General features: G+C 44.2%; 6 protein-coding genes across 10 annotated transcripts in view; 1 reads left to right on the top strand and 5 right to left on the bottom strand.

Moving 5' to 3' along the window:
* Positions 1-763: 763 nt before the first annotated feature.
* LOC120712457 (myb-related protein 306-like) lies at positions 764-2,453 on the bottom strand. Its single transcript, XM_039998243.1, has 3 exons — positions 2,210-2,453; positions 1,950-2,079; positions 764-1,790 (listed from the first exon to the last, which is right to left on the bottom strand). Exons 1-3 carry the CDS (start codon positions 2,340-2,342, stop codon positions 1,172-1,174), a joined length of 882 nt encoding a protein of 293 aa, XP_039854177.1. The 5' UTR covers positions 2,343-2,453; the 3' UTR covers positions 764-1,171.
* Positions 2,454-27,918: 25,465 nt separating this feature from the next.
* Positions 27,919-30,056, top strand: LOC120712455 (60S ribosomal protein L34-like). Its single transcript, XM_039998242.1, has 4 exons — positions 27,919-28,111; positions 28,221-28,300; positions 29,496-29,605; positions 29,693-30,056. Exons 1-4 carry the CDS (start codon positions 28,033-28,035, stop codon positions 29,781-29,783), a joined length of 360 nt encoding a protein of 119 aa, XP_039854176.1. The 5' UTR covers positions 27,919-28,032; the 3' UTR covers positions 29,784-30,056.
* Positions 30,057-31,061: 1,005 nt separating this feature from the next.
* On the bottom strand, positions 31,062-32,683 carry LOC120639200 (protein FEZ-like). Its single transcript, XM_039915199.1, has 4 exons — positions 32,371-32,683; positions 31,902-32,203; positions 31,489-31,812; positions 31,062-31,368 (listed from the first exon to the last, which is right to left on the bottom strand). Exons 1-4 carry the CDS (start codon positions 32,555-32,557, stop codon positions 31,156-31,158), a joined length of 1,026 nt encoding a protein of 341 aa, XP_039771133.1. The 5' UTR covers positions 32,558-32,683; the 3' UTR covers positions 31,062-31,155.
* A 4,487-nt stretch (positions 32,684-37,170) lies between these two features.
* Positions 37,171-42,171, bottom strand: LOC120712454. Of its 2 annotated transcripts, none has more exons than XM_039998241.1 (12): positions 41,843-42,171; positions 41,629-41,723; positions 41,325-41,432; positions 41,130-41,212; positions 40,792-40,877; positions 40,740-40,756; positions 40,031-40,126; positions 39,811-39,902; positions 39,502-39,608; positions 39,233-39,286; positions 37,625-37,743; positions 37,171-37,506 (listed from the first exon to the last, which is right to left on the bottom strand). In XM_039998241.1, the coding sequence occupies exons 1-10, from the start codon at positions 42,122-42,124 to the stop codon at positions 39,245-39,247; spliced, it is 1,008 nt and encodes a 335-aa protein (XP_039854175.1). In that variant the 5' UTR covers positions 42,125-42,171; the 3' UTR covers positions 37,171-37,506; positions 37,625-37,743; positions 39,233-39,244. The 2 variants fall into 2 exon arrangements, with proteins under 2 accessions (XP_039854175.1, XP_039854174.1); XM_039998240.1 differs by adding an exon at positions 40,234-40,283 and having other exon boundaries at positions 40,031-40,123; positions 40,744-40,877; positions 41,843-42,169.
* Positions 42,172-58,253: 16,082 nt separating this feature from the next.
* LOC120712453 (zinc finger A20 and AN1 domain-containing stress-associated protein 12-like) lies at positions 58,254-59,243 on the bottom strand. Its single transcript, XM_039998239.1, has one exon. It carries the CDS (start codon positions 59,106-59,108, stop codon positions 58,449-58,451), a length of 660 nt encoding a protein of 219 aa, XP_039854173.1. The 5' UTR covers positions 59,109-59,243; the 3' UTR covers positions 58,254-58,448.
* A 1,254-nt stretch (positions 59,244-60,497) lies between these two features.
* The window catches only part of LOC120712452 (probable apyrase 6), a 4,502-nt gene continuing 4,051 nt past the window's right edge, over positions 60,498-60,948 (bottom strand). For all 4 annotated transcript variants that reach the window (XR_005690889.1, XR_005690890.1, XM_039998236.1 and 1 more), the window contains one exon: positions 60,498-60,948. This exon is cut by the window's right edge. Coding sequence is in view for 2 of the 4 variants with exons in the window: in XM_039998237.1 (XP_039854171.1) it covers positions 60,802-60,948 (147 nt within the window). In the remaining 2 variants the exon portion in view is untranslated.

Here is a 60,948-nt window from a genome sequence, read left to right as displayed (position 1 = left end):
TGTTTTTTTAATTTTTTTTATTTCTTTTATTTTCTAAAAAACAATTTTTAGAGACGGGCACATTACCCACTCCTGCAAATAGCCATCTGCAGATGCGAAAAGTAGGAGCGGGTACCACATCCGCCCTATAAATATTGGTTTACGCATCTGTAAAATATTTTTTTGTAGCAGGGTCATTTTTCAAAGTTTCACCCAAACGTGGCCCCTGTCAAACAAGGACAAAAAGGAAGAAGTTATATCACACATGCTCAGACGTGTGAAAACTTGGAGCATATGAGAGGTACTATACGATTCTAATTGGGTAAACTGTCATAAATAAGGAGAAAATAATAAAAGCAAAAGGCCCTCACTCCCACCCATGCCGAAAACAATGGGGAGAAGATGCTCGGGGTGACACAAGTGTCTGGCAACCTGGTATGGAGGGCTTAAGCTCTGTCGCTCCCATATATTAAATAACATGCCAAATTATTCAACATTTGACTTTCGAATGATTAAACCTTGCATGGTAAGAGCAGGAAACACTACAACTAGGGGTGGTAAAGGGTCTTAAAATTTGACTTAGATAATCTAAGAGCTGAGTCTTAAAAGAATCGTGCTCTAACCTTACACAATTTTGAGCTAAAAATATATAAGGTTCAAGTTGAATTGTAAAGAGGTCACTAATGTCATGATCCGCTACCTCCCCTGACTGCAAACAACTACTTATGTTATTTTTCACATGCGTATCCTCCCATGATCGAAAAAATAACACAAACAAAGAACATAATGGCATTTAAGTTTTATAGGGACTATTATTATTCTTATAGATGTACAATTCTTTGGTTTGTCATGCACATCATCATGGACCATCATCACCTGACAGGCTGACTAACTACTAATACTACTATAACTATTACAGCTCCATTAATCCAACCAGTTACCCATGGATTAGTACAGACTTACTGCATAGTTACATAAAACACGATCAGTTCCAAACCCTAAGACCAAAAACCTAAAAAAAAAGAAGCCAGGAACTGGATTAGCCAGGTAAACTAGATCAACACTAGCTAGCTGCTTTGCGCTGCGTCGATCTAGATTACCAGGGAGTCGAGTTCCTGGCTTCTTTCTTTGTTTTTTTTTTCTTCTTCTTCCAGCCTAGTTACTTTTATTATGCTGTCCATTTATTTTTGTCCTAAAAGAACTCGCACGGGTCGGCGAGCGGCACGCCCATGAGCCCCGCGTCGCCGTGCCCCATGCCGTCGTCGAGCAGCCAGCTCTCCAGCATCGAGAAGGCCGGCATCGGGCCCGCATCCTCCGCCTTGCTGGTCCCAGTGGACCCCTCAGGCGTGCGCGCCGTGCCGCTGTGGCTCGCCGACGCGCCCTCGCCGCCGGAGACGGCCGACGCGGACGACCTGGAGCCGGAGGGCGCCTTCGTCCCGGCGCTGCCGGTGCCGGGGCGCATCCAGCCCTCCAGCAGGCGCGCGATGTTCTCGGCGCTGGACGCGTACGCCGCCTGGCTGGGCTGCGCCGGCGCCGGCTGCGGCAGCGGCTCCGTCTTGGCGGGCGGCAGCTTGACGGGGTCAAGGGACAGGGCCTCACGGAGCGCCTGGCGCGCGGTGTGGATGTCCGTCTGCAGGCGGCGCTCCCACTGCCCCTTGGGCGCGGCCGCCCTGCCGCTCCTCGCCTCGGCGCCGCCGGCGCCGGCGCCGTCGGCGCCCATCGTGGCGAGCTTCTTCTTGAGGTGGGTGTTCCAGTAGTTCTTGATGTCGTTGTCCGTCCGGTCCGGGAGGTACGACGCAATCGCCGCCCACCTAATCAATCAGGCACAAACAAAACAAAACAAAAAAAAAACACAGCCGATCGTTAGGGCTCTGCCGATGTCGAGAAATCAAATCAGTCAGATCACCGGAGGAGGAGCACGCGTCGATCTGGAACAGGAAGCGGAATAATCAAGCGGGGATAATAATCACCTGTTGCCGAGCAGCGCCTGGAGGTGGATGATGAGCTTCTCCTCCTTGACGCTGAAGTTGCCGCGCTTGATGCCCGGGCGGAGGTAGTTGGTCCAGCGGAGCCGGCAGCTCTTGCTGCAGCGCATCAGCCCTGGATCCATGGACACCAGAAAGAAACTAGCTAGTCAGGAATCGCCCAGCTAGCGCAAACAGCCACCCGCGCATCGATCCAGGAAGAAGAGAAAGAACCAAGCAACGAGAGATCCATTCCCAGAACGTACCGGTGTTGGTGGGCACGGCGCGCCAGTTGCCGGGGCCGTGCTCCTGCACGTAGGAGACGAGCACGAGGTCCTCCTCCGGCGTCCACGGCCCCTTCTTCACCCCGGCCTTCTCGCAGCACGGCGGCCTCCCCATGCCTCCTCACTCCCTCCCTCCTGGCCCCCTGCTGGGTGAAGAAAGTGACCCCCTCCCTCTCCCTTTCCCCCGCGGTGAAGTGCGCGAGACAAGGGTCCAACCCCGGATGGTGAGGCCGGTCGGTGCCCGCCCGGGGGGCGTTTATATAAGCGGCCCCCGCGCAGGCCAGGCCCCCCACGGCCCCACCCGGGCACCCCCACTGCGTTTGACCACCCTGGCCGGACGCTGGTCTCTCTCTAGTCTCCGCCCAGACGCCTGCCACTGCCACTGCCGCTGCCGCTGCCGCGAGCGCCACGTCCACGCGCACGCTGCACGGGGGCCCGGCCGCGCCCACGGGCCGCGACACGAGCGCGCACGTCGACGCCGGCGTCACCGCTCGCGCGAGCTAGCGACACGGGCACGGGAGCGCGCGCCGTGAAGGACCAGGGGCCGCCGCGGCGCGCTCTGGACCGACGAGCCGATCGAGCCCGATCGCGCGCCATGCGCCCATGCCAGTGTCACCGAAGCAGGGTTTAGCGGCGCGGGCATGCGCGCGCGCGCCAGGGCGCGGACAGGAGCCGGGCCGCGCCGCGCCGCGTGCCAGTGTCACGGCATGCGGCAGGTTTTTTCACCGTGCAGTGCGCGCACGCGGCGCGCTGTGGACGGAAAGCGTGGCCGCGCGCGGGCGCGCGCACGTAGTGCCTGCGGTTGTGGGTTGTTTTCCCAGACGGAAAAGTGATGGGGCCTCGCAGCTGACGGCAACCGTGTCGCCGGTCGCGGCCGGACTCGGCGTGGACGGGTGCATGGTACGCCGGCGATAGCCACAGGAGTCGTGCGCAACACCGACGTGTTCCCGGCCGTGTTAGGAGGCCTTCAACCTTGCGTGACGAGATCAACTGTCGTCTTTGTTCGACGTTGCAGAAGAAGGAAAGCTAGGTCGTCCGTTGTTCCGGCTTCCGGGAGCGTCAGGTGTGAACGGCGGCGGCACCCATGGTGCACCCGTACATGGACCAAACCGCATGGCCGTGTTTTTGCTTCAGGAGAACTGCAAACGTGTCGCGGCTTGGAAATGTTGGTGCAAGCTTTGCTTTGCTATTAGGGACCTCTAGATCTTGAAATGTCTGTTATATATTTTAGGGGTGCGCTTGCAAGAGAAAAAATTTGGTGGTAATTTTGCAAATTTGCTCATTTTGTTCGGTTTCGCGCAGATGGTCCACGCATCAGTTCGCGTGCACGCCAAAGGACCGGAGCGTATTGAAGCGGTGGAACTTGCATGCACCCAAAGTGGGTGTTGGTGTTGTCTTGTTCCGTGGAAATTAAGGAGGCCTGCGCCTCGGTCTGACTAGAGTCCGATGAAACGGTGGAGTTTATTGGCACCCAAAGCGGATTTCGATTCTTAGTCTTGCATCCAATGTATATCACAAATAAGTTGAGTGAGATCTTATGAAGAGGTGAAGATCAATGCCCCGTGGCCAACTTTGAGTTCCCTTTGTTTTATGGAAATTATAAATGGCCTGCGCATCCGTTTGTGCATGTGGAATCAGATTGACAGCAGTGTGATGGGTTAGGGACGTTTACATGCACCGAAAGCTAGTTTTGATTTTCTTTTCTTTTGTGAAAATTAAATAGTCTCGCATCCAATGCATACGGAAGTAAGTTGACTTGAATCCCTTAAAGAGGTAAAACTTAAATGCACCATAGAGTGTTTTGATATTCCTTTGTTATGTTGAAATTAAATGATTTGTGCATCCGTTTGTGCACGATCCAAATAGTTTGACTGGAGTGTGATGAAGTAGTGAGATTTCCTTACATTAAAAGTGGGTTTGATTTGTTTTGTTTCATGGAAATTAAATAGTCCAAGCATAAGTGCATGCATGCTGAAATCATATTGACTAGAGTGTGATGAAGTAGTGAAATTTACACGCACTGAATGCGGTTTTTGACTGGAATTGAATGAAGAGGTAAGGCTCAAATGCATTGTAGTGGGTGTTTTGATTTTCTTTTCTTTCATGAAAATTAAATGGTCCAAGTATAAGTCCATGCATGCTGAAATCATATTGACTAGAGTGTGATGAAGTAGTAAAGTTACATGCAGTGAATGCGGCTTTTTTTGCATAAATTAAACAGTCTTGCGTCTGGGGCATGTGGAAGTAAGTTTGACTGAAATTGTTTGAAAAGGTGAAGCTTAATTGCACTGTAGCGTGTTTTGATTTTCTTTGTTTGGTAGAAATTAAATGGTCTGCACATCCGTTCGTGTCTGCTGCAGATTGATTGGATTGTGATGAACTAGTGAAGTTTACATGCATTGAAAGCAGATTTTGATTCTATTTAGCTTTATGAAAATTAAATAATCTCACATCCAATGGATTTGAAACCTGTTTTTGATTGGAATCCAATGAATATAGATGCAGCTTAAATGCACTATAGTGTGTTATAATTTTCTTTTGTTTCATGGAAATTAAGTAGTTTACGCATCCATTTGGGCATGATGAAGTCATATTGATTGGAGTGTGACGAAGTAGTGAAGTTTACATGCACCAAAAGCGAATTTTGATTCTTTTTTTTGTTGTTTTATGGGAATTAAATAATCTCACATCAACTAGATTTGGAAGCAAGTTTTGTTTGGAATCTCATGAATAGATGCAGCTTAAATGCACCATAGTGTGTTCTGATTTTCTTTTATTTTGTGGAAATTAAATAGTCTACGCATCCGTTTGTACATGATGAAATCATATTGATTGAAGTGTGATGAAGTGGTCAAGTTTACATGCACCGAAAGAGGATTTTGATTCTTTTTTGTTTCATGGAAATTAAATAATCTCAAATCAAATGGATTTAAAAGTAGGTTTTGATTATAATCCCATAAATAGATGCAGCTAAATTGCACCATAGCATGCTTTTTATTTTCTTTTGTTCGTGGAAATTGAATATTCTACGCATCCGTTTGTGCATGATGAAATCATATTGATTGGAGTGTGATGAAGTAGTGAAGTTTACTTGTGCCGAAAGTGGATTTTGACTTTGTTTTGTTGTGTGGAAATCAAATAGTCTTGCAACTGGATGTAACGAAAGTAAGTTGACTGAAATCTCATGAAGAGATGAAGCTTAAATACACCATAGAGTGTTTTGATATTCTTTTGTTCCATGAAAATTAAATGATCTACACATTTGTTTGTGCATGCTGAAATCTGTTTGACTGGAGTGTAATGAAGTAGGCGAAGCTTGCTTGCACCAAAAGTGGGTTATAATTTTTTTTAGGAAATTTAATAGTCTCACATTGGTTCGTACACGAGATGTAATTTTGAGTATAATCCTATGAAAAGAGGTGAAGCTACATGCACGGTGTAGTGGGTTTTGATTTTGTTTTATTTCATGAAAATTGAAAGGTCCGTGGATCCATTCTTGCATGTAGGGGTAATCTTAAGTTCTTAACTAGAATATCATGAAGTGGTAGCAGGTTTTGATTTTGTTTAGTTCGGTGAAAATTTAAAATTTTTCTCATCCATCACTGTTAGAGGAATAAGTTTGATTGGAATGCCATGAAGTGGCGAAGCTTACACACATCGTGGTGGGTTTTGACTTTGTTTTGTTTGGTGGAAATTACATGGCATGCACATCGGTTCGTGTGCTGAAGCATGTTGACCAGAATGCAAAAATAAAGTTGTGAAACTTTTACATGCGTATAAGCACATTTTTTTGTTATGTTTTGTGGAATTTAAGAGGTCTACACATCAGAACATGCATGTTGAAGGTAAGTTTGACCAAAGTCTAACTAGAGTGTGATGAAATAGTGGAGTTTATTGGCACCGAAAGAAGATTTTGATTCTTGAAAATTAAATAGTCTTGCTTCTAGTGTATATCACAAATAAGTTGAGTGTGATCTTATGAAGAGGCGAAGATCAAATGCTCTGTGGCCAACTTTGATTCCCCTTGTTTTATGGAAATTATAAATGGCCTTCACATCCATTTGTGCATGTGGAATCAGATTGACAGGAGTGTGACAGGGTAGGGATGTTTACATGCACCGAAAGCTGATTTTGATTTTCTTTTCTTTTGTGAAAATTAAATAGTCTCGCATCCAATGCGCACGAAAGTTGAATCCTTTGAAAACGTGAAGCTTAAATGCTCCGTAGAGTGTTTTGATATTCTTTTGTTATGTTGAAATTAAATGATTTGTGCATCCGTTTGTGCATGATGCAAATAGTTTGATTGGAGTGTGATGAAGTAAAGATTTTTTTACATTCAAAGTGGGTTTGATTTTGTTTTGTTTCATGCAAATTAAATTGTCCAAGCATAAGTCCATGCATGGTGAAATCATATTGACTGGAGTGTTTTGATTTTGTTTTTTTTGTGGAAATTAAATAGTCTCGTATACAATGGATTTGGAAGAAAGTTTTGATTGGAATCCAATGAATAGATGTGGCTTAAATGCACCATAACGTGTTTTGATTTTCTTTGTTTGGTGGAAATTAAATGACCTGCACATCCGTTCATTTGTGTTGAAATCAGATTGATTGTAGTGTGATGAAGTAGTGAAGTTTACATGCACCGAAATCAGATTTTGACTTTGTTTTGTTGTGTGGAAATCAAATAGTCTTGCATCCGGTTGTAACAAAAGTAAGTTGACTCAAATCCCGTGAAGAGACGAAGCTTAAATGCACAATAGTGTGTCTTGATATTCTTTTGTTTCATAAAAATTAAATGGTCTACGCATCTGTTTGTGCATGCTGAAATCTGTTTGACTGGAGTGTGATGAAGTAGTGAAGCTTGCTTGCCCCACAAGCGGGTTTTAATTTTAATTTTTATGAAATTTAATAGTCTCACGTTGGTTCTTACACGCAGAAGTAGTTTTTAAGTAGAACCTATGAAAAGAGGTGAAGCTACATGCACGGTGTAGTGGGTTTTAATTTTGTTTTGTTTTCTTGAAAAATGAAATGTCCACGGATCCATTCTTGTATGCAGGGGGTAATCTTAACTAGAATGCCATGAATTGGTGAGGCTTACATGCACCATTATATATAGCGGGTTTCGATTTTGTTTGGTTTGGTGAAAATTAAATATTTGCACATCCCTTACTGTTAGAGGAGTAAGTTTGACTGGAATGCCATGAAGTGACGAAGCTTACACGCATCGCGGCGGATTTTGACTTTGTTTTGTTTGGTGGAAATTAAACGGCACTCACATCGGTTCATGTTGACCAGAATGCAACGGTAAAGTAGTGAAGCTAACGTGCATGTAAGCGCATTTTTATTATTATGTTTCATGGAAATTAAGAGGTCTACACATCGGTCCATGCATGTTGATGTAAGTTTGGCCGAAGTCAATGAAGTAAGGAAAGCTTGTGCACCTTGCGGCACGAGATCACCCATGCCACCACCAACATCTTAATCAGCTTTGCTAGAGTTCTTTCTAGTCGTTTCTATAATATGAGTGTGTTTAGTTGGCGAAAAGTTTGGATTTTGGTACTGTAACACATTTCGTTGTTATTTAACAAACAATGTCCAATTATGGACTAATTAGGCTTAAAAAATTCATCTCGTGATAATTAGTTAGACTATATAATTAGTTATTTTTTCAACTGCATTTAATGCTCCATGCATGTGTCCAAAAAATTGATATGACGGTTACTGTACAAAATTTTTTGGAAGTGAACACGGCCTATGTTTCCCTCAACAACACTCGGTCCGGGTCGACATGCCTCTTCTCCCCAAAGTCCAACGCACCAAACGCGCGCGCGCCCAAACACACACACACAAAAGAAGCCTAGTAGAGTTCCTTTCTCGCTCGCTGATCGCGTCACCGTGAAGACGCAGACGGCAGTACGGGAGATCCCATACCGATGAGTGACTCGAGGGACACAGTCGGGACAGTTTAGCAGACCTCTCGCTGCAAAGACCCCTTGCTTTGCTTGACCAGTTTTAAGCATCGGCTTTAATGGCGCCCCGATGGATCGACGAGGCAGCAGGCAGGTAGTACAGCAAGACGACCCATGGATCGATTGGAAGAGACCAGCAGGGAAGGCAATGTACGATGGCCGACAGCGTATGCCCCCTATACTAGCTGGGGTCCGATCCTTGGGCGTAGTTCGAATTCGATCACTTCAGCGCTGGGGCTGGCCGAGAGCGCAGCTGGTCCCGGCGCCGGTCTATTCGTACCGTGCCCTGGGGCTCAAGCTTCGTCGATCGATCTGGTTTGCATTGGGCGTATTGGGAAGCTTCGCTTCCCCGGTCGATCAGTCAACCCCCCATTGGCACGCGCGCCCTGCCGCCGCCGCCGCCATTGCAGTCGAGTAAGAAGAGGGCTCAGGGCTGGGACCATGAGGATGAGGAGCAGGAGGATCAGCAGGGCACACGTGAGCAGGATGCGGCCGGCTCCGCAATGGCGATCAGCTGGGAATTGGGAGCATGCATGGTTAGGGCCTGTTTGGGCACACAAAGATACTGATGAAATCCAAATTATTCAGACTTTCTTTTGACTTGAGAGGCTGTTTGGCATGCTGAGGTGCATTTTCCGGGCGGGTTTTAAATCAAACGGCGCTCTCCTGAATGGTGAACTGTTCGATCACTATCTGCATCCCAGCTAGGTAGATGCTGGTAGTCCTCAAGGTTCAGGTTGGCAGCCATGTGGCTTCAAGTGGATCACTATCTGTTTGTTGCATTGCCATACGACCCATACCTCTCGGTACGGTGGCCCCTCCATGTTCATGTCGTACCTTCAGTTTGCGAGCAGAATTGCTTTTCATGTGCCTGACTCTTTCTTCCATGTTTATGTTTATTGGCTTAGGGTGACCACTCCATGTTTCTGCAGAGATAGGGAGATGCATGAAAAGTATTCTGAAATATGAGGTAAAAATTGATTTGCCTTACATGTGGCTTCATTTACATCTCCCTATCACCAAGAGTACTCTTTGAGAGTACTGAAAGTTGGTCGGTCATATTTTTTTAATATTATAAACTCAGCTCTACTTATGTAGACTCAAATATTTGAGAACTTCTTTGTTGGAAGTTGCATGAATCTACAAAGAACTACTATTAACACAGAGTGCAACTTATGCCCCCCCCCAACGTTTATAAAGGACTTTTTTAATTTTAGATATTCTGCTTTATTAGAAGTTTTTCTTGGAGTTGTTTCTCAAGAAAAAAATGTTTTCTTGGAGTTTGCGCTTCAGTGGAGTTTGTTTTCTTGAGTGACCTCATTTGAAAAATGACACATGTAGCTATAATATTTTGCCGCATTAACTCAAATTTGCTGAAAACTCTATTATTCTTAACTACCAACCATATATATGATTGGTATCTAAAAGGAACTTTTATATGGCTAAGACTTCATGCATTCATTACTTTTAATGCCTTCGGTATATTTTTACAGGACTATTCTAATAACCCAACTATTGTTTTTTCTTAAAAAAATTAATCAAATACATAGAAGAGGGGAATTATTATCAGAATATGGGAACTGATGTCGTTAATACATGGTCGGCTCTGACAAAGCAATACACAAAAATAAAATGATCAGAATACTAGCGCAAGGTTGCTTCATTAATTAGCAGCAAGATCAATGCCAATCCAACTAAAAAACACCGTGACGAATAAACTGGAAACTTCTCATTTCTATATTGCTGCTAGTAGATGTTAATAACGAGAAGTGATGACCCCCTTTTTTGCGAAACAAAAATGCACCACCATTCGTCAATAATTATCATGAGAATTTCTGCTTTGCAAATTTTAGGGGTGTCGAGAGAATTAGCAGTAACAACAAACACGTGCTGTGAGGTGGTGTAAGGTACAGCGTCGGCATCATTCGTTACTATACAGGATTAATATGGAAAGAGCGAGGACCACAGTACGGCCACTTCCTGTTCACAAATCCTAGTCTAGCTATCAGTGGCTAGTGCAAATTTCATGGGGTGTGGAGCAGGACATGTTTCTTCAATTTTCTGGCCAGGCTTCTCGCTACGCAACCAGCAGGTCTGGCTTCGAATCTTGGCACCTTCTTCTTGGTGGAGAGTGTCTCCGAAACGGACGGACACTAATAGTACTGGACAAGCACACAATTCAAGCAGTAAATGTTCTCTCTCTATTCAATGTCTCCCATCAATGAACATTACAGGGGGTATTTGTAGGTGACGTTATGCCTCCCGTGTACAATTACCCTTTTATACCCTTACAACGGTCATATCTTCGGAATATTCCTAGACGCACACGTAATTTGACTGTTACAATATGAGTGCGCTACAGCTCAGCAGTGGGCCCACAACCCCAGGTATGTTACAATATGAGTGCGCTACAGCTCAGCAGTGGGCCCACAACCCCAGGTAGTCCTCTTCCTCTTGACCGATGAAGACCATGGGGTCCGCTGCTTAATCCTCGCCACGATACTTGTGTTGCCCTGTCTTCTCATGTCCTCGTCTTCCGGACCGAGGATAAGCGAAGACAGACATCTTCGTTCGCTCCCGGTGTTGGCTTCGGTGTTCATTGACGCCTTGTCTTCGCGGACCTTCGGCGCCCGGACCGAAGGTGGTGTCCCCAACAGTAGCCCCTCGGAGCCTCGGTCTGATCTTCGATAGGGGCGCGGCTTCGACTCCGTGGGCGCCGTCGGCGTCCCGAAGCGCCACCCTTCGGGCTGGGCGCCGCGAAGGTAGCCCGCGAAGCACAGTCCGTGTTCACCTGCAAAAAGTTGTGCTCTCGTCGAGGAAGCAAAATTTTCATGTTTAAATCGTTAGTTCGCGCCCAAATTATCAAATTCAACTTTTGGCGGGAGTTCTTGCGTCGGGTTGTAGACTTGAAGGGACAGGGTTACCCCTCGATCTCTTAATCTTAGACGTGCAATGCGGGGCGCGGGTGTCTTTTCCACCTCGCGGCGCCGCCGGCGTTTGGTTTCTCGCGGTTGCCCCCCCTCTAAATAGCGGCGCTGTGCATTGTGCATTACCTCTCGTCGCGCTCTGCTTTCTAGCCTCCTCGCTTCTTCTTTCGCGAAGGTTCTTTCTGGGCTCACTCTTCTCCGAACTTCCTTTGCGCAACACTTCAAGAGTGGCGACCTCGGAGCAATCTGCATCTTCGGAGATGGCTCCGAAGAAGGATCAGTCTAAGGGGCCGACGACCACTGTACTCGGCCTGTCGAAGATGACGCCATCCCTGCTCGACGACCTGGCTCGTCGTGGCTTCATCTCTGCAGACGACGTTCGTCCGCCTCCGACGGGCGAGACTATTGCCCATCCCCGCGCCGACGAAGTGGTCGTCTTCCGCGATCTTTTCACCGCCGGCCTTTGGATGCCCCTCGACCCCGTGGTGGTGGACATCTTTCGGCTGTTCAAGGTATATTTGCATCAGATGACTCCCACTTCGATCGTGCGGCTCAACTTGTACATGTGGCTGGCGAAGACCTGCCGCCTTTCTCCAAGCGCCGAAGGCTTTGCTCGTGCCTTCAGGGTGCATTACCAACCGAAGAAAATTTCCGTTCAATCAACGGGAGGTACGGAGATATCGGACATTCCTCAGTATGGTTGATATGTCTTCGCCTTCCATAAGAACCTGCCAAGTCCAGTCACTGCAAGCAAGAACAAGTGGGCCAATGATTGGTCATCCCATTGGTTCAATCACAAAGTGGCGTTGGACCCAGAGATGAAGACCCATCCACTTGTCATCGACCACATCCCCGCTCTTGGCGATGTGCCAAAGGTCTCTTCCCACGCCCGAGCCGAAGACGAGGCGCTGTTCGCACTGCTCCAGAAGCTGTCAAAGACCTTCGGCACCCGGGATCTCATCGAGGAGTTCGTCGTGTGGGGCTGCTTCCCTGTCAGGGCCGGCTGGACGATCTCCAGCTGGTTGACCGAAGATCGATGGATAGAGGGTATCCCTATACCTGATTTTGTCGTGAGTTTTCGTTCCTCGTTTCCTTTCGCGTAGAAGCTTTGTTGCTTACGTCTTGTGCTTCTTCGACCTTGCAGGAGTTGACCCTGTTGTGATTGAAAGCCGTGCCGACAAAATGGTCGGACCGGCTGTAAGAATCGATGGACCAAGAGGGGGTGAATTGGGCCTTTTTCAAATTTCTAAAATAAGGTAAAGCAACCTTAACCTATGCAATACTAGTAAGGCTCAATTCACCAACCGACTAGCTAAGCAAACTACACAAGCTTATGAAGAGACAACTAGATATGAAACAAAGCAAGGTAGAGCTAAGCTATGATCTCTAAGGTCAAGCACATGAATAAATGCATGAAAGTAAGTGCTTGAAAGTAAAGAGTGGGCAAGAGACAACCGGATTTTTTTCCCGTGGTGTCGATGTGTTGGCACACACCCCTAATCCACGTGTGACACTCACTAAGAGTCTTGTCACCTCCCAAGTCACCGAGACGAGGGTGCTCACTAAGAGTCTCCGTTCACCATCCCGGCGTGGTGGAGCTCAAACCACGTACAACCTTCTTCGGGCTCCCACAATCGTTGGCAAGCTCCGGAAGAAACACCTTCAATCACCAAGATCGCCTAGGTGCTGCCAATCACCAAGAGTAACAAGCTAGGGTCTTCACTTGAGCAAGAACCGATCACCAAGAACGGATGCATACAAGCTTCTCTCTACTCAAGTCCTTAGTCTTGCTTCTTGAATGATTGACTGAACAAATATGTGAATGATTAAGCTCAAGGTGGCTCTCAACAAGAGTATAGTGTATGAATGTAGCCTGGTGTCAAGAGAGAGCAAAATGACCCATTGGAGGGGTATATATAGGCAGCTCACACGAATAGAGCCGTTGGAGAAAAGCTGCCAGAAAACTGCATAGCGCCGGTTAATCCGACGATCCTCCAATAGCCAGCGTCGGTTTAACCGATGAATGTAAACTGTCCTTTCTGAAAACTAGCCATTATAACTTGGGCAGATTAACCGACGTATCATCGGTTTAACCGGTGAGTGTAGTTGTCCACTGATCAACTGAAAAACCAAGTCTCTGGACAACTGAACCGACGTTAACTCAAAACCATCGTCGGTTTAACCGGTGAGTACAACTTCTGAAATCCCTGGAAAAACCATCTCACTGGTCAATTGCACCGACGTCTCATTTCAAACAGCGTCGGTTTAACCGGTGTATTGATCTTGAGATGCCCTGGAAAAACCAACTCTGGACTAATGCACCGACGTTAATTCAAACAACATCGGTTTAACCGGTGTATAGAACCTGTCCAGACTCTGCTGACTGCATTTAACCGACGTATAGAAAAGTGGAAGCGTCGGTTAAACCGGTGTATAAACTTTTTCTGATTTTGCCTTTTCTGATTTGAGTCTTGAGTGAAATCCAAATATTCTTGAGATATAAGTTGAAAACCACTTATTTGAACTTCTAGGAACCTGAGTGACCATAGTGTGCATCCATTTTCAAATGACCATATCCATGCTCAAGTTACTTGACCTTAACCCCTCTTAATAGTGCAATCACTACAAAATTATAAAACATATACTAACCTAAGTGTCCTTCTCAACCTTACGACACTTAGGACTAGAAAGATCCTTAGTCTTGTTATATATTTGAGTTGAATACCGAGATCCCCTTTTTGAATAACGAAATTGAGGGGCCTCTTTTGACATATGACCAAATGAGCGATAATGATCTATTAAGCTGCACAAACTCATTAGTCACAATAATGGTTGTCATTAATCACCGAAACATACCTTGAGGGCCTAGATGCTTACACCGACCTCGAGGGACGAGTACAAATCTTTGGTGAGTCACCTCAGCGGAGTTCGACGGAACCGGGTGTTCCACTCTTTGGGCCTCTCCGCTCCTCAGCGGGCGGCCGAATTGAAAATTGTTGAGGGCCAGGGCGTCGCCCCCGCACATGCCTTGGAGAAGGCAAAGGCCTTGGAAAAGGCGAAAAGGAAACGAGCGTCTTCTTCAGCGGCACGGAAGAAGAAAAGCCGCATTTTGGATGACATCTTGCAGCAATCACCCCTGCAGAGTAAAGGGGATTCTGAGGACAGCGGGAGCGAAGACAGCAACCGCCCTCCTACCGAAACGATGCCCTTCGGCGTTCCCAAGATGACGGTGCCCCTGAAGGCGGTCCGTCCCAGTCTGGACCTTGAGTTCAGCATCGCCGTGGAAAGCGAAGATGAAAGCGGCGACAAAGAGGTCAACGTCGATGCCGACTCCCCTCGTCGCCCGCCTCCGCCGCGCGGAGCCCCTACCTCCGGGAAAGAGGCTGAAGCGCTTTCCGGCAAAGATGCCGAAGGACCAGCCTCTCCCGAGAAGGTCACCTCCAGTTCCGAGACGAAAGGTAGTGGCGGCGAAGGGTCAAGTAGTTCATCAGACAGTAGCAGCTACTTCGTTCGTGACGCCGATCCTGAAGCTGTTGCTGTGGAACTTGGTGCGAAGCCCACTGCCGTTCGTCTCGGCGGGAACATCATTAAGTCTCTTCGTTTTGAGAGACTGGATCGCGAGCGTGAGCTTTTGGCAACGGCGGGGGACTCCTTCTGTTTCCCCTTGATGGAAAAAGACTTGATGGAGAGCGGTGCTGACTTCCATTTTCCGTTCTTATAAATAAATAAATACCTGCTTCTTGTAACTATATATATTTATCTTATTAGGTCACTGTGGGACATGCTTAATAATTACCCAAACTTTGAAACATGTGACGGTTGACATAGGAAAGAAGTGGGGAAATGTTTGGCATGGCGTGGCGGAATTATACACTTTCACATCATCTCATCATGTTTAATTTTGAAAAGGATGCTTAGATAAGGTTTGCCCACCATTCCAATATTATTGTGTTGAAACAAAGATATTATATTCTCGTTTGAGCTAATCACAGGAATGGCCACACCCCACCTCCTCCTTAAGGGCAGTCCCAATGCAACTCCACTCGTAGAGTCTTAAGCCTCAAAGACTCCATCACAAGAAACTATATTTCTCAATGCAAAGTGTATTACTTTGATTTATATGGCCTATTTGTCTTTCTCACATTCATTCTTGATTTGTGTGAAGACTTGGAGTCTAAATAAAACTTGGAGTCTTGGTTTCTCTCCCTCTCTCTTCCATAAATATACTGCCACATCAGCAAAACACAATAAATAGGAGGCTTAAACTCTATGATAGAGTCTGCATTAGGAGTGCCCTATGTGAACCTAGTTACTACTATTAAAGAAACAATTGGTATAAAAGAAAAACATGGTGATATAACATGGAAAGATCGTAGCCTAGCAAAGCCAATCTGCACCATTTAATGAGAAATCAATGGTGATCTGAACCACTTTTATGCGTTCCAGTCGCAGGCCCATTCCTTTGGAACAGTACACTGTTCGCTTTACGAAGCATACTGTGTGCATTTGATTCACTACCGACCGTAGCACGCAACGAAAGCAAACGGAAGAAGACTAGGAGAGCAGCGTGGGCACGTCGTCGCATCACGAGCAAGCGAGTTCTCGAGCTCCAGTTCTGCGCCGCTCTCCTCGAGCTCCAGTTCTGGGCCCGTAATGGCGACTGATAGCGGAAACTGGAACGGAGACTCCAATGGACCGAGTGTTTGCGGCGCCAATTGGATAGATGCAAAGCCACCACCTTGATTCAAGGTCCTTGAAGAGCTTGCAACATTGAGCAGCAGCCAACGTCTCCCTGTTTCTTGATTCAACAAGTTGCCGGCCGGGTGGGTAGAAACATCCCTAGATTTTTTTTTTCCTTTTTGATTCGACGTTGGCTATTTCTTGATTCAACGTCTACGGAGAAGGGATAGATGACACAAGCGAGGAAAAGAGTGAGGGGTGTTAAAAGGGCAAAACACCATTATCTGATAGATGGAAACAGGTCAAAGGATAGTCAGAGAGATAAGTCACCGATTGAACAAAAGGAGTACGGTCTGAATGTGGAAGCTGCTTTTAATCTGATCAATTTTCAGGGAAAGCAAACCTAGGAATGGTACTTAAGATCATACTAGAAAGGTGTTACTATCAGCCTTGAAGCAGGGTATCGTTACGTGCAGTGGAGGATGCCGAAGCTAAGGCTTGCCTCAAAAGGGTTTAGTTGATAATTAACTGAATGGATAAAAAAACCTATGATCGAATTGTCATAATAATGTGCTGATCACGCTGAATTCCGAGTCAGACAATAAACCTAGCTTCTCTAATAATATTATGAAATAAATAAAGTATATACTCTATCACTAACCCCTGAGGTAAGAGTGTGTAAAGTTAGGAGAGAGTGCAATAAGGTAACTCATGAGTTAGTCCAGATAGCAAAACGTTGTATGTAAATTGTAATCTATGGTTTGGAGAGATCAATCTCCATCTTGGGTTATATTAATGAAATGCACTCTTTCTTCTAAAAAAAAGGAAGTGAGGGATACTCAAGTTAAGGTGAGATACCATTTTCTTTTGATAACAGAACCTGGCACAATCTTTGTGCACTAATTTCTTTTTGAATTCACGACAACCTCTAAAAGTTTCTCCGCGTTCCAAAAATACTTTACAAATTTAAAGTATCATTTTGACTAACATTTACCTTGATTCGTTACAAAATTCCCTGCTGCACAATACACATACAACTGATCGCGTGCCCCAGCAGCAATCTGAGGTCGGCATTCGGCAGTATCACCGTGCCATGCGCTGGTCGTACAATTCAGTCACATATACGCATGTGAAGCGTTATCGAATTGGTACTCTATCCATTTTTACTTGACATTTTGGATATTTCACGGTCAACAGCATATATTAGGCAAGTCTCAACACAGTACAATTACTAAGACGGAGAATTTTAACTGTGCCGGCTAGGTTTCGTAGGGATAAAATTTCTCTCACCTTATGAAACTCTTCATTGTCTATCCTCATGATGACACTATCAAGTGAGCTAAATTACTGATGTGATATGTTATTTAATGCTCACGAAAATCATAATGAAACTCCCATTAAAATTGGTCTTAAACCATCATTGCCTTTTTTCATAGAGCAATTTTGCTTAAATATATGAAAAAGTTACTTGGATATAGTACTCATGGCAGGTTTCGTAATAATATTCATGTATGTTTACAGTCATTGTTTATAGGTCTGACTGAAGTTTCCTAAGTGTAATGGAAGGAGGGCAAATAAGCTCTAAAAGTCAAAAACATAAATAGATACTGTTGACTTTGTATCCAATTTCTAGTAGCTTCTGGTTACGTACTTACGTGTCTTCAAGAATGACAAGTGTCACCGTTGCTAAAAAAAAGAATGACAAGTGTCACTTAACTTGCCACGTGTCGTCTGCAGCCAAAGCTCTCAAAAGCGACAATTTTCCTAATACTAATGCTAGTGCAACAAACCAAGTGGAGATTAAGTGAACCATTAGTTGGGAGATGAGACTCTGATCGTGCCTATGCCCATTACAAAATGTGTTCTAAGAGCTGGCGCAAGCAAAAATATAATTACCTTTCTTATTATATAGTAGAACTCAGATATTCACAATGCACGCACACTCATCTTTACAAACGTACGAGCGCAAACTCTACTTCTACAAGTTTCTTCAAAGACTGAGCCAGCAAATAAATCCACGAGATCGATGAAGTCACCACATGCGCCTTGCTGTTTTGAGCATGTGTTGTTTACTTACCATAATATTATATTGATGAACTTAACTTTTTTTAGGATGGACTACTAGCCTAGATAGTGATATTATCGACGACCGCTATCATGCCCATGACTTGGGTCGAGCCCAAGCATAGATGTTAGTGTCTTACGCTTTGACCCTGAATAGATTAGGTTTGCCTCTCACAAGTCACAAAAAGGGATTGCCACCGTCCGTGAATATAGTTCCATCAATCTCACTAGAACTGGATAGAAAGTCAGTATCCTACGTATGTGTAATTCGTAGGTACGATCAGTGTAGGGAGTCAAATAAAAAAAAGACGCATTTTTATTTATAGACGTCTGAATAAGCCACTTGCAGGTGTAATTTGTCGCAAATCAAAATTGAAGGAAAGGAGACCGGAATGATCAACTTGGAGGTATCATTTATCGCAAAAAGGAAAATGACATTTGAGTGAGCAATTAAGTTGTGGCAGCCCAGATCGCAAAACTTTCAGGTAGCCTTCAATGTTCATACTCCCTCCCCATTTTTATTTACATGTACTTCATCTTAAGTCAAATTTGTCTAATTTTGACAATATTTATATAGAAAAATATAATAACATTTACAACATCATATTTATTTCACTGAATCCAGTATGATATATATTTCGGTATGCATAGTATAGATATTGTTATATTTTTCTATAAACATAGTTAAACTTTAACAAATATGATTTAGGACAAATCTAATGTGATATGTAAAAAAGCAGAGGGAGTACATGGCGATGGAACTAGAATCACTCTGCTTCTGCACAAGTTTTTGGGAACAGTGACCCATGACATGACAGTGTGTCGCATTTGTGCTCGGCTACATACATAGCGTAAGTTAGTCTCTCGGGCCTCCTGTTTGGCATCTTGTTCAGCTAGCTTTTTTGTACATAATTTTTTTTCATCTTAATTGAGTGGCAGAGCTCTTGCCTTTATTTTTTAAAAAAAATTGGGATGCATATAGGTTCAGAAAATGTCTCCCAATCCCCAACAATGAAGTAGCTAGTGGCGTCGACCGGGAGCAGTAATTCTGCCTGGTCTATTCCACAAGCGAAGACGCCAGGCCCAAGCGCTCCTGCAGGGCTGCAGCTAATAGCTAGCTGCCCGTAGCAGCCGCACAGCGCGCGCCAAGCTCGATCGACCCGGCCGGCAGCGAACGCGTCGTGTTCTCTTCCCTGCCACGAGCGTACGTGGGGGCCGCCGCGCCGGGGCGACCGCGACGTGCCCGTCGGCGCCGTGGACGGACGAAATGGACGATGCTGGAAGCAAACTCCGACCCCGCGCGGCCGTCACGGGCGCCGCCGCTGGTTCTGTCAGTGTAACACCCAGCAAAACCGCGGACGGTCCGCTAGGGATCGGCGGACGGTCCGCCAGAGGAACGCCCAGATATTTATCCTGGTTGTGAGATCTGCCTGTCATATCTTCTCTTCTCCTCCTCACGACGACCAGAGGCGAGCTCCGCTCGAGCGCTCGCGCCGCCGTCGTCCCCTTTCGTCGATCTCCCTCCTCCGACCACCATACTTCGATTCCTCGCGCGAGAACCTTCCCCGGCACCTCCTCCACCTTCCCCAACCCCCAGCCCCGCTTCTCCCTGGCCGGAATCGCCCAACCACCGCCGGTCACCATTGGAGGCGCTTGAAGCTTTGCTCCACCGTCGATCCGCTTCTCCGGTCGTCCTCCGCCCGAACCGACCGCGGGAATGGATTCGTGGTGAGTCACTTGTGCCCCTGGCCTCTTTCCCCCTCCTGTTGTGCGCCGCCGGCACCGGTGAACCGCCGTCGCCGTCGCCGTGCTTACTGCCGCCTGTCGGGTGGTCTGCAAAAGTGAATTGCGGACGGTCCGCCTAGGAGGGCCGGACAGTCCACAGGTCAAGTTATAAGTTGTCGAGAGAGGATGTTGTCTCTGGTGTTTTCGTAGGAATTGAACTGCGGACGGTCCGCTATTGGAGAGCGGACAGTCCACCGTAGAGATCCAAATTTGTCCAGAGACGATGTTGTCTCTGGTGGGTTCCACAAAGTTGAACTGCGGACGGTCCACTTTTGGAGAGCGGACAGTCCGCCGTATAGTCTAGAATTTTGTCCAGAGACGTTATCGTCTCCGGTGGAATTGGCAGAGTGAACTGCGGACGGTCCGCCAAGGAGGGCCGGACGGTCCGCAGTAGAGATTAAAATTTTGTCCAGAGGCGTCGTTGCCTCTGGTAGTATTGCAGAGTTAAACTGCGGACAGTCCGCTATGTTATAGCGGACCGTCCTTCGTATAGATTGAAATTTGTCCAGAGAGATAGTTGGATCTGGTGGGTTGGCAGAGTTGTACTGCGGATGGTCCGCCACTTGGGTGCGGACAGTCCGCAGGGCATTCCAGTTGAAATATAATAGTTGCATCCTTGAGCTGCACTCAATTATTTCATATGCATTTGTGTAGCATCCGCCGTTGAGGACGTCGTGTTCGAGGTGATTGCGGCACCGCAGGAGCAGCCGGAGCAAGCCCAGGAGGAGGGGCGTGAGAACCCGGCCCAAGGCCCGTCTAACCCTAGCTTTGAGCAGCAGCATGAAGGCAAGCCCCGGTGCACATCCGATTAATTTAAATTATGGCACCTACATATATATTTATTACTTGTGCATTACGTCTAGGTGTTATTTGAAACCCTAGTTGCATGAACCCTAGGTTTTCTTGAGTTATACTAGTATGTATAGGACGATAGAAATGCTATGCTAGATAGGGTTCGATAAAAGTCGAGTAATTTCCAGTTACTCGCGAAATAAATGTTATTTCATGTTTCCATATGTGGGTTACTAATCTTGGAAGGAAGTGAAGAATAGAGTTTGAGACCGGGCGGAGAAAAGTGTAGCTCCGTCTTTGTCGGTTAAGGACCGAGCCGTTGTCGGCCCTGCTGATCATGTTTGAACTGTACTAACCGCATGCCGGGAGTAGGAGGTAGTCGAAACCGATAAGCCTAGTACTGTCTCGCTTCGAAAGTACAGAACTTCATCACCACCCCTTAGGGCGAGTCGAGTAGTCGCGGAGAAACGGGATGCATATGTTTACTTTTGGTGGTCTCTCGTTGAGCTCGACTGACTATATGTAGGTAGGGCGGTTCTGTAGTTCGAGGCGGGAAGGGGAAGGGTTGGTGCGTGTGGTCCGACGGGGCATATGCGTGCCGTGTTGGTTAGGTCCACCTTGCAAGGTTAAATCGAATCGATTCGCCGTCAGTCGCTCTCGGACATGGGCACCTTGATCACTGCGTCACAGCGTAGTATTGAGTCGGAGTATGTATGGCATATGGTTATATTCACTTGGAATGTTATTATATGCTTTACCATGTTTGCTCTAGATATGCTAAATTAGATGATGGTCAAGATATATAGAATCATGAGCTAAAATATGGAAATAAGGCTTCATTTTAGTCGCTTTTTCTGCAAAACTAACCACCAGTCAAAAGTTTTGCATGTCTAGATATGTGGGCTAAGTTATACCCACTGGTCGGGTAAGTCTGGCTGAGTATTAGTTGTTTAGAGCTTTTGTTGAAACATTACTGCAGGACACGCAGACGTAGATTTATGTCCCTGCTGTGTTAAGTTCATCCGCCGGGATGCAGAGGGATGGGAGATTATGGAGCCAGACGTTTAGTTAGGGATCCCCCTAAGGTACACTTTTGGTAGTTGTAGGCCCCTTTCCTCTAGTTGAACCCGGATTTCAATAATGCAAAGTTTGTAAATTATGTATTTATTCAAACTTGGTTTGTAACACTTAAGGTTAAGTCTTATGAATATTTGTTGTATTTTCGAATTTCTGTCGTGCTTGTACCATCTGTGCTTACCTTCGCGTGAGACTATCGGCATTGTTTTGATCGGGACGTGGGTTGAGAAAGGATCGCCAAACTAAGTCGTTAAGTTAATGCGTTCGATGTGTTCAAATGACGGACATTACGTTTAATTAGAGTTTTAATTTGGCGGTTCGTCACAGTCGCACGAGCCGCGGCACATGCATTCGATGCGCGAGTTCAATACACATGGCCGTGTAGTGCTCCTCCAATCCAGCTCGACGCAACGCGACGTCGTGCATCGCCGCTCACCAATCGTCACACCGCGCCGAGCACACGGCTGAAACTATCTAGGCGGAGCACGCGGGATCAGATCAGCTAGCGCGTGCGCAAATTAAGCCGCCAGCGCTCGATCGAGCAAGTGGAGCAGCAGTAGGCGAGCCTTCGTCTTCGTCCATAAAGCGCCTGTCCACGGATGACATGTCTCTCGTCAGATTAATATCTACTAGCAGCTAGTCAGCTAGTGTCATCTATGCATCCCCCTTCTAGCATTGAATCGGCCGAGCACGAGGGCGTACGGCGCGTCAACCCGCGGGCCTATAGAACGGCCGCCGGACGACGCGTTCGTCCGCCACGCCGGCGGCCGTTCGAGTTGAACGTCCGGCCGGCCGGTGTGATCGCGCCCGCGCCCGCGCCCGCGCGCGCCATTATGAACGAGCTCGCCGGCAGATCATATCGATCCAGGCCGGCCGGCCGGTAGTCCCTGTCCCAACCACTGTGGCAGTTTTAACATGCGCGCGCCCCACAACTTGCAAGGGACGCGGTTACCGTCAGCATAGGGGTAGGTACCCACCCGACCCCGCCGGCTAGCTTGCCACCGCCACCGGCCGCCGCCCGCCGGCCGCCGCCCACCGCCCGTCCCGCCCCGCCCGGCCGGGGGTGCTGTCGCACCCCCTTGCCCACCGCCGCCGAACGAGCCGCCGCCGCCGCCGAGCAGCCGCCGCCGCCGCCGCCGCCGAATCCTCTAACACTGGTGGACGTCGGCACCCCGGAAACCCGAATTCCTAAGGCCCGCCGCCGCCCACCACCACCCCCGCCGCCGGCGACCACGCCGGCGACCGCCCCCACCCACCAACCACCCCGGATGGCGCCAAGGACGTCGAGGACGCCAGGTGGGTATGTACCCCTATGCTGACGAGAACATTTGCGAACTTGCAAGTCGGCCGGCCCGGCCGGTTAGACTGTCGCTGCGACAGGTTCGATCTCGTCGTTCCAATGCCTTTCCCTCTCGGGCGCGCGTGCGCCGATCGCGACGCCCCGGCGCGTCGCGAGCTGCTACGTCGCCGGCGGCGGCCAGGCGCGGTGAGGTCACCGCGCGCGCCCCGGGCGACGGCTTTGCTGAGCTAGAGCTGCCGGCTGCCGCCTGGCGGGGGTGCATGATCGGCCTCCGTATGCGCTGCAATCCTAGCTGCGCGCCATGCATTTATGTGTCCGGCAAGTCCGTCGTCGGCAGCGCCTGTCTACGCGCGGTAGTTGCGGCTCGCCGCCGGAACCAATCGGGGTCACACAATGACACAAGGGCCGCGCCATAACCCTCTGCCGAGGAGGAAATGGTTCGTCAGCCGACGCGAAAGCAACGCGCGCGCACGGGAGCTCGCCGTACCGGAGTGGTTGACTTCCGTCTCCGTTCGCCATGAATGCGGAAAGGAACGTGTCAGGGACGGACTAGAGAGAGGACGTCAGGAGGCGGCCGCCGCCGTGCCGTCCATGAACCGCGCGCCGCCGCGCGGCCGCCATTGCGGATCACGGGACGGACACGGCGCGGCGGGCCTATATCCCCGTCCTCGTTCAGGCCGCCGGGATCTCGACTGGGGTGTCCAACTAAACACAGCCATGGTTTGCTTTCTGATAGGCCATCAGTTGGGAGTTGGGACACATACACACAGAGGCTTACTGTCGAGTGTAGTAGACCTATCTGTTGGCCCATGATAATACTCTTTTAAGTGTTTGAGAGTATATATTTACTCATTACCGTGACTACGATGATTCTTGCTGTGAGATTAGTAGGGGCATTTTGGTCAAATTGGACCCAACTTAATTAGTTTTTCTTTGGTCGTGCAATTTGGCCAATGTTTGCAATAACATGCAACCAGATGGAGCAATGGTCATCTCCTTGGAAAAGGATATGTCCAGATCCGAACTACATCTACACGCGCACTCTCTATGCATTTTGAAAAGAAAAAAAAGGGAAAGCTATCTATCACTCGGGTGATTTGAAGCCTTTGCTCACTCGATTTGCTGTGTCGTCCGATCTCATTTTGGTCCAATCTGCACCCTTCGTTTATTTTGGTGCCGTTTGTTATGGTTTACCTCAATGACCTGCGGGCCAATGTTGTCAGCCTGATTTTTTGGATTTTTTATCTGCCGCCCTGATATTCTGGCCGCTCTTTCTCTATTCTTCTTTTCAGTTCCATTTCATTTTCGTCTCCTCCCTTGTGAGCTCCGCTCCCTTCCTAGCTCCGCCAGGTGAGGCGGTTTTTAGGTTTTCGTCGTCTCCTCCCTGATTCCTTTCGATTTGCTCCCCTATTTGTGGTTTTCGTTGTTGATTTCATTTGTTTGCAATTTTCTCGGTGATTTTGATTTTTGAACGTGATCCCGTTACGGCCGCTGCTCTCCCTCCGACTGATTTTTTTCCTGCGCCGCCGCTGCCGTCTCCTTCCAGGCCCGGCATCCTCTGCTGAGGCGTTGTGGTACCTCTCTCTCTCTCTGGAGCGCGCACGGTGCCGGTAGGCGGCGCACATCGGAGGCCCCGCGTCTGGCCACCGAGGCGGAGGCCGAGGACAAGGGGGAGCTGGGGAGGGAGCGGTGTCGGGCGCAGTGCTGCTGCTGCTGCTCACGTTGGCACTCGCGCCGCTCGTGCTGTACGGGGGCTCCCCCATCTCTCGCTCTCTATCTCTCTGGGTATGTGGCACGGATGCTTTGTTTTTGCCTGTGGATTTGGCTCATTTCATTGTAAATTGTTGGTTGCTAGCGTCCATCTGATTTGATTCCTTTTTGTTTCCGAGTGCTGTAGGTTTTTGACCTCCGCCCTCTATCTGATGTGCTTGCAGATTTCAGTCATTCCCCTGTTCATGGATTTTCGTGTGTATATTTATTGCTTGCTACTTGTGGATTTTCGTGTGTATATACAGTTTCAGTGTATTGGTTAATAGTTTACATACTGCAAGTTTAGTAGCCTTTGTATACTGCTAGTCGTCTATGTTTTGATCACCCCCTTATTAGTGGAGTTCTCTGTAACTTGTAGAACTTTTTACCTATTTTCTGATTTTAGTCTCTGGTTTTATGTTTGATTTTACAGTAATGAGCTCCACGACACTATTATATTTCTGATTAACTTAGAATATTTTGTAGTCCTTTTTCTTGTAACTGCTTTTCTGTTAGTATAGTACTTTTTACATGTAATCTATACTCTATTGACAGCTTAATTCATACTGTCATTTACATATGTTGTCACTGTAAATTTTATCCGCTGTTGATTTTTGTTGGTCTGTTCATTATGGCTCTTATCTTGATAAGGTATTTTGTTTTCATTATTTGTTTAGTGCTGCTCTACACTCTACTCGTTTGTGCATGCTTTATATATCTAGTCCTGGTTCCTATTCTTATTTTTCTATAATATATACTTGATCAGAACTTCTTAATCAATTGTGGATTCTGCGTCAGGTTTATTGTAGACTAAATTTTTTTTCCCTTTCCTCTTTTCTTGCAGGTATATTTTTATTTTTTATCCTTTCCTTTCATATTTACAGTGCAATTTATCCAAAATTACAGTGTTTATAGTACTGTAATTTAAATATATTTGGGTTGTAATTATGTGCTATTGACTTCAAATATCAATGATGGTTTTTATTTAGGCCTTTTTATAAATTGCTTGTTCTATTTCTCGTTTTGCCCCCCAACTATTTCATCCCCATTGCATTTTCCTTATTGACATTGCATTTCATTGTAAATTACAGTTTCTATAGTACTGTATGTTTTCCACAATGTGAGTGTAAATTAGCTGCAGTACTTTTCTTATTAAAAGTGTACGGATAAAAATCAGGATTCCATTTTTCTTTTGTTTTCCATCTTGTTAAGTCAATATTATTGTAACTGACAGTGCATTACATTTGTCAATTACAATGTTCATAGCACTGTAACATATATATTTTTGGATTGTACATTTTGCTTGAATATTTGATTTGTCAATTTTCTTTTTGGCATTTGTTGGGTTACTCAGGCACCCCAAAAAATTCTGAAATTTTGAGTTCCATAGAATAACTTTGTAATATTTTGAAATTTTGTATCTGGCATTTGTCGGGTTACTCACTGTCTCCCTAAAATGTCTGAAATTTTGTATTCCATAGAGCATTTCTGTATAATTTTAATTTTTTAAATATTTTTCTTCTTCTTTTTGTTTTGGGTTATATGTTTTTAGTACTCTTTTTGGATTTTTTTTGTGGCAGTTGATGTCTGATCTGATGGTTACAAATTTTAGGTGAGCAAGTCTTTTGTTTCACTCGATTTTTTTGGATACTTGCTTTGGGTGAAACAAAGAACAAAATTACCCGAGTGTTGGAACCCGTCAAATCACTTGAGTTAGGCATAGACGGACCAAAAAAAAAACATGTTCGCATTCAGTTGTCTTTTGAAAGAAAGGAAAAATGGTCACTATAGTACGCGCAAAAGTATCGAGTTATATTGTCACACGAGAACACTACTGTCAACTTTCACATGACCGTATCTTCTTTTTTTTTTTAGCGAGGTGACCGTATCTTCGATGACTCTGGATGACAGAATCACTCGCCTGATCGCGCATCGCTCTGCCGCGCCGGCGACACCGCAGGCAGCGTTCGTTCTGGCGCCGGGGCCGCTCCAGCGCCGCCGGCCGGCCGGCCGGTCGCCCGATCCCCTCCCCTGGCCTCAACAGAGAGGCCGCCCCGGCCGGACGTCGACAGGATGGCCGGCTCGTGGCAGGTACCACGTCGACGTCGAGGTCCTCGGCCGGACGACCGTGCATTCAAACCGGCGTCGTCGACGCACAGGGAGACAAAGCAAGCTAAGGGCACGCAGCTCGCCGCCGCGTCGGGCAGGTTCTCCTATACAGCACGAGCTGTTTGACCATTCACAACACTCGCATCCACCTCGACGCAAACCTGCCGGCATCAGGCCAGCCGGCCAATAATGGCCGCGGCGCCGATCACCGCCGGTCCAACGGCGCATTGATGCCGCACAGTCTCGTGACGCGGCCGCCCCGTCACGCCATTGGCCGCCGGAGATCGGCACGCCGTGGATTGAATTGTACTAGCAGCGAGCGCGTGCTGCAAAGGGCTCCGTCGCTTCCTCGCCCATCAAGCGCTTGCCCCCCACGGATGCCATCGCATCGAGCAACCCCCGGGACGGGAGTGGCATTGAATCGGGCACACGGGCGTCCGGTGGCGCGTCAACCCACGGGCCAATGGGATCGCTGCCGGAGCCGGACACGGCGGCCGCCCGGCCGGCTCATCTCTCGCCGTGCTGGAGCTTTGACCTTCTTGTACGTTTGCCATCAATGTCGAAAGGGATGCACTGTAGGGCTGCATCGTCAGAACGGCAGACAGGCAGAGCGGGCCGGCAGCACGACGACGCAGCATCCATCGCCGGGCACGAACCTTGAGCCGCCATTGTTGCTCAAAGCTGCTCACCTTCGTTAACAAGCAATTCTGCTTCTGGTTTCATCGTGTCGGCGGTTTATACTGGGATATGCGTGTGACCCGAGTGGACCTGTCGCATGCAATCTACCTCCAAGATTCCGTGTTTTGATCTAAAATCAGCCCACTTTTTTTGTTGTTGCTGGAATAATTTTTTTGCAACAAAAAAAATTGTTATGGCAACAAAAACAAATTATTAGACTTTGTGTAATGATTTGACTACCAGTTACACTTGTGATACGAGAGAAAGATAATTCAAATCAAATCTGAGGTGGCCAAATATTAATACGGGCCTGTGCCTTCTTTAAAGAGGCCTCGAGGATGCTGTAGCTCGGCCCACATATACGGGGAAAATGCTGTGCTGCTCGAATGGGCTTAAGTTTTCTGGATGGCTAGATTTCAGCCCATGAGGCCCAACAAGAAGCGGCGGCTGGAAATGCTAACCAGACGACCAAAGCCCAATCCGTCTAGCCATCAGATCAAGCGGATCAATCCGAGCCGTCCGCTCCGCGTAGCCGCCCGAGCCAACTATTTATACTTCTATCGCCGCCGCCGCGAGCCCTCTCCTCTCCTCCTCCCGCCCTTCCTTCCCCAACCCCTCGCGCCGGCACCCAGCCTCTCTAGGGTTTTGTCGGGCGGCGGCGGCGGCGGCGGCGAGATGGTGCAGCGCCTCACCTACCGAAAGCGTCACAGCTACGCGACCAAGTCCAACCAGACCCGGGTCGTCAAGACCCCAGGTGCGCGCCCCCCTCGGTTTCATTCCTGCTAGGTTTGGGAGGAGTCTGTGGTGTCCTGATCTGTGCGTGTGTTCCTGGTGGTGTTGATGGGATCGGCGGATTCGTGCAGGTGGGAGGCTTGTGTACCAGTACACCAAGAAGAGGGCGAGCGGGCCTAAGTGCCCCGTCACCGGGAAGAAGATCCAGGGGGTGAGTGGTGGGGGCAGCTCTAATCTGGTTTTATTTTGGTTCCGTATCTCGCGTGTAGACTCTGCGTTCTTGTAGCGCTATAGTGCATTGGTCCTAGATGCTGCAGTGGGGAAGTATTGGCTAGGAGCATGCATGTGCTATCTGTACTGAAGTAATTGTGGATTAGATCTTCATTGGTTGTTTTGACGGTTTGCAGTTTCCTTTATCTTTGGATGGTGTAGGCAATTACTCTGGTACCGGCAGTTTGATGCCGCATTGTGCCTGTATAGGTCTATTGGAGGATGGTTAATAGTTGGTGTCTTTATATCTTGTTTATGTGCAAACCTCTTCCTTGAGTAAATGGTAGTGTATGTGGAATGAAACTACTGTGTAAAATATTTGTGTGCAAGTCCTGTCATTTGGGGGAAGATGTGTTGTGACTGGCATGTGATATCCACTGTGTGCCCCTGCTTGCAACATGCTGAACTAAGAACTAAGAGTGAAACTATTTATTTGTTGAGCACTCGTTTCCTCTCCATGCTTCAGATTCATCACTGTCTCGCTTCGTTTTGTGTTGGTGTTATTTACATTGCAAGCTACATAAATGTTACGTGCAATGCTGATCCTTGGATATGTAACAAAAGCCTACATTGACTTAGGTGTAACTTATACCCAATAAATTAGGATAATCTGTCCAATTTTTGAAGCCCTGTTGAGTTATGAAGAACATGTTACAGATCCTCATCCCAAATTAGCTGACCCTAGTCCAACTGTCTTTAAGCCATTGCTCTGTTCATGCTGTGTTATGGTGTTTATTTATATCAGATCTATTATCTAATAGTGCATTACTCATCTGATGACATGGTGAGCTAATGTCAGCATTTTATTCAGCAAACCATGTTTGGATGCTGTTGCCAATAAAGCAAAATTAGCTGAGCTGATTTCCCTGGCGTGCCTTGTTGACTAAATACTATCACCATGTTAGTAAGGTTGAGTTTCAATTTGTTAGTTTTACAGTTTTATTCTCGAGTCTGTCTTCTATGTTTGCATGGACTATTTTTCTGGTTGTTTTTTCATAGCAACATACTTTGACATAATCTCGCAATTTTCCTATCTGAACTTGAACATGCCCCATAAGCCACCAGTACTAGGTATTCATCTGCAATTCAATGTGAACTTTCTACCTAATCTAATGCTGTTTTTACCATATCTCTAGATCCCCCACTTGAGGCCTGCTGAGTACAAGAGGTCCAGGTTGTCTAGGAATCGCAGGACTGTGAACCGTCCTTATGGTGGAGTGCTCTCTGGAACTGCTGTTAGGGAGAGGTCAGTAATAAAGCTGGATATATTATGATGTGAAAACCCAGGATTTGTAATTTTGTAGTCTTATGAAATACAACTATTCATGTGCAGGATCATCCGTGCTTTCTTGGTTGAGGAGCAGAAGATCGTCAAGAAGGTCCTGAAAATACAGAAAACCAAGGACAAGACAGCCACAAAGTAGAGCTCCTGGAATGGAAGCGTAGCTGTTTTGTACACTGCGAAAAGTATTTTTGGTGGATGGAAAATCTAGTTGCCTTTTGTGTGAAATGTTTAGCATGTGAGAGACATACCTGTCAAGTTTAGAGCATCTGCAGACTGGAGCCATTTTCACCTTTCATTGTCTGAATATTGGGACATCTGTACCCCTTGTTGCTTTGTTTTGAATTCAGATCATATCTGGGCACCATCAGCTTATTGAATTTGCCTTCTGGTTTGTAGCTATCTTTTTTGTTCAGGACCTGTTGCTCCCCCGTTTCATGTCATTTCTTGCATGACCATTGTGCCTCTTTTTGCTACTGTAAACGAGACTATTAACCCTTTGTTAAAATCAACTGTGCACTCTTGAAACCATTTTCTTGCTTTCCTATTAACAGTGCACCATTCAAACCTGATATCTATTTTTGCAGGCAATTCTGCAGCTTGATGTTGTTTTGTTGATACCATAAGTAATTTCCTATTAACAGTGCACCATTCAAACTTGATATCAATTTTTGCAGGCATTTCTGCAGCTTGATGTTGTTTTGTTGATGCCACAAGTAATTAAGTATTCAGATAGGCCCAACGATTTTGCTCTTAAAGTGCAAGATGATACTGCAACACAACTTTTCTGCTTAGATGTGCATGTGCAACACGGATGCCTTCTTTCTTTAAGCTTCTGTTAACAGTAGTATAGCTTTACAGTATGTACATGGGCACTTGTTCCCCTAACTAAAACTGGAACAAAAAATGTTTCTGAAGCTAACAGATGAAGGCAATTCACACACTGTACATAGAACCTAGGAATATGTTCCCCTAACTAAAAGTGGAACGAAAGATGTTTCCTCAGAAGCTAACAGATGAAAGCAATTCACACATGTACATAGAACCTAGGAACGGTACCTCTCACTCTGTAGAGCAATGCAAATTGCAAACTGCCGTAATGTGGCAGCTCAGCCTGGGCAGTCCAACAATTTCACAATTCAAAGATTATGTAAGACCGCAGATGATGCTTGATATGGTTATGTTGATATAAGTATTCAAACACGTCCAATATTTTCACACTGAGAAGCTCACATTTTAGCACTGCAAGTGCAATATTATCTCACAACACTGAAAACTCAGTAGTGTATGTACAACACAGAATTCCTTCTCTCTGTTAGCTTTGCTGTTAACAATGGTATAGCTCACAGTATGTACATGGCACCCCTAATCAAAACTGAACAAAAAAAAATATCTCTGCAGCTAACAGTAATGCTAACAGATGAAGGCAACTCACACACGCACGGCATCTGTACAAGTAACCTATGAATGGAAGTACCTCAGTCTCTGTAGTGCAATGAAAATTGCTGACAGCCCTAGTGTGGCAGCTCAGTCTGGACAGCAGTAGGGCTCAGGAAGGATTCCCAGGGTATGTTGAATCTCCAGTCCTCTGAAGAATCTGCACCCAGATCAAAAGGGAAGTTGATCCTCCCCACAGCTTCCCAGTCACTGTTGTTCATGCTGAAGCCATTGCCAGGCTTCCTGGTGGATGAATCCTGGCTCCTGCTACCGATGCCGCCATTGACATCGGCAGAGGAATCGACTACAAATCCACCGAGGTGATCAGGCTGCGCACTGAAGAACATTGGCGCAGCAGCTGTGGTCTTCTGCGATGTTTGCACTTCAAAAGGGAAGGTGATGGGGAAGTTCTGGGGTTCTAGGGATTGGCTGCAGTTGAAGTTGATGAGCTTGCATGAGGAGCCATCAAGAGATGGGTTGTTCACCTTGTTCTGCTGCTGTTGCTGACCTTGCAAACCATGTCTGCTGGTGAACTGGTTTGCAGGTGCAGGTGGTGCAACTTGCAGTGAGCAAGATGAGCTCTCCAGAGCGAACTCTGAAGCTTGCACTGACTGGAACGCAGAGAACATCTCTGCCTCAGTTGCCCCTGGCAGTGGTGGCCCCCAGGTGTGCGACAGTGCTCGTTGCGCCATGGAGCTGGTCTTCTTGAAGATCCTACAGATAGTCCAGGAGTCCTGTTTTTGGCACAAAAGAAAAATATCCTTCAGAATTGTTCAAATTTTTTGAATTCAGCTGAACTACACTATGAATTGATAGTGCTTACATTAAGTGGAATGGTCTTGTCAATGGGTCGCTTGGGGAGCGAGGGATCGTTGAGCGAAGGGAGCCTGAATTCATGCATCATCCAGTCAGTTTTCATCCCTCTTGCCGCTCTCCCTTTGTAGAACACAAGAGATTTCTTCAGGCCTATGCACTTGGTACCCTCAGAGGAATAGATTGGCCTGTCTGTCCCTGTGGCCTTCCAGAACCCGGCTGCTGTGACTCTGTTTGGTCTAACGCTGTTGCGGTATTTCCTGTCCCTTGGACAGTAGAAGTACCACTCTTTCTCGCCGGTGCTCGCAAGCTCTGTCAATGAACAAGAACAATTAAGTCAGAAATGCTAACTCTGCTAACTATTCGCTACGTCTTTTACGATCATCCTGAGATGCAAATATTTAAAGTTAATGGAAGCCCGACACATTGACAAAAGGAGTAAGACGGTAGAAGTTCTAAATTTGGTGGCAGCTTCTTACTTGGGAGATCCCATGGATCATACTTGTAGATGTCCAGCTGCCTGATAAGCTCAATGGAGATAGGCTTTTGCTGGATCTTCCTCTTGAGGTAGAAACTGACCAGTTCTTCATCAGTCGGGTGAAACCGGAAACCGGGCATGAGGATCTCATCTGACTTGTCCATGTTGATATCATTTCTCGCCTCCATATCTAACAAAGAGAGATGGAGCTTAAAGCCTGCTTGCTGCTGGGGTTACAAGCTTACAAATTAAGCTTGCTCTTGTACTACCTATGCAGTATCTAGTGAATGGCTTTCAGGGATGAAGCTTGTGAGGTGAAGACAACCACCAATAGCACTTGCAAATCTATTACACACCGTGTGTATATATATGAATGCCAGAGCTGCTTGGCATGACTGGATGAGGCCCACAACTCTGAAGGATTAAAGAATTCTATTTAGTTCCTTCTCTATTTGAAAGCTGTCACGAATTGTTTAATGGTGGATTAGTATCTCAACGAAGACAAGCTCAGCCAGCATCAGGAAATCCCAGTCCCTTTCGATTCACACTTAGAATACTCAAGTACGGCAGTCAAAACAATCCTTAAACTAAACAACTGTGCTTTACTCTCCTCTAGATTTCATTTACCAGTTTGAGCCTCCCCAGGTAAACAAAGGAACTGAAATCATACTCCAATACACCGAAGTTTGTTGGTATTCGAATTTTCAACGGAGCCAGGCAAGGGTTTGGAACTCTTCTCAAGTACTTTTACCTGCATGAACTTCAAGATATATTCCTTCAGTATCTGGATCCAAAAATCCCTTCCCATGTAGATGTATGCATTAGTTTTGTCAGCTTGTGCTTTGGGATTCTAAAATAATTTGCGGCCCCTAAATGCATTTCGTGTTGAGTTTGACATAAACCTAACCGTGGAGAGAGAGAGAGAGAGAGAGAGAGAGAGAGAGAGAGAGAGAGAGAGTCCTACTACCTGGTTTCTCTTCAGAAATTTTTTTCTGTTACCCAGAAAGTGATGGCCTGACCTGTGTAACTTTCTCCATATGTTTATTACCTAGCTAGCGTGTGTGGCACTGCGAGTGTTGGAATGGAGAAGCTTCTTATTCTAAGCACAGTTTGTTACACTAAATTTTATTGCAGGTGAGTTGCCACCGTGGACATCTGGTCCAATTTGCTCCAACAGTCAGCTTGCTAAATCGCATGCTGCGTCTGCCTGGTCCTTCTTCCACATCCATATGGCACAATAAAATTTGTATGATGCTCGTTCCGTAGTCCATCAGATTATGTTTTTAAATATTACAGAACTTTTGAACGTAGAATGTTGGACAGGAATGCTGAATAAGTGAGCCTATCCTATATCCTCAGTTTTGCTTACAAAGTAACCGCAGAAAGAAGTTTCAAAACGCTTGCAAACTTACTGAGCATTTTTGCGTACTACCTCAGTTTTGCAGTGTCTATCTGGTCAGCGTACCTAGATGCCATAATATTTAGGTAGTATTTAATACCCCCATCCCAAATTATTAGTCTTTTGATTTTTCTAGGTACATAATTTTTTTTATGCATATAGATATATACCATGTCTATGTGCATAGAAAAATCGATGTATCTAGAAAAGCCGAAACAACTAATAATTTGAAACGGGGTACAAGATTATCAAATTTTTTCTTGTATCCAGTAAACCAAAAACGAACATTGTAAAAAAAAATACTTCATTTTGTGCCTCTTAAATATGCAGACCGGACAAACATTATGGAAAAAATGGTCAGTGGTGGTCTAAGAAAAGTATTTATTCAGCACTTCGTTTTCTTTAACACATTTTCTTCAGCGTTTCACATTATCTTTCAACATCTACATCAAAAACAGCATGTGTAAACTGCTTCACATCTGAAAGCAAAAAACTTTACTGCAGCTTCCCTAGTATGTTTGTGTTAACCATGCCGCACAAACTAAAGCATCCAAGAAATTACTGTAAATCGTTAGACAATGACGCGAAAATTCTTCACGCCTCGAGAGTTTTTGCCGCCTCCAATTGCTTGAAGACAAGGTTCCGCCCGTGCGCTCGAGTCAAATACCCGCCAAAAATTTTTGCTCCATTCCCCTGTCCCCACAATTCCCGGCAACACCATTAACCTCCCTGCTTTGGGAGGGCAAACTGCATCTCGGTTTGGAGCGGTTGCTGTCTCCTTCCATGGCCTGGGATTGCAGGCCTGCGAGGTTCAGGTCAACGTCAAACCCTTCAAACTGAAGCGAGGTAGCCCTGCCATTTCCGTGTCTTGTTCTTGGGTTCCCGGTTCTCGGAACAGATGTCCATGTAGCTCGTGTTGACAAGAGGAGCTCTTGTCCGTGCTTATTTGCACGCACATCAGGGTCTATGGAAGCATAGAGTGAACTATAAACTAGCTGAACTCAATGCCTTGTTCCTGTTCTAGTTTATGGCAAATAAGGTATTGAGCAATTTGTAACAGTGGCATCCATTGCGTTGTTCCTATCAGAAAATATTTCAGAATTCCATATGCTTGGAAAGGAACAATGCGACGATGGATGCCACTATTACAATTGCTCAATGTTCGTTATTTGCCACTGGCTATGTCTACTACAGAAAAGTTTACATAACCCCCTGAACTATTCATGGTGGACTTCTTTATTACCCCTAAACTAAAACCGGATATTATATCCCCTAAACTTTTCAAAACTGGTCAAATAACCCCCCAGATGGTTTTGGACTGTGGTTTTACTACAGTAGCACGGTTTTATCTTTTTTTCTTTTTTTATTTATTTCCACCAAATTTTAAAAAAATCAAAAAAAATCATAAAATGGAAAATCTAATTTTGTTGGACTCCGCATTAGGAGATCTACTTAGTGAATATATAATATGGCACTCTTTAGTACAAAGTTTTGTCAAGCTTTAAATCTATGTTTTTCTATAATTAATTGAAATAATTCATAGGTATAGCTTTTATGGTCTAATTGCGGTGAAATTTTTTTTGTTAACATATTATTGTATGCTTGAACTATAGTAAAATTTTTATACTCATTGGATCACATATAGCTTAATTCTAGATTTATTTAGATTTATGCTTGTTAAATCTATGATTTATCTATAACTAAATTATACGTGATTCAATGAGTATAAAATTTTTACTGTAGTTCAAGCATACAATAATATGCCAACCATAAAAATTTCACCACAATTTAGACCCTAAAAGCTACACCGTACCTATGAATTATTTTGATTAATTATAGAAAAATATAGATCTAAATCTACAATAAATTTTTTGTATTAAAGAATACCATATTATAGTTCATTGAGTAGATCTACTCATGTGGAGTCCAACAAATTGATTTTTTTTATTTTATGATTTTTCTACAATTTACTATGATTTTTTTAAAAATTTAGGGGAAATAAATAAAAAAGAAAAAATAAAACTGTGCTACTGTAGCAAAACCACGCCAAAAACCACCTGGAGGGGTTATTTGACCGGTTTTGGAAAGTTCAGATGGTAGAATATCCTGTTTTATAGTTTGGAGGGTGAAGTAGTACAACACAAAATGTTCAGGAGGGTAAGTAGACTTTTTCCGTCTACTACATGGGGGCCTAACAATGAAGCTAGAAGCGTAGAACAATAACATACTCGGAATGTCAAGTTCAGGACAACTAAAGAAAACTAGGATTAGACTGAAAAATGCAACTGGAATTCTACTTATGTTTTGTAAATATCCTGAAGTTGAAATTCCGAGTAAGCAATCATTCCAAACTTACTTTTGTTTTTCCTACTTAACTAGCGGAGATGTACGTGCCACCGCACATATTTAATTTTCCTTCCATCAAACAATGATGTTATTTATTTTTCTTCTAAAAACAATACACGTCTTTCTTTTTCTTCCATAAACAATCATGTCAATTATTAACCTTCCAAAATAAATAATGATGCGAATTATGGGCGAATGCAAGTGGAAAGGAAAGTAAAAAATATGTGCTAAATGAAAGTAATATGTGGGTATAAGTGGTGGATATATGAAATTGCTGGTGTAAAAAGTATTAAGATTTTGGTAGAAAACATTGACGAAACCAATCTCCCTCTCTTTTTCTCAAAACTTTTGGACTTTCGTGAAACCTTTTGAACTGACAAGTGGGGCCTCCGTGAAGGATAAGGTGGGCCTAATCTTGATGAGAAAGAGTTCCAATTGTTTCAACTTTTTATAGATTGATAAACAACACGGTCAAAAATTTTAAGATCATGTACTATATATGGAGAGAAGATATCCAAGATGGAATGCGTGCAAGTTCAGTGTATTGCATCCCAGGATACACAATTTGATGCTGTTCCTTGTAAACAACATCCCCAGAATCTCATCTCGTCCAAATCAAGAGAGAGTTTGCACGAGGATAACTGCCATTTATTACTTCTGTACGACAGCGAGCAAGTCGTGGTGCTTTAAGTGTTTAGTCAATCGAGTTGCATCATGAGTTAATGGAGCATATAGGAAACTTGAAACGAAAGCATTTCTTTGGAATGATCTATTTCAGTAGAAAAAAAAAAGAACTTGCCTTGTGGTCGCGCAGAAAACCCTACAAAATATCATGTTGATACAAGGGGGGCATAAATCTACTAAAGGAATTTGTAGTTTGAAAAATTGACAAATTGCACACTGGTTAGCCCAACTTTAATTTATCTTGATAATTTGGTGACAACGATCATGTTGCATATATAGGCTATGAGTTAAGACTCCTATTTTGTTTAAAAACCTGTAATTTTGTTTGTGAAACTAAAAAACCTGTAATTAAAACCTCTGTTTTGCCTTACATTCATATGGTAGATAAGAATGATCATTAATTCATTATATTATAACAAAGAGTGGTTAATAGATGAAGTGAAAATGGGAAAAATGACGAATTACTAGGACTACACGATTATGGCTATTTTCGTCTCCCTGAATATACCTGATTTACAAGGAAGTAGTCCAAGTCACGTATCAACATTAATGCTACAACTTACAGTCTCCAGCTCACACAAGCAGTTGCTATCATAACGGATATTCTTTACCGTTTCCATCTCTATCCATGCACACGATGACACGGAGAGCAGGATTTCCATTCTGATTCTTCCGAATCCACGACACTGTCTCTTCTTCTAATCGTTACTGCAGTTGAGAAAGAATTGCTCAGAAAGTAACACCAAACATGCAATATCCAAATTATAATGTGTTCTCAGGAAAAAGCAACCATCCAATTGATAGAACCACAAGCATTTTTTTTTACCCTCCGAATAACGTTAGCAGGTAAGACACCAGCTACGGTTGTCGATTATTATACAGCATGGAAGGGCCCTGCTGCATGGGGCTGGGTTGCATCTTGATGTTGCTATCATTCACAGTTCTCTGCAATCATACAAAAACCCAAAGTGGAAAGACACACTAGCATTAAAAATTGAAAGATGAGTATGATATTTATATAAAACATAAGTCTGATATATTTGAAACACCACTGGACGAATGATAATTGATTGAACTAAGCTAGAAAAGACAAGGAAGGTAAGGATCTTCTACACCTAGCGATTTTTTGTGAAATTATAATTATTTTCAAGAAGACCATAACCAGCGGCACATACTTTCACTAGGAGATCCCTTTCAAACAAATACAAATAACTGCCTTACATATACACTCTTATATACCCAGTCCTTTATTAAATTTAAATTTGCATTCACACATGCATGCATTAATCAAATAGTAAGAGCATGGGTCACAATCAGAATAACTAAATATTGATCTAATGCATTACAGTAGTGCAAATTTGATCCTATTTTCTCCAATAATTCTTCTCAGGAGACATTGAGTATGCTTTTATTACTGTAGATACCAAATAATTTGGTGGTGACCCTAAAGCATACAGTTTCAGGATCGCACTGGTTGGATCCATGAGAAAGGAGATCAGTTTTAAATCTATGATCAATTGAAAGAGCTAAAAGTGACACCTATTAGTCTAAAGCTATTTGATAATGGATTTAGAAGAAAACCTTGAATGAATGAATCATGGATTATTTTATGAAACCATTGCCAATAGATACTTTTCTTGCCGAGACCATGGAGCAAAACAATCATACAGATAAAAACTTGCAGGTGCATCTTGCATGGTACATGATACTCATAATATATTAATTACTATGTGTTAACTGTGCAGCCCCCAATCCCCAGAAACATTAAACCAGCACAGTGTGTAAATTCATGGAAATAGGGAAGGTTAAAACAATATAGGAATATAAAGAACATAGGAATATGTATCATATACAGTTGTTTCTTAGAAATCTAAAGCACAAGAATTTTTCAAAAGTTGGTTAGATGCTTCACTGGAAAGCACACAATTTCGGAGAGAGGTAACTCAAAGGAAAATTTCCATGAGGTTGGATCTCAAGCTAAACTTCCTCCAAAATTCATAAATATTGAGCCATTTCGAGGAAATTCTTAGGGATCCTAGGAGACAATAGCCCATACCGCAAGTCCAAAGGGCCACATTGGACTATTTTTTTTCCCTTCCTAGGATTCTATTCCTACAAAATCCCAGGTTCCAGATACAATGTGTATGTTCGCATGCGAAAATAATGAGATCCTATCATAAAGTCAATATGCTTATCAAATAATTAGCTTATGCATTGCATAAATCATCACGAATAGCACGATTTCTCCTGAAAACTTAAATTTGACTTCATAGCAAAGCAATCATTACAATGCTCGGAAAAAAAAACTGATCATATGCATCAATTCCTAATGGTTAAGCAAGTGATTGTCAATAGACCTCTCATTTAAGTGATTGTCATTTAATCTTATTTGCAAATCACATGCAGAAGGCAGAAAAGTGTAAATTAAGCTAACCAAGTGAAATCTTCAAGATGCCTGCAACAGCTCCTTTATATCATAACCTTGCAGCTGAAACAGAATAACATATCACTTTCAGTAGTCTGATATACCCAGAGAAACACATTTGAAGTAGTTTAATTCAGTTGTAAAATTTAGCTGCCAATATATTATGGGAATAGATGTTTTGCCCCTATTGTGCCTAGTACTATCAATGCTAACTCATTTTGTCACTCCTAGAAGAAAAATGAGGAAATAGAAGTAAAACATGAGAAATTTAGATCTACCTGAAGAAAGGTTAGCAGCAATATTACTCCAGAGTTCCAGACAGCATGTATTGTAATAGGAGTAAGAAGATTGCGAGTTTGAGCATATGAAAATCCTAAGACAACACCTGTAGCCAAAACAAAAAGATGGAGGAAATATGGTCAGTCCTAAAAATGTTAAAGCAAGCTAACACATCAATTTTACATACTACATGTGATTCTAAGACCATTCCTCACTATATCTGGTCAAACTATAGCAAATAGAGGGATTTAGCATATTGCATAGTGTTTTTTATGTCATGCCCAGTCATCAATATCGTAGGCAATTACCAAGTACAAAAAGCTGTGGAAACTCTCCTGGTGTAAGATGAGCGAAGGCAAATACTGCTGCAGTGATAAGCACAGCATACGGTGTGGAGAACCTGCACCAGGACAGATTGTTAACATCTTCATTATATAGTAGTTCAGATTGCACAAATTTACGGTGTTATACTTCTAAAGACAGGATTTAGAAAGGAAATATCCTGGCCAAGAATTCATGTATATTTACCACGTAGTCAAGGACACCATTAGAAATCCTCGAAAGACGGTCTCCTCAAGAATCGGCGCCAAAACCCCAGTGATGCCCAGCAGACAGGCAGTGCTGCCAATAATTTTTTTTCTCCAATAATCAAGTAAGTTTATCTTGCTACATTATATACAGACAAACAATATCTTATTAAATCACAGGGGAAAAAGCCAGATAAACCATACCTGATACCTGATGAGCCAATCAGTGGCAATAGAATGACTAGTGAGTCAGTCTGAAAGACGAGGTTCAAGAACCGAGTCACTAGAGGTGAAATTTCGCTATTGTGGAATGCTTGACTTTATCATTTATGTTGTATGTTATATAGTCTGCTATTCTCAGTGTCTTTCTTGTATCTAGGAATTCATTTTGCTGATGCGCTATAATGGGGACACCATCTAAGTTCTGAAAAAGTCTATCCAGGTCTCATTGTGAGCTGTCATTGCTTCATCCAACTGGTTATGTTGCGCAGATTGCAGAAAACATCAAGCATATGAGAACTAGGAGCATGAAGTTAAGGCAGCGTAATGGGAGAAACTGTTTACCAATTTATGAATTTTCTCCTCTAAAATAGGTTCACCACAGTTGCACTTCAACTGATGAGCATTTTTTTTTCAGTTACAGTAGTAAGGACATTGTGAACATTCAAACTGATCAATAAGATGGATAATAGATAATCATGGAAGCATAAATACCTCTCTCTGTGGCGTTTCACCATTCAGAAATGTCATTGCAGCTCCAGCTAAAGCAATAGAAATTATTGCAACAAGGATGCCGATTCCAGCCCACAAAAGCCAACCATTTTGCAGCTTAAATGGTTCCTCAAATTCTGAAAATTAAAGGATTCAATTGCATCAGATGACCATTGTCCTGTGCTTAAGAACACACTGAACATCCACATCACAACCATTCTATGGATGCAAATTAATACAAGTGAACAGACTATCTAAATTAGGCCATTCCATCTTCGTCCATTAAAATATCAAGAAAGAATTCAATAATTTAGCAAGCTAATATTGGGAAAGAAACAAATGTGAGACATATGTATAAGCAAGAACATGAAAGAACATCAAATTCTTACTGTAACGAAAGATGTCATCTGAGAATGGTCGAAAGGTATTGGTGATGCCAAATATAGCTCCAAGCACAACAACTGTCGTGCTACTGCACTCGCCAAAAAAAAGGCAATGAAATGTGCATGCAGATTATTCAGAAGCTGAATGGCAAACTCTGGTAAATATAATTTATACAAAAGGACAGGAACTTCGATCCATACAATTGTCCCAAGAAGAGTACTTCTGCTTTCTCATCTAGAGTTGCCTCCCCAACTTGAAAACCTAACTGCTCCAAAATAGATTGCTCAACCATTCCTGTCAGAAGAAAGCTGTCCAAAGAACATTCAGCAACATTGGAGGCATTTGCAACAATTCAATATGCTTCAGTTATTCGGATTAAAATCATGGTAAATATTGCTTCGTTCTTGAGAACAGAATTTCACAAACTAGTATGTACATTACTTCTGCACAAATTGATTTCTTCCTACCCAACGCCATGATAATTGGGCAAAGGTGGAGCTGTACCTTACTGCGCATGCCACCATGGTGAGGGAAATGGTTGGCCACTCCCACGGCACATCCCACCGGCGAAGGACAGGCCACCCATCCAAGCTTTTCTCCTACCAAAGCAACATCGTTTCAAGACAATCAATTACAGTTCCCACCGAACTCCCAAAAGGGCCGGGCTCTCAGATTTCAGCGCTGTGCCCACAACACAGCATTGCGCAGCGTCAAGCACCGTATCTTGTGGAGGCGTGGGCGGCCCATTCTCGGCGTCGGAGGAGCACCGGCAGGCGACGATGGCCGTCGGCCCCGTCCACCTCCACCGCCGGGTCCCCGGCGGCCGCGGCACGAGCGGGCCTGCTACTGCCCCCGCCACTGGGCGGCGGCATGTTCTTGGTGAGGTAACTGGGTGCAGCAGGCTCTGCTTGGAGAGATGGAGGTGCAGAGATCTGCTGCGAGAGTGGCCGCACAGCTGCGGGCAGGGGCGTAGGCAGAGAAGAGACGGCGACGAAGCCATCGTAAACCGTTGGGGCCTTCCGGAAGGCACGAGGGATAAGGCCACAAAGCTTAAGAGTTTTCCTCTTCCATTTTTCTTTTTTTGAAGGGTTCCTCTTCCATTTTCCGATTTGTTAAGAAGGTTATTAAAAATAGCCCACTTCAATCCCGTGCCAATTCATTTTATCCGCTTAACCCTATAAGAAAAAATCAAATTTAATTTACTCTCCCAATAATTTTAATTAGTCCAATCTATCGCTAATAATATTTCTCTTTTTGTGTATTACTAGCGGAGATGTACGTGCTACAGTCATGTATTTAATTTTTCTTTCATCAAAGAACAATGTCATTTATTTTTCTTCCAAAAATAATATCTTTCTTTTTCTTCCATAAATAATGATGTCAATTATTTTTCTTCCAAAATAAATAATGACACGAATTATAGTTAATGCATGTGCAAAAGAAAAGTAAAGTGTGTGCCAAAGGAAAGTAATACGCGGATATAAGAGGTGAGTATACAAAATTGTTGGTGTAAAAAGTATTAGAATTTTGGTGAAAAACATTGATAAAACCATTCTCCCCATCTATTTCATCAAACCTTTTGGCCTGACAGGTGGGGCCTCCGTGAGGGATAAGGTGGGTTTAATGTTGGCGAGAAAGGTTTTCAATTATTGTTTCGACTTTTTATTTATAGATAGATAGATTATTATATAAAGTATACATATTTATATGGTTTATTGTAGAAATGTACATGCAATTTGCTAATATACGATAAAAGTTTCAAGAACTGAAAATGATTCTCATCAAAATTAGGCTCTCCTTTCCAGCCGAAAGATTTGACAAAGTGGAGACACATAATTGATTGATGTTTCTAAAAAGTTTCTATCAAAAAGCCAAACATTTTTTTGTGTACCCAGCCTCTCCTTTCCTTAAGCTCCCACAAATTAAGTGTCTAATGTTGACGTCATCAAGTATCCTTGGATGTCAATCAATTTTCCTCTATCCTTTTACAGACTCAATCAATTATCAATTTTAGATCCTAAAAGCACCAATCATATACTGATATCTTTCAATATACGTTGTTGCTTGCTTCCTTTCCATTTACATCATGGGAACAAGGGAAACAACGATAATCCATGATCTAGCTATATTATAATCATCTATAGTACAAAAGTTGAAATAATTAAAAAAAATCTCATCAAAATTAGGCTCGCCGTACTTCTTATGGAAGCCCCACTTAGTAGGTCAAAAGGTTTGACGAAAGCGGATGGTGACCCATTATTCGATAGAATAAAAATGATTCCACCAAAATCTTAATTCTTTTTCACCAAACATTTATCTACTCACCTCTTGTATCTGTATATTACTTTTCTTTGGCACACATTTTACTTTATCTGTATATTACTTTTCTTTGGCACATATTTTACTTCCCTTTGCACATCATTGATTTATATAAGGAAAAAAAAGACGCGTATTATTTTTGGACGAAAATAAATAGTGTCATTGCTTGTTGAAAAAAATTAAATAAATACATGTGGCACGTACATCTTCATTGATCTCTTAAGCAATTCTTCTATTTTTTTCCTACGATAGCTTCAACCGTACCTACAATCACTTTCCATTACCGGTTATGAATCACATTTTCCAACTATTGTTGATCGATACATGCCCACATTACTTTCTTTATTTATAGGTGTATGCCATGAGAATCAAAGATTTTCAAAATTAATTGGCTGACATAAGAGTTTGGATTGGTGATTTTTAAAATTAAGAATTGATATCTGTTCGGATTAATTTCTTTGTTTTTATTTCGGAGATGCATGGTATATGTACAATTTTTTTTCTAAAGCTATTAGGCTGAAATCATGACTGAGTTAGTAATTTGTGTAATCAATTTTCCTTATTTTAGGAGGGGGGAGGGGGGGGGGAGGGATTGGAGAGGGAGAGAAAGAGAGGAGCAAATAGGATATGATAAGACTATCAAATGGAATTTTTATTTATGTTCCTCAACGTGGCATCCTGTGGTATGCCATATTAGCGTTGGAAGCTCGCATGATATTTTGGGATGTAAATATCATTTCCTATTTCGTATGTCCCGACTGCACCTCACTATGATTGCCCAGCGACAGTGTATTTCCCTATCATATACACTTCCAATAGAGTGTTTCCCCCTCCGCACAATCAGCTTCCAAGAACATTATATCCATGGCGTACAACTTTTACTACCGCGTGGCGCTGGGGTGTAATTTTAAAGGGCAAAATAGGCATCTTTTTCCTCAACTTTGCTCTGAAGGTCAAGTTGATCTCTCAATTTTCAAATTGGCCAATCTAGTTTCTCAACTTTTATATTTAGGTCAAACTTATCCTTATGCTGATGTGACTCTTCCTACTAACATGAGACTGATGTCAAAAGTCAATTTTATCTTGAGCTCCTTCTTGTCATACTCAATTTTTATTATTGTATTGCTGTAATTAATCAATAATGCGACATAATAGGTCCACTTTTATTTCTCCTGACTTGTTGCCTATCGTATTTGTTGAAGTGCCTTTTCGTATTTAATTTAATCTAGATTATTTAAGAACAACATGCATATACACTACTACAAAATTTGATTAACCACGACCTTTTTTTAGGAGGCGGGCAGAAAAAATAACTGCCTCGGTTAATGGCCTGTTTTAACGAGACGGTCACTTTTTATTAACTGAACTGGTTATAAAAAACCGTCTCGCAAAATTTATTAACCGAGGTGGTCATTTTTAAAATGTCCACCTCAGATAATATTGGCCTAAATGGGAGCCCATCTAGACCCGATATCACCCACTGAATATATATGCGGCAACTAGGGTTTCTTCTCTCACTTCTCCCTCCCCAAGTGCGGGCCCTCCCTCTCTCTCTCCCTCCATCATTGCGCTGCTCCTCTCCCTCCCTCCCCAAGCGCGACGCCGGCGCACCTCCTCCTCTTCACCACCCACGACGCCAGCGCTCCTCCTCCTCGCCACCCGCGGCGCGCAACGTTGGCTGTGGCGTGCGGCGGATCCGGCCAGGAGGGCCCGGCCACGGCGGCGGATGGATCCGGCCAGGAGGGCCCTGTGGCAGAACCGCCTAAATTATCCCGGCTCAAGTGCGCAAACCATCACCATAAAAGGCAACATTAGCTTAAACGCACTTCAAACGGAACAATTTTTGGTCTGTCGGGTAACGTCCCGATACAACCACCGATTCTCGGATCGAACAAGCATACCCCGCACGAAGGCGAGTTCAGAGATATTACAACCACAATTTTACAACACAGGCATATTAAAGATTACAAACCAATTCAAAAGATTATTACAAAACCAACTTAAGTAATACTGTTATACAAAACATAAGGGTAGAATCAGAGTTTAAACAGCGGAAGATAAAACACGATAACTACAACACGTCGCAAAAGTATACCAAGCTAGCCCAAGCATGGTATTACTCGTCACAGTCATTGCCGGCCGAAGACGTATCCCATTCTACGGACCAGCCAGGAGGCAACGAGCAAGGATAGGTCAAGCTAGCGATCTGATCCTCAAAAGTCATATCTGAAAAAGGGTTTCAACAGCAAGGCTGAGTATTCTAATACTCAGCAAGACTTAACCGACAACGGGTATAAGTAGCCCACCTTAGCTAGACTATGCAAGGCTTTGTAAGGCTCTGGTTTTCCTTTGCTGAAAAGCAATAAAGAGTAGGTCCTTACTTTCAAGTTTTAGCTTCAAGATTCTAGTTGATTAACCATTCTATGTAAGCATCTACTAACCAAACATGGTGGAACTTCTAAGCAAACATCAAGATTAATAAGAATATTGTTGCTCTTATTACTCTGTGTGGCAAAGAGATCAAGCAGTCTCATTTCATCGTGAGAGGCGGACGATTCTGAATCGAAATTCAACCTTGCAAGGGTAACCTAGCACACACGTCTGGAATACCGTCGGGTCATTCCCAAACAACCGTTAACCTTTCTTTCCGGCTTGTGGATAGTGCCACTCTCCCCGACTACAGGGCTCCAAGGCCGAACCTTGTCCCTAGAAGTCGTAGTGTTGCGCAACATATAATAAAACTTATCCCTACTGAGAGAGTGGGAGGTATATCCACTCCCCGGTCCAATCGGCTACTAGGCTTGCCGCGTACCATATTTACGGCATGTGACTAGTACTTTCAAAAACTTAACCAGCACTACCACACACCGCGACCTTAGCAAGTTCACCAACACAGACGGGGTCTCACATAGGACATGATATCGAACACAACCCCGTCCGTCGTCCTTATATTGATAACAGAAAGTAAACAAGCAATTCCTATAAAGCTCGCGAGTGACAGGCAATCACTCGACTTTTACCGTTCCTATAAGCTTAGCAGATAGTCGAACTCAGGTCTAGTGTTCAGTACATAGGTTCCTAGGATCATGCATCTAGGGTTTCAATTCAAATCCTAAGAACTGTAAATGCACAAGTAAGTAACAACAGTAAATGATAATAATTTGAAATATAGGTTATGTCCGGGGCTTGCCTTCTCGGTAGTTGCTAACTATTTCAGCCCTAGGCTCTTCCGAACTTTGGTCCGGGGCTTCAGTTAGTTCCGCAGTGTTCACTTGAGCTTCGAGATCACCTCCGTCAGACTCCGGAATCAACTCGTACGTCCCGTCTGACAAAGTAGTCGTATCTATATGTAATGCAAGAACAACATTATAAACAAACATGGGCAATCGTTTATAGAGTAGTTAAATAACAAATTTAACTACACAAGGCATCATGATCAACAGCACAAAAGAAGTTAACTAACTTCATAAAATGAGTGGTGGTGATTTACTATACCACTAAGTCATGGTTTGTAAATAAATCAACAAATCAGAGTACAAATAGTAATAAAATCTACCAAAATTACACTAAACAGAACATGAACAAAGTAATCTACCCTACAAAAATCATGCAAAGATATGTAACCATTTAATCACAACAAATCATTTATGCAGGCAACACCTAGTACAAGCTTGAATTATACAGATCAAAATAGATCAAAACAGAAGCTCAAAATTTAACAGGAGATCTACACAGATATGATCTATCTACTGTGAATTTTTCATGATTTTATCTACACCGAAATAATTCTGAGAAAATAAATAAAACAGACAACAGATTAGCAAGATTTATATTTTAGCCCCTGATCTAGCCATGAAATAAGGCTCAAACTTCCTGGACAAGTTAATATACTCCAGAAGAACGCTCAAGAATATTTTCAGGATTTAACAAGAACAGAAACTATTTATCATAAATAAAGTCTATTAAACAAGGATTAAATCAAATAAAAAGCTACAACAAAGAACTGATCATGAAATTTTTATAGCAAAGCTAGTGTAACAAGAGTAAACTACCACCAAAATTTCAGAGCAATATCAGCTTTCAAGTATCACATAAGAAAAAGATTAAAGAACTAGTATTTATACACCTAGTAACACAAAACAACCTCTACAGCAAAAACTTGCAACTAAAGCCTAACATATTATAGTTCTACTGCATAGAGCTCTTCAAGAGGATTCCAAAACATCAAGATTTGCTAATTTACGAATTTTCTACGAATTGATATTGAATTTCAAAGATCACTGAAAAACATTGCAAACCAGTCCCTAAGGCACTATTGCAATGAGTCACTGACATCGCAGATAACCCCCTGAGCTTTCTCAAATTCAAAACCGAGGTCCTCGGGTCGGGTCAGAGGGGGAGGCGAGGTTTGACCGGCGGTTTCCCGGCGAGGGGCTCACCGGTGGCGAGGGTGGAGGGGTGCGTGAGCCTCACGGGTTCAAGGCGCACCTCTGGGTGCTTGGAATCGAGGCTAGGGCGGTCGGAGAGGGGGTGTCGACGGCGAGCGGCGGCTTGCGGGCTCGGAGCACGGCGGCGGGGTGGCTCCGGTGGTGTTCGGGTGAGGGAAAATGGCCTGGGAGCTGCGCGAGGTCGAGGCGGTGCTAATGGTGGGGGATGTAGGGGTGGAGCGGGTCTGGGTTGGCGGCTCCGCGGTGGGGTGGAGCTCGCCGGGGTTCAAGCGGGGCGGCGGTGGTGTTCTGCAGCGTGGGAGCGAGGAGAGAGCAAAGGAGCGAGTGAAATCGAATCCTGGGGTTCTTGTAGTGCTCAGGCGCGCGAAAGATCGAGAGCTGGGCCTCTGGTTTGGGCTCTCCACGGCGGCGTCGCGGTGGCGGCCGCCGGGGAGGTTCTGGGCGCGGCGGGGGTGCGTGGCGAGGGGTGGGGGCTCCAGCGCGAGGCAACAGGAGGGGGAGGAGCTCGCCGGCGACGCGTGGGAGCCAGCGCACGGCGAAGTAATGGCCGGGAAAGCCGGGAAGGCGCTCCACGGCGGCGCTGTCGGTGGCCGGCGGCGAGAAGCAGAGCAGGGGGTTGAGGTGGAAGAAAAGGTTCGTTTTGCAATTACCAAAAGTTCCAGGGACCCCACTGTAAAACAGCGATAACTTTTAAACCAAAGCTCAAATGAAAAAGTGCCCAACATGAAAGTTGTTCAATTTTTCAAGAGCTACAACTTTGATGTTGTGCAAAAATTTATTTGACCAAAGGATAGAGAGCTAAATTTGAAAACACAAGAGGGATTTTAAACTCTAGGAATTTTGTCTTTTTCAATGCAAAATCACTTCAAATGTAGACTTACAAGCAAAATGACTACCATGCATTAAATGCACTGAAATTTTGCACAAACACCCTCCACTAAAACTATAATTACACAACCCATTCAACACAACTGCAAAAAGGACCTTGCATAGAATCATAATTACACATATAACCTTTCATAATTACAAAAAGATCCTTTTTACGCATTTCAAGCACAAGATGCATAGCAACAAACACAATTACTGTGCAGACACCTATTTAATTACTGTGTAAACACCCGGGGTGTTACAGCCTTCCCCCCTAACAGGAATCTCGTCCCGAGATTATAGTAAGAAAAGGGTGCAACGACTTGGTACCTGGACTGGTTCTAAGAAAGTCGGGAAAGTTTCTTTGGAGAAAATTTTCAGTTTCCCAAGTAGCTTCTTCTACAGTATGCTGATTCCACTGGATTTTGTACATTTTAACTTTCTCCCTTCTAGTACTTCTTGATGATGGCGCGGTCCTGCACGGCGGTGGGCTGCCGGTGCAGCGGCGATGAGCTTGGCGGGCTTTATATGGGCTCGACAGGCTTTTTTATTTTTTTTATTGATTAACCTTGGCGGGCATGCAAACCGCCTCGATTAATGTCATGATTAACCGTGACGATTGTTCCGAGACGGTTGCAAAAACCGTCTCAGTTAATCTCTTTTGCCCGCCTCGGTAATTTTTTTTGTAGTAGTGATATTTGATCAACTTTTTGCAGCGCCGCTCGACATGCGAATTGTGAGGGAGAGGGAATAGCTGAGGGTAAAGAGGACCTTTTGCATTAGTCTCGTGGTATTATGGAGCATCACATTAATATAGGGATGGATTTGACCTTAAAAACAAAAATTGAGGAACTAAAATGGTCTTTTTGAAAGTTGAGGGACGTAGTTAACCTTTCGAGTGAAGTTGAAGGACCAAAACGTCTATTATTTTATTATTTTAAAGCTATTGGAGGTCGCGCTAATTACTTATTGAGCTCGCTGCCAATACAAATTCCGGTTTGGATTTTTAAAGGTACTTAGAAAATGCCTTTTTTCACTTACCCAATAATTTTTTCGGGGCAGGTTGCATTGGGCCTGATCCACCTTCTATCTGTAGGCATCGCACGGGCCTGAGTTCTGAAACCCGGGCCTTGGCCTGCGTTTCTTCGCTAAGGTTCCTGAACCCGCAGGCCCAACTAATGGCGAGGTGATCTCGTCCGTTCGATCGACGCATCCGACGGCCGATGTCGCTCCCAAGTCCCTCCTTCCTCCCCCCTCTCCATTCCCTCGTCGACCATGGAGCCCCACGGCCCCGGCTCCCCTTCAGCGGGGCGTCCCCGTCCCGTCGACCTCGCGAAGACGAACGTGGTCGTGGCAATGAGCAAGGGAGATGAGCTAGAGAGGGAGTATTTTATTAATCGCATCGCAGAGATGGAGGAGGAGGAGGAGGAGGAGGGGGATGCAGAGGAAGAGGAGGAGGAGGAGTTCGGTAAAACTACAAAGGAGAGGCCTCTTCCACACATTGTCAAGTACCATGGTAAAGTTCAGCATTCGTTTGCTATTCCTTTGTACTAATTACTTTGTAATTCAAATTTTTCCTTAGATTATGGGGCGTTTAGCATCCAAAATTTGTCAAGATCGGGGCGTTTTTCCTTTATTATCTACTCTATAGATTAATTTGTTATTCTGATGATGATTTCTTCTCGCCTCTTCTGCATTTTTACTTGTTTCGTAAGATCTCTTGGAGAAATTATGGGGATGGGACAGGCTGCTTCAATTGGGGTGTAACGTGACCATGTCTGTCTATACCACATACCTCGAAGAGTATCACCGTCACAATGTGCATGCAGCGACTACGGACACGAGCCTATCTAATCTCGCTGTGACTGTAAGTAATTAACCCTCCTGTGCTTCGTTGCGTGCCACTTTACCAAACCACCCACCCATTTTTACGTATATGCTACTCCTGTTTAATGATCCATGGTTTCAATCAAGCAGTGTCTCAGGAATGAGGAGCAGCTTGTATCTGATTTGATGGCCAGGCCTGAAGAGATGTCGAGCTTGCCGATGCTGAGATCAATCATTGTGAGTTGCCTGATCCAGGAGCGTGCACGTTCAGTCATCCACCCAGCAGGTTGCAAATTATCTGATGTTTCTGGTGCGGCTTTGTTGGTATGTTCATTCCTCTCATGGCCTGGCTGCAACACACCAAGCATTTCTCTTGTATGTATATTTTACCATGAAAATATGTTACAGTATGTAGTAGTTTCTCTGTATCTGGTCTGGACAATTAGCTGAAAAATAAGTTTGTTGCCCCAACTATATCTGAACCATTTTTATCAATGTCTGGCTGTCATTGTCTCCTGGAAAACTAGTTCTACTCTTCTACTTAATGTCACATGACTATATATATCTGGCCACTTTGAGTTACGATAATTCACGAGATTACAGTAACTCTCTCCTAAAGCATTTGTTTAGTGTGTGTAGTACTAGTACCCTGTGGGAGTAACAGAGTAGATGCAAGGCAGTATATCTGTCCTGGTTCTTCAATTTTTATCCTTTATTTGTCATCCATATGGGTAGCTTGAACTGGCAGTCTAGCACTATCCAACTTGGTACATATACCATAATTAAAATAGCTGAAATATTTAGGTATATTGTAGAAATGTAGGACAACCTAGCAGTCTAGCATTCTCCAACTTGGTGTATACACTGTAGGTAAAACAGCTGAAATATTTAGGTGCATTATAGAAATGCAGTAGGCCAACTGGAAGAAATTGGTGGCTCCCTATTTTGTTAAATTATAGAAATGCAGTAGGACAACTGGAAGAAATTGGCGGCTCCCTATTTTGTTAAGGATAAATTAGCATCTAAATTTCCCTGGACGAGTTGGATGTTTTTTTGATTATTTTGCTCGAACTAGTAGGGTGCACGTGCCGCAGGCACGTGTTTTAAAAAACAATAATTAAGAAATAATTGAATTGTATCGAACACCTACTAAAAAATTAAAACTATTTATTAATTTCATAGCAATCCAATCTAATCTAATATAAACTAACAATCGAATTCATACCACCGCTTAGAGTTATGAAAAATTATATCGCAATTTGATCAGGTAAGAGCAGGGGCCAAGCAGAGGAAGGATAAAATCATAAAAATACTCATATTTTTCAGTCTAGCACCCGGGCCAGCGTAAAATTATTTAAAAATGATTAGATTGCATTGAACTACTGCTGAAAGCCTCATTTGTTGCACAATGGAATAAAACAAAGGGAGTTTACATGAGTATTTGGCGCCAATCAAATCGATGCACGACGAGGGAGAAAGAAAGAAGACATGACTCCGTGGATCGTCATTTGAGTGCACTACACACGCCCGAATTAAACCAAACAAGCAATCAGACCTATGCGCTACGGGGTTTAGAGATGAGGGTTCAAGGTTTGGGAACCGGCGCACCTCGATACAACCAGTGGCAAGGATGACAATGTCCAGGACAACCGGTGCTGCCGACCAGGACAGGGCACCGGTGGCGAGGATGGCGTGTACATGTCGAGGTAGAAGTGCAAATGTTAATGCCCATGCGTTTGCTACCGACTTGCACATGCACCGCTCAGTTAGACAAACTATAGGCCCTATTTGTTTCTGATTATAATCGGGTTATCGGTGAAAATAAGCAAGAATCCCACCAAACGCCTCGATTATTTTCGCTTTTGTGGTAATCTGCTTCAGAGATTTGAACTACGAGAAGCGAGAATCGAGAAGCGAGAAAATCTTCGCTTCTCTCGGTCACGCTTAGATTATAAGCTAAGCGAAAACAAACAGGGTCATAATATGATTTATTTGATTTCACATCGCTCTACAAGCAATATCGCTCTACAACAGGGCCATAATATGATTTATTTGATTTCACATCGCTCTACAAGCAATATCGCTCTACAAACAATAATATGATTTCCTTCATTTTCTTTGAAAACCCACAATTTCCTTCAAATCGATGCTTAATCAGGATCTCTATGAACATTATTAGAAAATAAAAAAATTCAACATATTCTCTTGTCACCATGTTCATCAACTTTAATGTCAAGTAACAACTTAGACTACTTAATGCTACAATCTGGAAACAACCAGATCATCATGAATATTCCTTGTATGTATAGAACTTGTGCATTAACAAGCGACACGACACCCGTGTGCTATAAACACTGCATCTGCAAGCAAAATAGAATCTCCAAATTTTCTAGACTTATAATCAGAGCATGTTGAGGGTCGAGGGACAGAATCTCCATGTTGAGGCTCTTGGTGCTGGGTACAATGCTAGACAAGCCATTTGTTCCAAGACGATATTTTCTTCTCCAGCCCAAGACCTCAGCCGTCAGCCCCTCATGGTCAGTGTGATCAATTAGTTGATTTGCCGTGTCAACACTACAACCGAAAGAAAACCAAGGAGGTCTACGAATCCGAAAGCTAATGCAAAATTGCTTTCCTAGGATGGACCTTTCATTTCTATTTTGGCACGGCCATATACCCCACCACTAAATCCTGCACAGATTTTCCACAAAACATCATCTTCAAGCTCTAGCTGAGTCGAAATTACCATTAAGCACGTCTTTTTCAACATATATGGAATCAACATATATGGAACCATATCATCTTCAACAAATTAGAGTTAGACAGTACTTCCTATTCATTTTGTAGAAGTAACTTTTCTTTTCAAATTACATTATTCTGATAAAATCGTGAAAACTTAAAGAGGACAAGCAGCAATATTGTTTCTACATCAATTTATCATTTCCCAAATCATGGCTACCTTAAAATGCAGTGTTTAAAAATGTTGCGAAAAACCTTGGACCGTGCGGCACACACGTGTTTAAAGAACAATGTTGCGAAAAAAATAATTACCCTAAATCTTAGTTGCAACAAGCATTTTTAAGAAACTATATATGGTGAAAACAAACAATAAAGTTGTTTTAAAAATAGACAATATCTAAAATATAAAAAAGTATATAATTATGAAAATAGGTAAATTAATGTGTCCGCGGAGGTGGCGTGGACTGTAGGCCCCTCCCAGTGCGCACATGTACTGCAATGCTCCTCCCCCTCCATCCATCTGCTACCCCTAAGCCAAACATCATCATAAGAAAAATGATCTAAACATCACGAACCTATTTCAAAATAGGGAAGAAAGGGAAATCATCACTGGTATACCAAACTAAGATGAATTCAACAAACTTTTATCGATACACATTACTACTGGAATTCATCAAGCAAGTTAAACTCCACTATTTCGCGCTGCCGCAGCCCAGCAGCCGGCGTAGGGCACCTATCCTTGCTGCATCCACGACGGTCGCGACTCCGGCTATGGGCCCTGGAACCAGCTGCAGCTACCTAAACATGTTCTGTGGCTAAACAGCAAAGTGATCTATATGAAAATATGATTGTTATTTGAATGAATGCAACAAAAACAAAAAAAAATCCAGTTTGCTACGTGGGGGTACGGCTATTAGAACTACCTAGTGCTAGTGACATGCTGCATCATTGTATTTGTTGTGTTTTTTTTAAATTACCTAAGGCATGTTAGCTTAGTTCAGAATCTGTTTACCGTAGTTGCAATGGGTTCTGCCATGCCACTGCATGTCTGCTGTGTGTTTCATTAATGTTGTGTTATGATGTAATTCCTATGGTTTACATTGTCACGATTAGGCCGGTGCCGTGTAGTGTTCCGAGCGATGGGATGTGTCGGGGCAGTGCAATAATCACGAGTAGGTCGATACAGTGACAGTACGACGATTAGGTTAGTGCGATAGTACGCTCGATGGGATACCAGTGAGCACTGTGGAGCGTGGAAGTGCTGAAGTCATGAGCAGTGAGACGTCGTGTCGTTGTTTAAAGTCATGAGCAGTGCGATAGTACGCTCGATGCAGGCAGCCCTGCGTGTATAAAAGACCACCTTGTGGTTGCCGAGAGCTAAGACTTGCAATTCAGGTTCCACTTTTTTTAATTAGCCCAAACAAACAGCTATGAGCTCCTCATTCTCCCGGGCAGCTTTCCGTCGGGAAATGGAGGCTAATTTAGGACCCTCTCCTAACGATCCCAATAGATGTATTACAGATTGCAAGGTATGACCGAAAGGTGTAGAGCCACCCGATTGCTATTGCCAAATGCGTTGTGTTCCGAACATATCTCGTGATTACGAGACTTTTGGCCAGAGGTATTGGTGTTGCAAGAATATCGAGGAAGTTCAAAAAAGAGGTGCAACATCACAGGTATAGATTAATTTGTAAATATGCTTTTATTATTTTTAATAATTTTGAATCATTTCTTGTTTGCAAAAGTACACTGGTGATGACACGTATACTCATTGGTGTCATTTCCATGAGTGGATTGACACGTGGATCACTCGTCGTGATCAGCAATATATGGAGTGGTTGAAGAAGGTGAATGAAGATTTACGCAAATGCGAGCGTGCAAAAGCAGACATGGCGGGACGTGATAAGGGTACTGCCCGTGAATGATTGATGTTGTACTGCTCCGTCTGAATAAATAATATAACATTTGTTCGAATTACCTAAGGCATGTTAGGTTTAGTCTTGGACCTCGTTACCGTATCTTGCAACAGGTCCTGACATGCCATGTCATGTGTTGTGTGCGTTGAATTGTGTGGACCACTATTTTATTTGTGTTCAATGTATGAACGGTGATTGTTTTGTTTGTTTTTATTGTGTGTACTGGCCGATATATACCCATGGAGTTGTCATCACGTCGGTCTGAAAAATTTATTTGTAGAGCAATGCTTCTGAAAAATCTAGTTGTAGCTCATGTTTTATGAAATGGGCATTTGCAGTAGAAAGTACACAATGTAGATTAATTAGACATTCAAATTACAAAAACGATTGCACTGGCATGTACATGGAACACGCTAACGTCGTGTTCCATCTATACCTAACATGCCTTAGGGAATATGAAATTTGAACATTACATGATAGTCATCTACTGAGTGCACCGAAGATACTTCCCCTTCCTAATAGCCTCAGGGCCCGCCTCCTTCGCACGGCGGGCCCTCTCTCGCTTCCTCTCCCTATCAGCTTCACGCTCCTCCGCCTGCCGACATTCCACATCTGCGAACCTCTTCTGGATCTCTTCTTTTATCTTTCTTGCGCTTCTACTCCATTTTTTCCTCTTGCAGCATTCGTTGCCACCTTTCCGCAGCCCACCTTGCTTCGCGCTCAACGTGTTCCTTAGCTTCGGTAGATTGCTCCGTGTCCAACCACTGTATGAAATCACAAAGATGTGGTGGACTCTATTTCCAAGACGAGATAGAATTAACTTACTGAACTCCGAATGCGCAAACTAGATAGGGCGAGGTGATACCTTCGCTTTGTCCTTGCCATAGCGCTTTGGCGGATCGTACTCGTAGTTTTCACACATGAAGAACCTCCTGCCGAAGTCATTGCCCAAAACTTTGGACTCCATCAGCTTGCACAACGAACCGCAGAAGCACATTGTAACCTGCACTCCTTGAGGCACAGGTTCTCTAATCTTATTTCACGGAATGTATGTAGAACCAGAGAAAGACATGGTGGTAGTGCTGGGATGGCTAGTGACTTCGTATGAGATGGGGCGATGTTCTATTTATAGATGGAGCTATTTGGTCTATAGGCATGGTTCACGCATGTCTATCGCCGTTTCAAACGGCGGTAGGTCCTCCCACATTTTTAATTATAGTGGGGGTGTAGAAGAATCTGATGCAAGGTGACAGGACATCGAAATCGTAATTGGAACTCATGAATATCTCATAAAATTATATTTTCACATTCTATTAGAGTTAAATCTAATTTGTATTAATTTTTTAAAAAATATTTCCCTAACCTCCGCTATCTCTATTATTTTCTGAAATATCTTTAAACGTAAAGAAAATAATTACAATTCAAACAGCCTATAAAATAATTAAACAATTAATTACAGCAGTGGGAGCATATAAAATAATTAAAAAATGTGGGAATACCTACTGCCGTTTCAAACGGCGATAGGACACTGGGCGTCTACAGTACGGCTACAGCCAGCTATAGCCGCGCTGTAGCCCGGCGGTAGCACCTACCGCCAGTTCATCCGGCGGTAGGTAGCTACCGCCGAATGAAACGGTGGTATGTTTGATGGGCCGTGGGCCAAGGAACTTACCGCCGGTTCATCCGGCGGTATCTTCTTACCGCCAAACGAACCGGCGGCAGGGTGACATATTTGCAAAAAAAAAATATAACGACATGTATTTTTGATAAATCGAAAAATAATAATATAAAAATAAAAAAATTCCTCATGTTGTACTATCCACTTGCGTATGGGCCGCCGCCAACTAACCAACACCCTGAACCTGATGGGATGAAATAGTTGCCAGCGACAAATCAATCCACTATATTGGGCGACCGTGCATGCTTTTTCAGGCGATAATTGTTTCTATTATCGCCTGAAGTGACACATAGCTGCGTCCTTCCCGTTCGATCTTGTATATCAATCGTGATACTATATTGCGCAAAATAAATCTATGAAAACTCTGGTGGGTGACACCGTACCAGTCAGAAGGGCCGCTGGGTCTAGTTGCTCGCCTCCAGTGCTCCAGCTTTGTGATTTCACCTCCCCGAGCCACAATTATCTGACAGTGGGACTGACTACGGTGATGGCAGGCTGCGTGGTAATTAACCAGCGTAGGACCTGCAATTGGCTGCATAGTACTCCCCCGTTTCAAATTATAAGTCATTCTAAAAATTTTGGAGAGTCAAAGTTTTGCAAGTTTGACCAAATTTATATGACAAGATAATAACATTTATGATACCAATTAAGTATTATTAGATTTTTGTTAACTATATTTTCATAGTGCACCTATTTGATATCATAAATTTTTATATTTTTCTCTATAATTTTAGTCAAACTTAAATTCTTAGAATAACTTATAATTTGAAATGGAAGGAGTATGTCAGTGTGTAAGCCAAAAGAATACTATACATGGTCATACTTTGTAATGAATGGAACCTGAAACTCATAATTGGACTAGAAATTAAGCATGCATCGTTTCGTGGGAGGAAATGGAGTTACAACTGGTCTGCCATTGATCGTAGGTATCTCAGGATTTACATTACATCACAAGACAGAAAACCGTTTTGCTGGGGCGCTATGTATCATCAGAAAAGAAAAACCAGCACCTAAATAGTTGAGGGTGGAACTGTTCCTATCTGACCACAACCCGCAACTATTCAAGTGTTAATTTTTCCAGCGTGCTCGGTAGATCAACTGGCTGCAGCTGCAACCTGCCAGCCAAGCAGCAGTAGCAACCACTAATGCTAAGTTATTATGACATTAACTAATCCATCATCACTTCATGGAAAAATCAGAATTCCTACCATCTGAGAGGGCAAGAAAATTCAAAACCACCCTAAGCCAAATTAAAGTTGTCAGTATGTATCAATAGTTTCAAACATTATATTATAGTATATGCATTGCAATTCTGAACTTGCACAACCAGGAACTTTATTTACATTGACGATGTTTATTGGAAGAAATAATCGAGAACTAAACTTGATTGCCTACAAAGAATGGTTTCAACTTCTAGAACATGGGAGCTAAGAAAACAATGCAAAACCTATCATGACTAGCTACCCAGCCTTGTACTAGCTACTCATCTCCATCCGAGACTCGGACTACTCTTCGTCGTCTCCGTCTGCATCAGATCTTGTTGATCTTGGGCGCCACGACGAGCGGGTTCTTCTTGGCGATCTGCTCGCGGCCGGCCGTCTTGAAGTCGAAGTCGCAGGGGTGCTCGTCGCTGTAGCGGTGCAGCGAGCAGAAGGTGCCGCCGCAGCGGCAGACGAACCCCAGCAGCCCGACCTTCTTGTTGCACGACGCGCACCTGCTCCGCGCCGGCTTCGGCACCGGCGGCGCGGCCGCGCTAGAGGAGGCCGCGGCGGCGGCGGAGGCCTCAGGCGCCGGCTGCTCGGGCGCGGCCTCGATCTTCTCGGCCACGGCGGCCTTGAGGAGGAGGTCCCTGTAGCAGCTGGAGCACAGGTTCTTGGTCGCCGCGGAGCCGAAGAAGCTGCACCCGTTCGCGCACATGACGGGCGCCGGCGCGGAGTCCTCGGCGCCGGAGGCCCCTGCCCCGTGCTCCTCCTTCGCCCCCGCCGATGAGCCGCCGCTCTCCTCCACCGCCGGCACGGACTCGGCGGCAGGCGGAGCGGCGGCGACGGCGGCGGCGGTCTGCGTCACGTGTTCCTTGTAGCACTTGGAGCACATGTTCTTGGTCGCGGCGCTCCCGAAGAAGCCGCAGCCGTTGGCGCACATCGGCGCCGCGCCGCCGCCGCCGGAGACCTGCTGCCTCTCGGCCGCCATGGGTGTCGTCGTCGCCGCCGCCGATGATCGCTGCCGCGTGCTGCTCTATCTAGAGGGGTCGATCGGGATCGCGGGGGAAGGGAACCGGGGCGATCGAGCACGAGGCGTTGCGTTGCGTGGACGAGAGGACGATGAGTTGGAGAGAGCGAGGCGCCACGCGTCTCCTTTTATTGTGGCGGGGGAGGCCGAGGCCGAGGCCAAGCGCGAGGCGAACTCCGAGCCTGCGCGCGGTGGAGTCGGATCCGGGGCAGGGGTGGAGGTGGACTGGAAGTTCCGAGTCGCGCACCTGGATCCACGTACGCACGGAAGCCCGGCGCGATCTCGGCAGCTTTTGTTAGCGGCCACGGCTGGATAACGAAGTAGTAAGTTTTGTAACATAATTTCTAGAGTTAGCTAAAGCTTGGCCAAAGTTTTTTTCATGGTAAAAGTTCAAACTACTCTTCTTAAGTATATATATAGTTGAAATCCGGATAGTTCTTAAACTATTCTTTTAGTTCAACTTATTCCTGCAACTACTTTAATTGATCCATTTTATCCGATACCACGTTTTGTCTTTTTCTTTCTCCATATGTAAGTGGAGTTTAAAACTGAAATTTTGTAAGGTGATAGTGGACTTCATAAGTTGTGTTTAAAAAATGATAATACAATAATCATCATTACTTTTTTTACAATTATTTATCCTAAGGAATAATTTACTATTATATGCCAGGTCGTCTTTTTCAAATAATGACTGAATCTTCCACTTGTGTGCGGAGAAACAACAAAGATAAATCTTATTACGGGAATAAATAGGATCAATTGACATAGTTGCGCGAGTAATTTGAAACAAATACTGTAATAGTTTGGGGGGATTATCCAAGCTTTGTTTAGTTGTAGGGAGTAATTTGAGTCTTTTTCTTTTCTTTTCGAGACCAAGAAGGCAAGAACAATGTCTACCTCCAGCATTCATCGATTGTGAACAACGATTCTGCTTAAACACAGCTTTATATTCCTGTAAGGCGGCAGTCCAAACAGGACTAGGTAAGTGAATTATAAGGACTCTCGCATTGAACTAACAGGCATTATTAGAACCAACCTAAACTTGTCAACATGACAAATGATTAGCCATCAGCAGGTACATGTCGGTAGAGAATTTCGCGTGGGGTGATCACATTGGGCTGCGTCCGTTAATTACCCCAGCCAAACAATAAAGTCTGATGATTTGTTGTTGGTCCAGCTCCGGAGGGGGCCTAAGGTGTCGACGTAACTTGTAACTCAAGGAGTAGGATCTGCAATTGGATGCATATGTTAGTGTGTAAGCCAAAAGAATATACACGGTCATACTTTGTAATGAATGGAACCTGAAACTCATAACTGGACTAGACACATGCATTGTTTTGTGACAGGAAATGGAGATACAACTGATCTGCCATCCGCAGCAGAGAAATTCTATTGATCATTAGGTATTTCAGGATTACATTACATCACAAGATAGAAAACCGTTTTGCTGGGGCGCTATGTATCATGACTGCCCACCTATGCACAAAATTGTAATTACATCAACAACAATTGGGTAACAACATGGTACACGGCACAGAGACATGAATGCCACCGCAACCCATATTGTCCTATACACAAGGGCTGCAGCTTGAGCTCCGGTTAATTCTGCAAGGCGGCACCAAGATGCGGGGTTGGCCACCAGGTAAAAATTAATTTATGAAAATCTACATACACGGTCACTGGTGCTCCTCTGCAGTAAGTTCACCCACTCCCAGCGCCGACGCGCAAAGCTCATCGGCTGACCCTGGTTATGATGTACCGGCCTTTCTCCATGTCGTAGATCGTCTTCAGCTGAGGCCTT

Source organism: Panicum virgatum, chromosome 6K, assembly GCF_016808335.1.
Source record: "Panicum virgatum strain AP13 chromosome 6K, P.virgatum_v5, whole genome shotgun sequence".
Taxonomy (NCBI): Eukaryota; Viridiplantae; Streptophyta; class Magnoliopsida; order Poales; family Poaceae; genus Panicum; species Panicum virgatum.
This window is presented reverse-complemented; position numbering and strand designations above follow the sequence as displayed.

Excerpts from the sequence above, each read along its gene's own strand:
- LOC120712457 (XM_039998243.1), bottom strand. The coding sequence starts at position 2,342 with ATGGGGAGGCCGCCGTGCTGCGAGAAGGCCGGGGTGAAGAAGGGGCCG. Across the intron at positions 2,080-2,209 it reads CGCCGTGCCCACCAACACCG|GGCTGATGCGCTGCAGCAAG; the intron begins GTACGTTCTGGG and ends CCATGGATCCAG. Across the intron at positions 1,791-1,949 it reads CAGGCGCTGCTCGGCAACAG|GTGGGCGGCGATTGCGTCGT; the intron begins GTGATTATTATC and ends CTGATTGATTAG.
- LOC120712455 (XM_039998242.1), top strand. The coding sequence starts at position 28,033 with ATGGTGCAGCGCCTCACCTACCGAAAGCGTCACAGCTACGCGACCAAG. Across the intron at positions 28,301-29,495 it reads CCGGGAAGAAGATCCAGGGG|ATCCCCCACTTGAGGCCTGC; the intron begins GTGAGTGGTGGG and ends CCATATCTCTAG. Across the intron at positions 29,606-29,692 it reads GGAACTGCTGTTAGGGAGAG|GATCATCCGTGCTTTCTTGG; the intron begins GTCAGTAATAAA and ends ATTCATGTGCAG.
- LOC120639200 (XM_039915199.1), bottom strand. The coding sequence starts at position 32,557 with ATGGAGGCGAGAAATGATATCAACATGGACAAGTCAGATGAGATCCTC. Across the intron at positions 32,204-32,370 it reads TGATCCATGGGATCTCCCAA|AGCTTGCGAGCACCGGCGAG; the intron begins GTAAGAAGCTGC and ends GTTCATTGACAG. Across the intron at positions 31,369-31,488 it reads GCCAATCCCTAGAACCCCAG|GATGTCAATGGCGGCATCGG; the intron begins AACTTCCCCATC and ends GATTCCTCTGCC.
- LOC120712454 (XM_039998240.1), bottom strand. The coding sequence starts at position 42,124 with ATGGCTTCGTCGCCGTCTCTTCTCTGCCTACGCCCCTGCCCGCAGCTG. Across the intron at positions 40,878-41,129 it reads AGATGACATCTTTCGTTACA|AATTTGAGGAACCATTTAAG; the intron begins GTAAGAATTTGA and ends TTTAATTTTCAG. Across the intron at positions 39,609-39,810 it reads TCCACAGCTTTTTGTACTTG|GTGTTGTCTTAGGATTTTCA; the intron begins GTAATTGCCTAC and ends TTTTGGCTACAG.
- LOC120712453 (XM_039998239.1), bottom strand. The coding sequence starts at position 59,108 with ATGGCGGCCGAGAGGCAGCAGGTCTCCGGCGGCGGCGGCGCGGCGCCG.